The sequence below is a fragment of the Rattus norvegicus genome, chromosome 9 (genome assembly GCF_021556685.1).
Source record: "Rattus norvegicus strain SHRSP/BbbUtx chromosome 9, alternate assembly SHRSP_T2T, whole genome shotgun sequence".
In the NCBI taxonomy this organism is placed as follows: Eukaryota; Metazoa; Chordata; class Mammalia; order Rodentia; family Muridae; genus Rattus; species Rattus norvegicus.
Window position 1 is genome coordinate 125,852,906 of NC_141542.1, and position 72,089 is coordinate 125,924,994.

Genomic DNA, 72,089 nt, shown 5'->3' on the forward strand with positions numbered 1-72,089 from the left:
CTCAGCTGTTAACAGAACTAACTTGTTGCCCTTACACAGGACCAGAGTCAGATGACCCACAGCTACCTGCATTTCCAGCTGCAGGGGACTCGGACGCCCTCTTCTGGCCTCTGTAAGCACTATGAGCACACACACACACACACACACACACACACACACACACACACACACACAGCTTTTTAAATTGGGCTGGGGATGTAGTTCAGAGGTAGAGAATTTGCCTAGTTAGCACACACAATGCCCAGGACTGATCTTCAGTACTGGGGCGGGGTGGGGTGGGGATCATAACACAAATAGTTACAATGAGATATGAGCATCAATTAGGCTATATCTGGAAAGACATTGTTTCAATGTCACCATCTTGACATAAGGCCTCCAGTCTGGCACATGGCTAAGTGCTTACTGGAGACTTGGGATCCTTGCTCTAGCATGGCTGTTCTCTTGCCAGCCACTGTCCCACCCCCTCACCCTCCCACCCCCCTTTTTCTTTGCAGTATTAGAGCTGAAACCTAGGCCTCATACCCATTAGCCAAGTGTTCCACAGCTGAGCTCTTAGTCCTCACTACCTCAGCTTTTCCAAGGCATCCACCCCTGTGCCACACAGCAGCAAGTCTGTTCAAACCCAGGCCACATAGATGACAGTCTAAGAGTGTTTTACTAAGTGACTGCTTTTTGGGTTTTTTAAGACTGGGTTTCTCCTTGTTGTCCCTGATGTCCTGGAACTTGCTTTGTAGACTAGGCTGGCCTCGAACTCAAAGATCCTCCTGCCCACCTCCTCCTCCCCCACCCTGAGTGCCGGGCTTAAAGGCGTGTGCCACCATCACCTCCTGGGAGGCCTGTATGGAGAAGTATTTCTCTGACCTAGGTAGAAACAGAGCATTCTAATTTCTTGAAACAACAGAGTTAAAATCTAGTCGGCTGGTCAATCACTCTTCAGGGAGCTAGGAACAGAGGGGACACTCACTTAAGCAATGTTTGAGAGATAGGAGGAAGAAACCAGGGGTGGTGGTCATTAAGTGGTCAGAGGCAGGCAAAGTTCAAGGCCATCCTGGTCTACATAGCAAGTTCCAGGCTAGCCAGGGCTGCAAGGTAAGACCCTATCTCAGACAAAACAAATAACAAATGTCCTCCCCAGAAGGAAAGGGGATGGGGAAAGATGAACCACACCAACACTGCTTAAAAGAAAGCAGCAGCTACACTCATTTTAGACATTATGTCCCACAGTACTCAGAAGACAGCTCACACCCAGCTCCTGGCCCAGATCAGTGTTTATATGGATTACTGCTTCTTGCTGCTTTTGTCAGAGTCCTATGAGACCATACCTAGGCAGGAACCAGGGCAACGAGATGCAAATCTTCCGATGTAAAGCCTGGCTCAGTGTCCTTTTACCAAGGAAGCTAACTAGAGATGTCTCCCAACCTAAGGCTACTGCTATATGAGACCATTAGAGAGCACCAGTTAGAAGAGCGGTTCTCAACCCCCCTAATGCTGCGACCCTTTAATACAATTCCTGCTGTATTGTTGCTACTTCGTAATTATAAATTTGCTGCTGTTACAAATTGTAAATATTTTTGGAGATAGAGGTTTATCAAAGGAGTTACTACCCATTCATATGTTGAGAACCTCTGCTTTAGAACCAGGTAATGTGGGGCTTTCCCCAGCCAGTAAGAACCTAAGCCTTCAGGAACTTTATCAGACAAGACCCACTGCAGGGATCTCGTTTAATAAAAGGAATAGACTGAGCTAGACAAAGGTGTGGATAAGCACACACCTTTAATCCCAGTACTCGGGAGGCAGAGGCAGATAGACCTCTGAGTCTGAGGCTTGCCTGGTCTGCATAGTGAGTTCCTGGACAGCCAGGGCTCTGTAGACATACTCTGGCTCACAAAATCTGAAGAATAATAAAGCTATCTCCTTTTTTTTTTTTTTTTGGTTCTTTTTTTTTTTTCCGGAGCTGGGGACCGAACCCAGGGCCTTGCGCTTCCTAGGCAAGCGCTCTGCCACTGAGCCAAATCCCCAACCCCATAAAGCTATCTCCTAAAGCCACACCATGAAGCCTCAGGTTGAGCTGCAGGACAGCAGGATCCCAACACCATTTCGGATGTACCTGTTGCAAGCAACCTCTTTTAACACAAGTGCCGCAGAGGACAGTGGACCCAGAGAACGCTCGGCCGAGTCGGGGCCAACACACTTGGCAATGGCTAGGATGAAATGACTAAATCTAGCTCACAAGGTATCTCACAACCGTGGCAGAGCGGCGACTGCCTTTTCCTACCGTGCTCACTTTCCTCTGAAAGTACTCTTGTGAATATGCTCCTGGGCCATCACTCTTTTAGGTGGGGAGGAGTGGGAGGACACCATCCTTCAGACATCTCGTGAAGACCACGGATGAGGAAGAAGCCTCTCCTCCACTCATTGGAGTTTGACTCTAATGTTGCAGTAGCTGGTTGGAAGTTTGTGTTAGAGTTCTTTTTTTTTTTTTTTTTTTTCTTTTTTTTGGAACTGGGGACCGAACCCAGGGCCTTGTGCTTGCTAGGCAAGTGCTCTACCACTGAGCTAAATCCCCAATCCCTGTGTTAGAGTTCTTGACCCTCCACATGCTTTTTTTTCTCTTCCTCTCGCACATGGACACTGCCAAAAACCCCAAAACCAATATGTGTAGTGTATTTGTCTTTGTGTCTGTGAGGGTATAGTGTATGTGTACCTGCCTCTGTGTGTGTGTGTGTGTGTGTGTGTGTGTGTGTGTGTAGCGTGTGTGTGTGTAGGCCAGAGTCAACATCAGATGCCTTCCTTAATTACTCCTTACCCTTATTTTTTGATTTTTTAAAAAATATTTTGGGCTGGAGAGATGGCTCAATGATGAAGAACACTGACTGCTCTTCCAGAGGTCCTGAGTTCAATTCCCAGCAACCACATGGTGGCTCACAGCCATCTGTAATGGGATCTGATCCCCTCTTCTGCTGTGTCTGAAGACAGCTAAGTGTACTCACATACATAAAATAAACACTTTAAAAAGATATTTTGCCAGGTGGTGGTGGCTCAAACCTTTAATTCCAGTACTTGGGAGGCAGATGCAGGCAGATCTCTGGGTTTAAGGCCAGCCTGGTTTACAGAGCAAGTTGTAGGACAGCCAGGGCCACACAGGGCAACACTGTCTCAAAAGAACTCATTACGTGTTCATGTATGTATGTATGTATGTGTGCGTGAGATGTACATAGCATCTGTGAGAGTGTACAGTGTTTACACTGTATAACACAGATGGAGACCAGAAGAGGGCAAGAGATCCTCTGGGGCTGACAGTACACGCTGATGTGGGAGGCCTGCTCACTGCTCTCTCTAGTCTTCGTGAGAGCCACGGAGGCACCCGCGCCACCTCTGCAGCTGCTCCTCCTTGCTTCTCAGGATTTCTCCCCAAATCCAGAGCCCACCAAATGAACTAGGCTGACTGGCAAGAACGTTCCAGGGATCATCTTCCTGTGTCGGTCTTGACATTTTATGGGGGTTCTGGGGATCAAATACGACAACCGACTGAGCCATCTCCCCAGCCAGGGCCTCTTCCTTCTCCTTGCCTTGCAGACCGGTGCATTCGTGTGATTGTTGAAGCCAGTGGTGAGTGGAAATGAAGTGGGTGACTTCCAAGTGATGTAAGGACAGATTTGCTTAGCATGGACTCGAATGTGGAGGTCAACTAGCTTCTACCACTTGTCTAGGACCCCACCCTAGACAACAACACAAAAGGAGGAGAGTCTGGACTTCAGAATAACTTTGGATTCAGCTTCATTGAAACTTTGTGGAGAAGGAGGGTCCTACCTCTTTCGAGCCTTAAGTTTTGTGTTTCTTTACCAAGGTTAAAGCTGAGTGAAGGGCAGTTGCTTAGCATAGTCACAGCCTTGATCAGCATCTGGGTACCTGTTTATTTTATTTACAGTCAGACATATTTTGTGGAGGAAAACAGTCTTTTTCAAAGATCAAGTGAACAATAAAGGCCAGAATTAGTTCATTCAATCCACACAGACATCCCCAGCGAATCTTTGACAAACCACATCCTCTGCTGAACGCTAGGAACCACACATGGGAGGACGAGGCTGTCTCTCCTGTCTGGATTGGGGGCTGTGGGGTTAGGAGGGGAGGGAGGACTCTCTATCAGCAGGACTACCTGGTGCTCCCGCACACACAGGAGCAAGGACAAGAGCAGTCCTGCAGCACAGCAGGTGCCAGCTTTCTTGAGCCAGCAAGCATCTTAGTACCCAGCTCCAAGAGTATCCAGTGCTGTACCTCCAGGCTCCTTGCCACCTACCTTCTCTGTAGCTAACCTCTTCCTCCAGACCCTGGACTTGGCCGAACAGAGGCAAATCACTCTGGTCCTACACACACCTTTCTTATAAGAGATACAATGACTTTGAAATATACCTATTTTTTTTTTCCTGTTGATAAGCTGATTTCTGTTTCCTGGTCTTTTTATCCCAGGGTAAGGACAACAATCTCCTCCAGAAGAGGGAGGATACCATGAAGGAAAATAACCTTTCAGACAGGAAGAAGCCTGAGCCTTCTACCTAGGGTTGTTGAAGATAGAAGGAAGATTGGAAGGAAGAGAGGGGCTACCAATGAGCCAGTCCCAACCTTTCTTTCTGGGTTGAGATGAGGTTACAGAGCATGGTCAAGGCAGACAGTTTCATTTCCCAAAGTCACAGGGCCCGGTCTCATAGACTGGAGAAGACTCAGTGGTGACTGCCTTGAGAACAGAAGTCTTGTGGGTCCCAAGGAAACAAGAGTAAGAGACTGAGAGGAGACCTGGGTGGGCCTGCTGCACAAAGGCTGTGGCATGGGTTCAAAGGAACTGAAGGTGCCAGACCAAGGCACCGACCAAGCCTTGAATTACTTCACAGACCAGCTTCACCCACAGGACACGACGCAGTAGCCAAGCTGACATGGGGCAGCTCTGAGGTTGGAAAAGGCCAGAGGAGACCTGAGACACTGACTCTTCACAGGCCTGGCCAGGACTCAGTAAGTCCAGCCCTTTCTCCCGGAACAAGGAAGAGGTAGAGAGTCTAAGGGGCAGAGTATGACTTTTTATCTAAGGTAATTTACTCAACCAGATTGAGATAGCAATTGGCCCTAGTAACAGTGAACTGTGAATGGGTCAAACGTCTGCTTTGAAATAAGCTTGAATTAGTGGCAAGAAATGGAAACATTACTAAAAGCAAACAAACCTAGGGGCTGGGGCGATGGCTATATCGCTGTTCTTGTAGAGAACCTGGGTTCAGCTCCCAGGCCCCACAGGGCAGCTCACAGCCATTTGTAATTCTAATCATGAGGTCCAATGCCCTCTTTTGGCCTCTGAGGGCATTAGGCACACACACAGTGCATGTACCTACATTAGGCCAATGCTTTATACACATAAAAGAAAAATATTTTTGTTTATCGAGACAGTGTCTCTTTATGTACTCTGGCTGTCCTGGAACTTACAGAGATCCTCCTGCCTCTGCCTCCTGAGTGCAGGAATCAAAGTTGTATACTACCATGATGCCTGGCTTTCAAAAAGTTTTTTAAAATTACAAAACTGTAGTTTAAATTCCTCAGCTGACTCTTGTTTTCGATCCCTGAGTTGGGCAAAGCTTCCCCTGTGGCAGGATAAGAGGAGTGCTTTAATGAGCTGACCAGCAGAGGTTGGCTTCAGAGACAGGAAAGGAACGAGGAACACAGAAAGGAGCAAGCCCAAGGGCGGATGGGTTGTCTTGCTCACATCTTGTAAAGACGGAAGCTTTACAGTTAGTTTTGTGGAAAAGATGATGAAGATCCCAGTTTCTTCTGTGTTACTACCCGAGAAACCGAGTCAAGAAGTCACTTGATTTGCTCCTGTCAGTCAAACGAGGACCATTATCAAGCCCGGGTTAACCTCCTAAGTGTGCCAATTGTTTTCAAGGAATTACTAAATATTCCTCCCTCTCAGACATAACTATGTAGTGGAGCCTAACTGTCTAGCAGAGCGTGTGATGTGCCACTCCCCAGAGCTCCTCCAAAACATGTCCCTGCAGCACCCCAGGACTCCACTAGAAGCAACCTGTGAAAGCACCGTCCTAAGCCACGCTGCTTCCCAAACACTTCAACCCCACCCATCTCCCACCATGATTATTAGGCACTGAATGCAGCGATCCTGACATCTACTCTGGGGCACAAAGGACGTCTTAAAAACCGACAGTGGCGGTGTGATAAGAGGGAGCAAACGAGCTGAATAAAAAGAACTACAGTTTAACTGTCCCCGTGGCTGTCTGAACAAGAGCTGGGGCCAAGGGGGGGTTGGAATATGAGTTCAAGGATGGGAGTGTTCACCTGTAGGGTCAGAGCTGAGAGGTGGATTCTCTCTCCCTCCGTCTGACAGCATCCATTACCCCGAGGCTCTATGCTCTCTGCCCGAATGAGAAAGAGGCTGACGGAGGCCGCCTACAAAGGGTGGCAGTCACAAGGCTGCCAACAGGCTGCTCCCAGCTGGTTCCCATTGCTTGGTCACGTGCATTGCTGCACAGCTTTCCGGGGGGATTACGCCAATGAACGAGGGTCCTTTGTCAGAAGTCCCTCACCATTCACTCCCAAAGCTGTTTCCAGAGACTGGGCTGCCAGAGGCTCTGAAAACATTGCGGCGGCTTCTGCTGGACAAAGCAGGACATGGGAAGATTCACACACACGCACACGCACACACACACACACATCCCACGGTGCACAGCCTCTCTGATGGTTTAATTTGAAGCCATTTGACAGCAAATTTTCTGTCATATTTCACGTGCAGCCCCTTCAAAAACTTATAAAAACACTCGTTTATTTGTCTATGAGGGGGCGTCTGGGAGAGAAGTGCACTTGGGTGAACTTGGGCTACAAGCATCTATGTAGAAATCAGAGAGGATGACTGGATGGAGCTGGGTCCATTCTGGGAATGGAGCTCGGCTGTCAGGCTCGGCACAACTGACTTGACCCACTGAGCCCCCCAAAATTCCCTATTCTGGGGCAGGTCATCCCCCTAACTCTGACAGTCGGGAAGAACAGCTAATGCTGCAGCCCTGAGAACAGCTAAAAGGCAGCCATTTCCCACTGCTGTTTATCTCGTGATATGATTCGCCTGCAGTGGACAGACTCAGTCGGCGGCTCCTGCATGCAAGTTCTCCCCTCTTCTATCTCTGCTGGAAGCTGGAAGCCTCCAGTTTGATGAGTTACCTCTCTTGTCCCACTCCCAGTTAGGCTCTGATCTCCTCTGTGGAGATGTGAGCACCTGACCTGTCTGCTACGCATCTGCTGCCTCTGACTGCCCTTACTTTCCATTCGTTGTTTTACTTTTCCTTGTTAGGCTTAATCTGGAGCTGAAGTACAGTTACAATAGACTGTCGACTGTGGTCCAGGACGTGTGGACAGCAGCCAAAGGGATGCATGCCCTAGGTTAAACAAAAAGTCGGTCAGGAAACCAGCAATGAAAACGAGCAGTCTCCACTCTGTCTCTAGATGCTTCTAGGGCTACTATTCTAACTGCCTGTTTTTTAGTCCCCCCCCCACCCACCCCCAATGTGCTAACACGGGTGATACATACTGCCAAGCCTGCAGACCTGGGTTCAATCCCCAGGGTCCATGTAGTAGGAGAACACAGACCCAAGTTGCCCTCTGACCCTCACATGTCCATAGTGCCCAGACCCCAAGATACACACACAATAAATAGATAAGTATAATTAAAATTTAGTTCAAGTGTGCTCAGCCCTTCTGCTAACACTTGTTCTCATTTTGAGTTTCGGTTGCATTTGAAATTTTCAATCAAGGGCTTCATTTCTTATTATGTTGACCACAGAACCACCTCCATTCTCCAGCACTTCCTTTTACTTTAAAATTTTCATTTTTCCTCATCAGGGTTGGCAAACCCTAGCACTGGAGACAGATTTCTGTGAGTTTGAGACCAGCCTTGTCTATAGAGCAAGTTCCAGCATAGCCAGGGTTACACAGAGAACCCCTCTTTTGAAAAACAAAGCAACAATAGAAAACGCACTTAAAAGTTATTTTTATTTCTAGAGTGTGTTTATGCATATGAATGTGGGTGCCCATGGAGGCCAAAGATGTCGAACCCTGGATCTGGAGTTACAGGCTACCCAATGTGGGTGCTGGGAATTGAACTCAGTTCCTCTAGAAGAACTACTAGTTTTTAACCACTGAGTCACCTCTTCAGCCTCCAAAATTCACTTTCTATTGGTGAATTATGGTTACATATATTTGCAGGGGTACATTGTGATGTGTTGATAGATATAAATAATGTAGAATGGTTAAGCCAAACTAGGGTGTACGCGTGTGTGTGCATATGTATGCATGTGTGTATGTATGTCTGTGTGCATGAGCATGTGTGTGCATATGTGTGCATGTGTGTGCGCATGTGTGCATATGTGTGCATGTGTGTGCATGTGTGTGCATGTGCATGTGTGCATATGTGTGTGCATATGTGTGCATGTGTGTGTGCATATGTGTGCATGTGTGTGTGTGTATGTGTGTGCATACACACATATACATTGTAGATTTCTGTAATTTACTCTCTCAGCAATGCTTTATTACTGTTAGTTGCAGTTACCACACTGGGTCCTAAACTTAAACGCATTCCTCCTGTCTATTTGAAGGTTGTACTGCTGGAGTTCAGACGCAGATACTACACCAAATGTCTCTTTGATATCAAACAGAAGGAAAGGAGGTTCTGACATATGTCTGAAGGACGGCTTTTCCAAGAGGTCCCTTCTTACTCATGTCATTTCCCCAGGTAATCACACCAGCTGGGAGAGCTGGCTCATTGTGTCGGGAGAGAAGGCTTGCATTGGTGCCCTGACAGAGTGCAATGAACTTTTCCCTAAGCTGTGGTCCATCTCCCCAGTCACTTTCCCCTCCTCCTCTTCCTCTTCCTCCTCCTCCTCTTCTTCCTTCTCTTCCTCCTTCTCCTCCTCTTCTTCTTCCTCTTCATCCTCCTCCTCCCCCCTTCTTCCCCCTCCTCCTCTTCCTCCTCCTCCTCCTCTAAGAGTTTGTGTACCTCCTCATCTCCCTGTGAAGAATACACACAAGCTTGTGGCTGTTACTGAGTGCCCAAGTTACTTCTCTATTGACAAGACAAAACACCATGGCCACAGCAACTTATGAAAGGAAATATTTAACTTGTGTTAGTTTCAGAGACTCATCATGACAGGGAGCATGGCAGCAATCAGGCAAGCATGGCACTGGAGCAGTGGCTAGAGCTTACATCCTGAGACACAACCATAAAGGAAAGGGGGAGGAGGGGAAGGATAAGGGGGTAGAAAGGAGGGAGGGAGGGAAGGAGGGGGAAAGAGAGATAGTGCATGTGGCAAAGACTTCTGAAATCTCAAAGCCCAACCCCAGAGACATACTATAACAAGTCCTCACTTCCTAATCCTTACCAAACAGTTCTACCAACTGGAGAGCAAGTATTCAAGCACAAGAGCACAGGAGGGCCATTCCTATTCAAAACACTACGCTAGGCAACTGAATATTCAGGCTCTAATGCCCCTGGTCAGTGAGCCTGTTTGCCCCTCCTCCTGTTTACCCATCTACTGTCCATTTATTTTAGCGGGCTTATGTTTGCAGCTTTCAGAGAGAGAGAGAGAGAGAGAGAGAGAGAGACAGAGACAGAGACAGAGACAGAGACAGAGAGAGAGACAGAGAGAGAGACAGAGAGAGACAGAGACACAGAGGGAGACAGAGAGACAAAGGGAGAGAGACAGAAAGAGGAGAGACAGAGATAGACAGAAACAGAGAGAGGAGAGAGAGTGAGACAGAGAGAGGAGAGACAGAGAGATAGACAGAGGAAGAGGGACAGAGACAGAGAAAGGAGAGACAGAGACAAAGAGAGAGGCGAAACAGAGAGACAGAGAGGGAGGCAGAGAGAGACAGAGACAGAGGGCAAGACAGAGACAAAGAGAGGAGAGACAGAGACAGAAACAGAGAGAGGAGAGACAGAGAGATAGAGGGAGAGAGACAGACAGAGACAGAGACAGAGAGACAGACAGAGGAGAAACAGAGATTCCCCTGACTCCCATGGTTTCCTTTGACCAATGTCTTTCCATCCCATCCCCTTCTCTCCCTTTTATGGCTGTTACCAGGCTGCTGACCATAATTTTATTGATGGTCATCACCTCTAAGTTGTTTACTGAAACTACGAGTAAACATACACCTCTATGTTGGTTCTAGAAGGTTAATACATGGACTGCAGTGGCTGTAACTGGGGCAGCCCACCCAGTCTCCATCCGTTTTGTCCTAACATAACCCCATATTTTCCACATGGCTATAAATTTCAGAGGGAGCCCATTACATTCTTAGCAAGCAAGAAAGAACCTATCGTGGAATAATTGGTACCTTGTTTGTTCAGTTTATTTGAGATGGGGACTTTCCATGTAGCCCTGGCTGTCCTAGAATTTGATATGCAGACCAGGCTGGCCTTGAATTCACAGAGATCTCCTTGCTTCCCCCTCCTGAGTGCTGGGATTAAAGCTATGTGCTACCATGTTGGTTAATTGGTGTGCATGTATATTATATATGTTTAAATGTAGAATTTATACAACGTATTTAGATCATACTCACCCTGCACTCTGTCCCTTAACTCCTTTTAGACACACCCCAACCTCTCTTCTCCCCAACTTCTTTTTTTTTTTTTTTTTTTTTTTTTCAGAGCTGGGGACCGAACCCAGGGCCTTGCGCTTCCTAGGCAAGCACTCTACCACTGAGCTAAATCCCCAACTTCTTGACCTCATTCTTGTTTGTTTGTTTGAGACAGGGTTTTGTTATATAGCTTTTGCTGGCCTGGAACTCACCATATAGACCATGCTGGTCTCTAACGCATAGAGATCCACTTGCCTCTGCCTCCCAGAGTCCTGGGATTGAAGCATGTGCCAACATACCTAGTGTCCTTTTCTAAAGGAAAAAAACAACAACAACAACAACAAAAAACAAACCCATCAACTAAACAAAAACCCTGATTTGTGCTGCCTGAACACTCATGGGTATAGAGCCATCTACTGGAGCATGGTCAGCCTATCAGGACCCACACCTTTAAAGAAGACTCTTTTCCACACAAACCATTAACTCTGAACAGCTCCTCAGTTAGGGGAGGAGTCCACAAGCCCCTCCTCCCTCCATGGTAGAATGCTGGTAGTCTTGCTCCTGTGCTGGTCTTGTGCTCCCACAGCTACCATGAGTTCACAAGTGCCGTGACCTTGTCATGCTCAGAGAGGACACAGTTTCTCTCTGGTCCTCCATGGCCTCTGACTCTTACAGTCCCTCCGTCCCCTCTTCTGCACTGGTTCCCAAGGCTTCAGTGGTTTGTTGATATAGAAGTCACATTGTGACTGCTGACGCTTTGTCATACCTTGACTAGCTGTGAGTTTCTGTGTCAATGGCTGCCCACTGCATAAAAAACAAACACAAAACCAAAACCCTGATGCAGTCTGAGAGCCGCACGAACCTGTGGTATAGAGATAGTAATTCAGCAGACAGTTTCATAGTGTGTCTACTTAGCAGAACCTGTGGTATAGAGATAGATAGTAATTCAGCAGACAGTTTCATAGTGTGTCTACTTAGCAGAACCTGTGGTATAGAGATAGATAGTAATTCAGCAGACAGTTTCATAGTGTGTCCACTTAGCAGAGTAGTAGCAGCAAGCTCACCCCTGGGCCCTGCGAATAATCAGCTCTTTAAACTCAGGGTACAACAGAATGACTGGAAGGCTGTTGAAAATGTGGGTTTTGGGGCTACACTCTCAGTCCAACGTGGTAAATATGTTGTTAAGTTGGAGGATTTGTGTGTCCAACACGCACTTGGGTGATACAGACTGTGGATACTGCAGTGTAGGAACCTTGTTGAGAACCTTTAATTACATGAAGCTTGGCCATCTCAGTAATTAGTGCGTACTGCATTAATAATGACTGAAAAAGATTAGAATTTCTTTTTTTTTCTTTTCTTTTCTTTTGGAACTGGGGACCGAACCCAGGGCCTTGTGCATGCTAGGCAAGCGCTCTACCACTGAGCTAAATCCCCAACCCTAGAATTTCAAACTAGGAAATAATCAACTTCTTCTTCTTCTTCTTCTTCTTCTTCTTCTTCTTCTTCTTCTTCTTCTTCTTCTTCTTCTTATTCTTATTCTTATTCTTATTCTTATTCTTATTCTCCTCCTCCCCTCTCCTCTTCTTCTCCCCTCCTACTCTTCCTCCTTCCCCTCCTCCTCCTCCCCTTTTCTTTTCCTCTTCCCCCTCTTCCTCCTCTTCCTTTTTGTTTCTTCAGACAAGGATTTTCTATGTAGCCCTGGCTATCCTAAAACTTGCTTTGTAGACCAGGCTTCTGCCCCCCAAATGCTGGAACTAAAGGCATGTGCCAACACTACCTGGTAAATTAATTTCTTTTTTTTTCTTTTTTTAAATTTTATTTATTTATTGATTGATTGGTTGATTTAAGGCATGCATGCTCTGTGTGCATGTACCCCTGTATGCCAGGAGAGAGCATCAAAGTCCTTTATAGATGGTTGTGAGCCACCATGTGGTTTCTGGGAATTGAACTCAGGACCTCTGGAAGAGCAGTCAGTGCTCTTAACCACTGAGCCATCTCTCCAGCCCCAGTAAATTAATTTCTTGATGAGAAAGCTTTGGCTTCTGGGTTCCTTCTGCTTTGGACTCTGTCATCTGGGGGAGTGACTGACACTGGCCTATACCCGCAAGACCTTCATGCTGCCCACGAGCAAGCAAGGCAGCAGAGAGCACAGAAATGTTCAAGGATCAACTGCTTACAGCCTATTCAGGCATGTCCTACTAGTCAGAACGTAGTCATGTGACCATAACTAAGGGAGGCTGGCAAGGGCTGCTCTGTCCTGTTGGTCATGTGTAAGCCTGGACGTTTATCACAGTAAGAGAAAGAGAAGTGTGTAATGAACCACGTCTGTTGTATGATTCTGTTCCTGTTTCCAGCAATGCTTTTAGACATGCCAAGGCCTCAGTGTTAGTCAGGGGCAGGATGGGATGTCTGTGGGGGAATTCAGGGGTTTCCTATCTTTGAGAGAAACACGGTGTCTTCTTCGGGATTCTGTCATGTTATATATAAGCACCGAGGGAACAGTGGGAAATTTGCTATTATGAGGAGAGCTGGTCTTTGAATAAACGAGACAGAGATAGAAGAAAAGCCAAGCATTTGATGAAATGTCAGAGCCACTTAATTAACCAGTCAGCTTCCCTGCCTGCCTATAGAAACTTAGTATGTCATATAGTACATTTCTTTCTACTAAAAATTTTTAAAATCTTAGGAATATGTATGCTTTTCTTGCATATACATCTGTGTACCATGTATATGCCTGGGGCCTGTGGGGACCGGAAGAGGACATTGGATCCTCTAGAACTGAGGTTAGAAATGTCTGTAGGCTACCACCTGAGTGCTGGGAATTGAACCTGAGTCCTCTGGAAGAGAAGCCAGTGCTCTTAACCACAGAGCCATGGCTCCAGCACCCGTTTGTCTGTTTGTTTTTCATACAGGGTTTTTGTACCTCAGGTTGGCCTTGGATTCAATGTGTAGCCAAGGACAATCTCAGCTTCTAATCTTCCTGCTCCCGTCTAAAGATCGCTGGGATTCTAGGTATAAATTATCACATTTAGGGATTGGACCCAGGGCTTCACGCCAACTAGGCAGTCCCTCCCCAGCCACATCCCCAGCCCCCATTTCTTGTTCCTTAATCCCATTGTTGCATACAGATTAAATCATCTAAAGTGGACATACGGCTTTCTAATTATCTTCCTGCCTTTTTCCTTTCACAGTCTTGATGTCTTTCTTTAATTTTACATTTATTACTCCATGTGTGGGGTGCAAATGTGTGCAGTGCATGTGGCGGCGGTTAGTGGAGAACGTGTGGGAAGTTGGTGTTTTCTCCCACGAGGGTCCTGGGGATTGATCTCACATGCGGTGACAAGTTCCTTTACCCACTGAGTCACCTCCCAGGTGCTGGTCTCCTTCTGTTAGTCTAAATGCTGAAAGTTAGTATAAAAATTAAAAATTCTCTGCTTTCCTCCCAAAGCAACTTCCTCCTATGCCTCTGGCGCCTGCTGTCCATGTCTGCTACACAGCTGTCAGCCAGGGCTTCCCTTTAATGGCTTAGCTCATTTAAAAAAACCACCCTTTCATAGACCCAATGTCTTTCCCCCTGGTTTCCTTCTATCTTGCCGAGGCACAGTATATTCTAAGAAAAGATACCTGGGGAAGAGGGCGTTCTGAGCTCTTGGTATATTGGTCCCCATGGCTGTCTTCTCAAGGTGTGATCCCGGTAATGTATTCTGGGTGGAATTTCTTCTGTGAAGGAAACAAATTTTTTTTTCTTTTCTTTTTTTCGGAGCTGGGGATCGAACCCACGGTCTTGTGCTTGCTAGGCAAGTGCTCTACCGCTGAGTTAAATCCCCAGCCCCGGAAACAAACTTTTATCTTTAGCCTTTTAGAGCTTTTCAATTGAGCCCAAGAGTTAAACTGACATAAGAGAAATCAACAAAAAGAAAAACAAATACATTTCTTTAGTGCAACTTTTACATGGCACGGGAAACATTATAAAGAGACTCAACAAGTAGTAAATTGTGAAAATGTAACAAACTCAGGCGCTTGGTCTGAGGTAGCTAACGGGGTAGAGAAGTCTGGGAGGTGTGGGATTGATTTAGCAAGGTTTTTTAGTACATATTTCTCTCAGCCATCAGCCACTTTGTGTTTTACTTGGTTTTGAGGTAGGTCTCATTCTATAGCCAGGTTGTGCTGTAAATGAGTATATAGCCCAGGCTAGCCTTGAACCTAGGGCAATCCTACATCTGTCTCCCAATGCTGGGATTAAAGACACAAACTACCATACCCTGCCTAGCCTTAATGATGGTGAGAGTAATTTTGGCTGTTGTTACTGTTTGCTTTTTTTTTTTTTTTTTTTTTTTTTTGGTTCTTTTTTTTCGGAGCTGGGGACCGAACCCAGGGCCTTGCGCTTCCTAGATAAGCGCTCTACCACTGAGCTAAATCCCTAGCCCCACTGTTTGCTTTTTAAATTTTATTATTTTGTATGTGTTTTGCCTGCATGTATGTCTGTGCACTACAGGCATGCAGTGTCCCGGAAGTCAGAATAGGGCTTTGGATCCTCTGGCACTGGAACTGTGGATGGTTGCAAACCACTACATGAGTACTACCTAACCTGAGCCCTCTGCAAGAACGAGCGCTCCTAATCACTGCCATCTCTCTAGCCCCATCATTTTGGCTTTTTAAATTGTTGTTGCTGCTGTTGTTTTTCTTTTGCTTCATTTATGGTACGACTATCTACTCCTGCACGTATGCCTGTGCACCACACATACGCAGCACCCGTGGGAACACAGAGAAGGTGTTTGATACCACAGAACTGGAGTTACAGACGGTTGTGAGCCACCAATGTAGGCACTGGGAACTAAACCTGGACCCTCTGGAAGAGCAGCTGATGCTCTTCCCCACGGATCTAGCTTTGTAGCCCTTGCTGTAGCCCTGGCTGGACTTGAACTCACAGGGGTCTGCTACCTCTGCCTCTCTACTGCTCAGATTAAAGGTGTGTGCTACTGTACCTGGGAAGAGAAGACATCTTTACCATGCCAGTTGCATCCACTAATTTTTTGTTTTGTTTTGTTTTGTTTTTCTCATGAAACAGTCTTACTTTTCTGTGCTGGCTGACTTAGAACTTACCATGTAGTCCAGGCTGGCCCACCACAGAGCTGTCTCTGCTTCCCCAGTATTGAGATTAAAGGTGTGTACCATCATCCTTGGCCACATCTTCTGTTTTTAAGGAACAGAAACGTCATCTTAATGCTGTTACACCTTCTGTTTTTCAAGGCGCTTGAGAAACTCCGCTTGAGAAATCTTCTGGTGACCCCTCAGCTTCTTTGAGTTGACCTTTGACCTTTGCTCTTTGGTTGTGCTCTTTTTTTTCCCTCACTAGTGCTTTACTAGGAACACAGAGAATCATCACTAAGTACTACGTCTTTTTTTTGAGTCTTTTTTTTTTCTTTTTCTTTTTTTTCGGAGCTGGGGACCGAACCCAGGGCCTTGCGCTTGCTAGGCAAGCACTCTACCGCTGAGCTAAATCCCCAGCCCCTTATTTTTGAGTCTTGCTGCTTCAGTTTCTTCTCCTCCTTCTTTTCCTCCTCCTCCTCCTCCTCCATTTGGGTTTTTGAGACAGAGTTTTTCCTGTGTAGCCCTGGCTGTCCTGGAACTCACTAAGTGCACCAGGCAGGACGTGAACTTACAGAGATCCATCCACCCTGTCGCTTCCTGTGTGTTGGGATTCGAGGTGAGCACCACCATACCTAGTTCATGTTTGGCTTCTTTTAAGACAAGGTCTCACACCATAGTCTGGGCTGGCCTCTTACCACACAACCCAGACTGATCAGAGACTCTACAGGCGATCTTCCCGCCCCAGTTCTCCAGATGCTGAGATTACAGGTGTGTGCTACTGTGCATAGCTATCAAATAATACGTCCTTTCTTCATTTTAAGCTTTAAGCTTGATCTCTTTTAATACCAATTATAATCTAGGATTTTTTGTTGTTGTTACTAAAAAGAAAGTAAGTTAGCCAGGCATAATGGTGCATGCCTTTAAATCCAGCACCTTGGGAGGCAGAGACGGGCAGATCTGAGTTTGAGGTCTGCGTAGTCTACATGGTAATATACAGGACGGCCAGGGCTATATAGTGTCCTAAAAATCAAAAGGGAAGGAAGGAAGGAAGAAAGGGAGGGGGAGAGGGAGGGAGGGAGAGAGGAAGGAAGGAGGGAAGGAAAGAAGGAAGAAAGGGAAGGAAGGAAAGAGGAAGGGAAGGAAGGAAGAAAAAAGGAAACAAAAGTCTGTTTCTATGGACACAGCATCTTTGTTAATTTTCTCTTGCTGAGATGAGACACCATGACTTACAGAAGAGTTTATTGGAGTCACAGTTTTAAGAGAATGAGCCATGAGGAACATGGCAGCAGGTAGATAGGCATGACCTTTGTGTAGCAGCTAAGAGCTTACATATTGATCCACAGGCACAAGGAAGAGCAAGCTAACTGGGAACGGTGTGGGATTCTTGAAACCACAAAGGCTAACCCATAGTGACACTCCTCCTGAAACAAGGCCACACCTCCTGATCCTTGAGAGCAGTTCCACCAACTGGGGACCAAGTATTCAAATACATGGGCCTATCGGTGCTGTTGTCATGTGAACCACCATAACATGAAATCTCATCAAAATGGACCAATTAAGTGAGCAGATGTTTAAAGGATGCAAGCAGTGTGTGTGCACTGCTACGGATTAAATCCAGGGCCTCAGACTCTGCCACCGAGCTACACACCGACCCACAAAGGAACATTTTTTGGGGGACCTACTATATGCCTATTAACTTTCCTATATTTATGAATTCTCTTGGTTTTGGTTTACCACCCCCCCACCACAAGCACATCACTCATCATCATAAATAAAACCGTTTACAAAAAAAGTACAAGGTCATTCAAGGATAGCCTTGGCAATATCGAGGGGCTGAGGCTAGCCTGGGCTACATGAGATTCTGTCTCAGAAAATAAAAAGTATCCTGTAGAAACAAAACAGACTGTGAAAGTGAAAGTGACCTAGGGGACAGCAATGCATTTTGGGGTAAAGTAGATCGTTTGACAATGCAAAGTCACTGCAGGCTGAATCAAAACAGTGGCTCCTCTCTGGCCAGTCTTCACTAGTGTCACTGAATGTTTACAGGATTAGCAATTCGTGGCTGTTGCAGAAACCCTTAGTTACCCATTCTGATGTAGCTGTACCCAATATGCACCGTTGTCTTACTTCCTTCACTAGAAGGCAGACCCCACCCATGTATACAAGGACAGTTTCGCATGTGCTAATTACCATGGCTGTTTGGGGGTGGTTCAGACACTTATTCCCTTCCTTATAAAATTGAATGTCAACTGGGCGAAATCCTCCCAGCCTAAACCAGATCTGTGCGGCTTCAGCACAGGTTCCCTTTCAGCTGTCTGGAACCCCTGCCGCACACAGGCTGTGTCTGTAGCTGGTGCACATTTGCATGTGGCTTGCATAAATAATTTCCCCCTAGTTGAACTTTCGTTACCTCTGTGGTTTCACTTCCCCCTACATTCTGTCATTCATGTCCACGTCTTTCACAGACACACAAGGGTGGGGGCTAAAGACATCAGTATCTTCTGGATATCCATGTGTGTGAGTCTTCCGGTTGTCAGGACATTTGGAAGTTCATGCCCCACTGCCACCAAGTGTGTGTGTGGGTGTTCTGCTTTCATGTGTATCTATACACCACACGAGTGCAATGCCAAGGAAGGCCAGAGGGGGTGCCAGAGCTCCCAGAACTGGAGTTGGCAGATGGCTTCTAGGGGACAGGTGGGTGCTGGGTACTGAACTGTGGACATTTGTAGGAACAGCCAGTGCTTTTAACTTCTGAGCCATTTCTCCAGACCAGAGTTCCTGCCTTTAAGAAAAGTTAGATGAGCCCTCCCTGCCCCAGCTTTCAAGGGTGTTTATAAGCATATGTGTGTCTGCCCAGAAAACACTTATATTGATGTAATCTGCCTTCCAGGAGTTTCGAGTCCCCATAAGCCCTATATAAGCCCTGTTTGTCTGCAGGAACTCAATCCTCCCCCAACCTGAGCTTCCTGGGCGCAGTGAGCATCTCTCCTTCCCACGCTTTGTCTACTTCCTCCATACCCCACATCTACAGGCTCCTCTGATGCTGCCTTCTGGCTGTTTCGTTTCTGTCTCTCGGCCTGTGGTGCCTCTCTCACCCGGTGTGAGGCCCTCTACCTCTTTATTTCTCAGAGGAAGGCAACGATTCCACACTTAACAGATGTTACCATGGTTTGATGAGAACCTGAGGGTGCTGCTCTGAAGAAAATGGAAACTTGACAGTGGTCAACGTCAGTGGCCGTTTTTTGGGCACTACCCTGCAGCTAAGGTCCTGGCAGACATGCTTTCTGTCCACTTTTAGTCCACACCTTCTCAACGGCCTTACTTCCACTCTGTCATCAGGTAGAGGAAGCAGAAACCCAAGAGCAATAACAGAACGAATCTGTGCTAACACAAAGACATCTCCATGTTACTGGAAGGCACACCACAGCAGTGAGGCATTGTTAAGCAGCATCTACCATCTCCAGGTGAACAACGTGCTACGGGCCTGGAGAGATAGCTCAGTGGTTAAGAGTATTTGCTGCTCTTGCGTAAGACCAGGGTTCAGCAGTGCCGTGGCGGTGCATGACCATCTGTAGCTCCAGTCCCAGGGGATCTGATGCCCTCTTCTGGTCTCTGAGGGCCCCTAACTGTGTGTTGTACACATAGCCTCGTACAGGCAAGATACTCATATTTAGATAAATAAATCTTAAAAAGAACTCACTGATCTAAGTACAAACTTCTTGTAAGCGCCTACCTCATAGTCCAGGCACAGTGCCAGATTTAAATAAGCACTTATAGATTCTTCCTGATACTGAACCCTTTCAACTATACTCCCTTCTTTGTTATTTATGGCCAGACAGATTGTTTGAGAGATCCCAAGGAATACGGGCTCTCCCTGACCTCTTTCACCTGGGAACAATCCCCTAATTCTGGTCCTGTTTTCTGTGGTGGGTTGACCGGATGGCCTTGGACAAGTCACCTGACCTCCCAGAACTTTATTTCACACATAGAGGAAGGAAAATGTTACCAGCCTCTGTGATTTAATGAAGGGCAAATGAAAGAATTTGTAATGGAGACGTAGGAGCGTTGGTGTAGTTTAGAATAATGTGTGCCTGGCATGACCTTCGCATGCACGAGGCCTTGGGATTCAATCCCTAGTATAGAAAGAAAAGAAGCAGAGAAAGGAAGACAAAGGCCATATAAAAATGTCTGCAAGGGCTGGAGAGATGGCTTAGTGGCTAAGAGTACTTAGCTACTCTTGCAGAGGTCCTGGATTTAGTTCCTAACACCTCGTGAGGGAGCTTAAAACCACCTGTAACTCGAGCTCCAAGCACCATTCTCTGGCTTCCTCTGGTACCAACACACACACACACACACACACACACACACACACACACACACACACACACACAAGCATAAATCCTTAAAAGTTTTAAACTGTCTATAATTGCGCACTGCTCTCCTGCCAAACTTCTTGGCTCATTCTATAACTTTCTGACGTGCAATTCGTCAGGAGAGCTACTTTGTTTGGATCGCCGGATACTGCTGGACGCCAGCTGGGCCTGTCATGTTTTGAATGAAATGTTCTCCATGGTCCCAGGCATGTGAACACTTGGTCTCAAGATGAAGACTTATAAAGTGTGGCCTTATGGAGGAAGTACATCACTTGGGGCTGGTCTTTGAGGTATCAAGGACTCATGCCATTCCCAGGGGCCTCTCTGCTTCCTGACTGCTTTTTAAGATATGAGCTCTCAGCTTACCCCTCCAGGTCCTGTTCTTGCCTGCCGCCTCAGTTCCCCAATAGTTTCCCCACCATGATAGTTATGGACTCTGTTCCTCTGGAACAGAAGCCCAGATAAGTCCTTCCATAAGTTGCCTCGCTCATGGTGTTTGATCACAGGGATAGAAAAGTCGCTGATACAGAAGCAGAGATATTTTTTAAAAAATTATTTTATTTATTTTATGTATAACTATACTGTCCACTGTCTTCGGACACACCAGAAGAGGGCATCAGATCCCATTACAGATGGTTGGGAGCCACCATGTGGTTACTGGGAATTGAACTCAGAACCTCTGGAAGAATAGTCAGGGTTCTTAACTGCCGAGCCATCTCTCCAGCCCAGAAAGATTTTTTTTATTGCTTGGTTTCCGGCAGGGTGTTCTTGCAACACACAGTGTATAGACAATTCAGTGAGTTGGTTTTCCATTTTCACTGTGGGTCCTGAGGATCAAATCAAGGTTGTCAGGCTTGGTAGCCATGACCTTACCCTCCGAGCCATCTCACTGGTCCCTGAAATGATTCTTTTTGAACACAGAGTCATTCATATTATCTTTTTTGCTCCCAGGACCTCAGACCTTTGCCAGACTCCTGGAAAGGTTTGGATATTAGATTTTTTTTTTCTGGAGGAATAAAGCTAAGGGGATATAAAGTTACCCTTGGGGCTTTCAGCGCATTGATCCCAGGAGACACACACCCATACCCAAACCCGGTGATGCTCAGGCCCTCAAAATAAAACGGCTTAATATTTCTGCATTTCCTATGTGGTCCCCTATACTTTAGGTCACTTTCATATTATAAGTTATCTAACAAATAAATGCTGTATAAATAGTCCTAACTACATAGTGCATGGCAAGGAATGTAACACTACTATCGCTTTTTAAAAAGATTATTATTTTTATTTTATGTGTAGATTTTATAGATGTGTGAGCATTGTGTACATGCCCGGTGTCCACAGAGGCCAGTAAGGGCCATTCTTAGGTGGGTGGTCCTTGGAACTGGAGTTACAGGTGGTTGTGAGTCGCCATGTGGGAACTGGAAGTCAAACCGGATTAAAACCGGAGTCCTCTTTAAGAGCAGGCAGTGCTCTTAACCACTGAGCCATCACTCCAGGCAAACGGTTCTCACGCCATGGGTCTCAACCCTTGGGGAGGTGGGGTTGGCAAACAACGCTTTCACAGGGGTCACAGGTATCAGATATTTAATTTATGATTTGTAGCAGTAGCAAAATTACAGTTGTGAAGTAGCAACAAAGTAATTTTGTGGTTGAGAGTCGCCACAGCATAAGGAACTGTATTAAAGGCTCCCAGCCTTAGGGAGGTTGAGAACTGCTGTCTTTTAAATAAGTTTGTTGTTTGTTCCTGGAGGAAGTCTGGAACTTGAGCTTGATATGTAGCTCAGAGTAGCCTCAAACCCATGATCCTCTTACCCTAGTCACTGAGTGCAGGGGTTGAAGACATAGGCAACCACTGACTTCAAATACTTTCAAAAAGATATCACTGTCTTAAGTACAAGTATGTGTCTGTGAGTGCAGGTGTACCCAGAGACCAGAGGAGTCAGATCGCCCTGGGACTGGAGTTACAGTTGATTGTGAGTGCTAGGACTTGAACTCTGGTCCTCTGGAAAAGTAGTATATGCTTAAGCCCAGAGCCATCTATCTCTCCAGCCCTCCCAAATACCTTTAAACCCTCAGCTGATGAGTTGAATGTGTAGAGGGTATGATGGTTTAATTTTATCATTTGAGCTGTAAACTGCCCAGGGGATTGGTGAGGTACACATCTGGGCGTGCCTTTAAGGGTATTTCCAGAGAGACAAACGGGGATGGGAAAACCCCACCATGTGAGCAGAACCATTCTTAAGTGGGTGGCATAAAAAGGGGGAAAGAGAAAGTTATCAGACAGGGCCAGCAAGATGGCTCAGGGTAAGGCTGCTTGCCACTGAGCCTGACAATTCCAAGTTCTGATCCAGAACCCACATGGCAAAGAGAACTGACTCCCACAAGCTGTCCTCTTTGAAATTCTGAGTGGCAGAGAAGAGGAGGCAAGGGAAAATCCAGAGATGTTAGTCCCAGTCTGAGGGCCCAAGGAGCTTGGGCCTCCTGAATTTGCAGGCAAGCAGAAAGCCAAGGGGGCAATTTTCCCCTCACACTTTTGGTTGCCTTTGGGCCCTAAATGGCCCAGCAGATCCCCAGCTGTGCAGTGGGCTTCACCACAGGCAGGCTGAAATGCCAATCTCACTAGAAGCACCCCATCCACATCCTCTGGGCACCCCGCAGCACCATAAGAAGCTATCAGAATCACAAGGTCAAAGAAGAACACCACGGAAGGCTGAGCTCTGCAAAGGGGCTCATTTGTTCCAGTGAGAACTGAAGCTGCACATACATTTCCTAAGCTGACCATGCATGATGCCAGCAGTAATAATCTTGGCCTATTGTTCATTGTTCTGTGCCTCAGTTTCCTCACTTGTAAAATAAGCCCACAACACCATCTTTTTCAGTGGTTCTCCCGTGAGTGTTAAATAAGTTATTTTAGATAAGGGCCTTGGGGGTACAATACAACAAACGTTAACCATCATTATGCCTGAACAGGATACTGCCGGTGCGGGGGAGACTCACCCCAGACTTCAGGGACCGCTTTGAAGGTTTGATACAAACCTTGGTGCTTCACACTTGGACCTTGGGAACCCACATAGCTATTATCTTCCCACTCCACTTTGCTCTGAGTTCAGAAAAAATCCGCAGTCATAATTACACTTCTACAAAACATTTTCATAGGCCTGTGTGTGTTCTCCTGCTGTGAAGAGACACCAAGACCATGGCAACTCTTTCACAGTGGGGAGCGTGGTGGTGTCCAGGCAGACATGGTGCTGCAGAAGGAGCCGAGAGTTCTGCATCTTGATCTGCAGGCAGCAGGAAGCAAATGCCACACTAGGCCTAGCTTGAGATTTGAGACCCTAAAGCCCATCCCTACAGTGACACAGTTCCTTCAACAAGTCCCCACCTCCTAACAGTACACACCCTGTGGGCTTAGCACTCAAACACGAGTCTATGGGAGCCATTCCTATTTAAACCACCACACTGGGGAAGCAAGAAGAAAGTGTTCTGTTCCTTGGAGTCAAGGTTACTGTAGTTTCGGGCCACCTGGTATGGATGCTGGGATTTGAACTCAGGTCTTTGCAAGAGCAGTATGTACTCTTACCCACTGAGCCATCTCTACAGCTCAGCATCATTCTTTTAAAATTCACATTCTTCTGATTTATTTCTAGGTTTCATGCCACCACCGTAGCTCACTTTGGAGTCCCCCTTGCTTTCACTAGATAGGGACAGAAGAAGACAGGAAAGTATTTTATAAACAATATCATCAAACGGTCACAGAGTGTGTGTGCGCGTTCTACTGCTTTGTTGATAGACGAAGCTTGTGATCTACCTGCACTCCCCGGCCTCCCGTTCCCGCTACCCCCACCCAACCTCCACACACAGATACAATTTCCCCCCTGGTTTCACCTAACCAGTGATTTCCCACTTTGTGTTTATGGAATGTATTTCTTCCTTATCCACAAAAACCTTCCTCCAAATATTGAAACGTGTGTGGGCGTGAGTCCGAGACAAACAGTAGAGGTGCTGTGTCCGGGAGCTCATTTATAAACGGTCGAGATCCCAGGACACCAGCCTCTACTTCAGACTCCGATATGAAAAGCCGGTGCCTCCGGGCGAATGATCTCAGGGCTTTGGAGTGAAGGAAGGGAAAGTTTGCAGGCACATTCAGGTTGAACCTGTTTGGTGTCTTTTTGCTGTAGGGAGGCAACCACACACAGTCCAGCGTTTGCTTTCTCTGTGCCAAGTCCCAGAGCTTTCACAGGGAACGTGGAGGAACTGACTTACTATCTAGACAGGGGCTGCTTTGTAAGCCAAATGGCTAGCCCAGGATTCTGGCCAGCAGGGGAATGTTCTCAGAAAATAAAGCCACTTGCAAAAGCAGAGCTCTAAACCAGTTCTGTCATACCCAACAAAGGATGCTGACTAATTCTGCTACCAAATGTGTTTCCCGCCCCACCAGAACACAAAGGGTCTGTCTACACTGTACTCATCTGTCCTGGGATCCTGCGGCCTCCTGGTGCAACACTCCTCTGGTACCTGTGTGGAGAAACGTGTTTTCTCTTCCTTTCCTTTCCTTTTCCTTTTCCCTTTCCTTTCCTTTTCCCTTTCCTTTCCTTTCCTTTTCCCTTTCCTTTCTTTTCCTCCCAGCATCTTAACTGCCCTCTCCTTTTCTCCTTCTCCCACTTGACGTTGCCCTCTGACCCTTTAAACGCACAGCCGAGAGTTTGCTTCCTACGCTATGATGAAGAGCTTCCTTCATTCTTGCCTCTGTTCTCACTTGGTGTATTTTAGCCACGTTCTCTGTGTCATGAAAATCTTTTGAAAACATAACTCCCCTTTTCATGTTTTTTTGTTTGTTTTTGTTTTTTTTTTTGTTTTTTTGGGTTTTTTTGCATTTATTTCGAGCTGAATATATTTCCAGGCTGTACGTGTTTGTCTTCTGGGGTATCTTTTTCTTCCGTGTAGTCTCCTCTCCTGTTTCTCAAACAATGCGTTCCTTGTTTTTCAGCGAGGAAATTCTCAGTGTAGCAGGGGAGGCTATGGGAAGATTAACCTGACCCAGCTCTGTCATCTCGGTGAAGCATCTGGATATGCCGATCCACCGGAGCTCAGTGTCTACATCCTAAAGTTTAGCATTTTCAATGTGTGAAGGCAAAAGGTCAGCTTTCGGGCCAGCGAGACAGATGGCTCAGAGAGTAAAGATGCTGGCTGCCAAGGCCAGTGACCTACGTTCAGTTCCCACGACAAATACAGCGGAGAGACAACCAACTCTAGCATGCATTCAGACACTCACATGCACACTCACACACATGCACAAGCATGCACACGCATGCACGCTCACAGAGTTATAGACACAAAGTCATAAATAAATATAATTAAAAAAAATCATCACTCCCTTGGTCCACGGACCCTGTGTCCAGCCCCACTTTGCCTGGGTACTTGTGTTGGCTCTCCCTTTGTACCACCAGGATGGTTTGCACTGCTTCTGTAAGTGACATCTGTCAGGTCCTTGGTGACTTTCATGAAATATGCCCTGGATGGCCAGGAAACTTTCATGAACAGAGAATCAACAAAAGGAGTTGATCCTATAAACTTGCATGGTTTTGTTGGGTTTTTTTTGGTCCAGGAGAGCAGTGAACCATTTTCCGGGGTTGCTTCGGGCTGGTTACAGAACTGAAAACTCAACCCCTGTGCCCACTGTTTTACACGGTTTCCAACTGTGTGTCTTTGCGTACACTTATACTCTGAAAACATTTAAAATTTACTCTCTGGGCGTGATGTCGCATGCCTTAATCCTAGCACTCAAGGCAGAGACGGGGAGATCTCTAAGTTCTCAAGGCCAGCTTGGTTTACACCCTGAGTTCTAGAACAGTCAAAGATATGTAGAGAAACCCCTCCCCCCACCAAAAAAAAATAAGATTCACTCTAGCAGATGGCTCAACAGTTTTATATGGCTTGGAGCTTATAACTGCCTATAACTCCAGTCTCAGGGGACCCAACGTCCTCCTTGGACCTTGAGGGCACCTGCACTTGAACGGTCTTAACCGGAGACACCGCTCAGTGGCTGAGAGCACTTTGCCAAGTTGTGTTCTCAGAGTCCATTTTTTGGTGGCTAACAATCACCTCTAACTCTAGCTCTAGGGGATCAGATACCCTATTTTGGACACACGCACGCACACACACACTAATTATTTTAAAATAATTTTTATAAAAAAGACTTCCTAGTTGAGAACCCTTGAGGTGCACAGCACCTCTCCTCGTGTGTTAGTCCTGGGGCTGCGTGCTAAGACCTCCAGAATCTCTGTTCATTCTGTAACTGAGAGCTCGTACTTCTGGACCAACATCACTCCGCTTTGTCCAAACTTCAGCGCCTGGAATACCTTTCTATTCACAGCTATGAGTCCCACTCTGCTACTGTCCACACATAAATGAGATCGCACAGCACTCCTGACCCTGGCTTCAGCCACACGCAGGTTCACGCATGTCACCGGACTTCCCCGTGTTGAAGGGTCCTCCACTGTGTGTGGCTGGCACACTTTCATCCATTCACCTGTAGACATGCACACTGGTCACTTCCTGTGTCTGTGCTGTGGTAAGCAATGCTACGCTGAGTGAGTTCCGGTGCCTCTCCAAGAAAGGTCCATCTTCCCTGTACTCTCCCCTCATCTTTAACTCCTCGGAATCTCCTTGCTGGAGATTATAGACTGCTGACAGCTGCCATGTGGGTGCTGGGACTCAAACCTGGGTCCTCTGAAGAGTAGCCAGTGCTCTTAAAGATAATCCATACTTACCTCAGAATTGTAGAAAAGATTCAAGAGAGTAAGCATAGGTAACCTAATAGAACTTTGTTTTTATTACTTTTGTTTTTTTAGACCACTGGTCCTGGGTAGGCTTGCCTTAAACTTAGTATCTAACTGAGGACGACATTGAACTTCTTTAAAAAAATATCTAAAAGATTATTTTAATTATGGCTGTGTGTCTGTGTGCATATGAGTACTGGTGGCTGACAAAGCCAGACACTCTGGAACAAGGGTTATAGCAGTTTTGAGCCACCTGATGTGGGTGCTGGAAATCGAATGAAGCTGGGTCCTCTGCAAGAACAGTGCTTGCTCTCGACTTCTGAGGATCTGTCTGGCCTCCTCCTTGAACGTCTGAGCTGCCTCCTTTGACTTCTAGGATTCCCTCATGAAAGGCTCATGCAGTGCTGGGGAAGGAACCCAGGGCTCCATGTAGACTAGGCAGGCACTCCACCAGCTGAGCCATAGCCCCAGCCCGGTGAGCCTCTTCCACATGGAAAGACCACCACTTACAACAAAGAGCGGATGTACAGAGGAAATTAAAGATTGAAGCGACACGAGAGGAGATTTTAAGCTGACCCTCAGTCTGCTCCCGGTTGTGTTTGGTACACGGCACTGTGCCTGGCAGACCCCCAGCCCTCAGTCACTGTGTGTTGCTTTTTGTGAATAGCTTCAAAGCAAGACGTTCCTTTGACTCCAGTACCACGAGGTTACCCAGTTGACTGAGCACTTTTTACGCCTAAGACTGCCCTGTTGTTGCAGTTCGCTGAGCCCTTGAGCGTAAAATCACCATGCCAGCCATAATTTCATCCGGAGAGCTTGGGATTTATGAGGTCATTTTCCTTTCAGTCCTCCCCCTCCGTCCTCATCTACCCTCTCACCACAAGCAAAGCAAAAACAAAGGGAGGGCCTTTCACAAAGTAACTCACAGCTGTTGCTCCTTTCTCTGGAATTACTAAGGGGGGTGGGTGGGTGGGAGGACAGGAAAAGCCAGAGGACCCCCACATCTCTTAAAGGATGTGCATCTGATAGATACTCGAGTGTAACTTCAGCTAACCCTCAGCCAGAGGAGGGTCAGGATACTGCCAGCACACATTTCCATACCAAAGAGTGTGAGGTGTGGGACGGCTGTTGCCATTGTCTTCTCAACAAAACGTCCTTCTTTACCCTAGAGAGTTGGTCTTCCCAGATCCCAAACATCGCCATGGGATGGGTTACTGAGGCGGATACATAATCCGCCCCAACCAATCATGCCAACCCAGCCAGGCTTACACAGTGCACCGGGCACCGTCCCAAGCAAGTCCAATCACATCTCTTCCAAGAGATTTTCTGGGAAACCTGGGGAGGGTCTCCCTCTGGAAGCATGAGTCATAGGCTATTTATATGCCGGGGGCCGGTAGGAGCCTTCTTCCCTGTAACATAGGAGGTGCGTATTTGGATCAGAAGAGAATGAGGCCACAGGCAAAGAGAAACAGAGACAAATAAACCTGAGCAGAAGAGTGGGAAACACAATCTTGATGACATCATTTAAGCACCTGAGTGCACCTGTGACTAAAGCCTTTGTTTAAATAAGCACAGCATGAAGGCAGAAACTGAGTTCTGAGTTCCCCACTCCACTCCCAGCTCCAGAGGGGCAGATCTCCCTGGAGCTGGAGTTACTGGGTAATTGCACAGGCTGGGAACTGAACTCAGGTTCTCTACAAGAGCAGTGTGTGCCCTGCTCAGACTTCTCTCACTGAGAAATTCTCCCTGGTGTTATCACATAAAGGTTGAAAGAAAGGAAACTTACCTAGCAAATCCAGGAGAACTTGGACAGGAGCTACCATCCCTGATGAAGAGGATGAGGAACAGAGCAGGAGGTTTGACCTAGAGGGAGAGAGAGCTGTCTCATCAGCCCCAGAGTTTTAAGATTAAGTTAATTGAGGTGGGAACACTTCCAAGATTGGCAGCCGCAACCATGAACCTGAGCCCTAACTGAAAAGAGAGGAAAAACCTGGCTTTGATCCCAGCACTCGTGACACTGAGGCAGGTGGATTTCTGTGAGTTTGAGGCCAGCTTGGTCTACATCCTAGTTCCAGGTGAGCCAGGGCTACACAGTGAGACCCTGTCTTTAAAATAAATAAGTAAATAAATAAATAAATTAATTAATTAATTAATTGGAAGAGTTGTGATAGAAATTGGCAGATATTCCACTCAAACAGATAATTACTACTATTAATTACTTCTCAAAAACGTGCTTTTAATGACTTCTGCAAGAAAAATATGGGGGGGTAGAGATATGGGTTCAGTTCCTAGCACCCTCACGGCTGCTTATAACAGTTCAGCTCTCTAGTCACAGGGGCTGATGTCCTCCAGCCCCAGTAAAAACAGACGCCCTCTTCTGGCTTCAGTAGGTACCAGACATACACGTGATGCATATACGTACTGGCAGACAAACACTCAGACATATAAAATAAAAAGAAATTAATAGTACTAATAAAAGAGGCAGATGTGGTGGCATATATCTTTAATATGTGGATCTCTTTGCCTCCAGAGCCTGCCTGGTCTACATAGTGAGTTCCAGGACAGCCAGAGATAAAGGATACATAGTAAGATCCTGTCTTAGTTAGAGTTTCCTTTATTGAAAAGAGACACCACGACTAAGGCAACTCTTAGAAGGGACAGCATTTAATGGGGGCTGGCTTACAGTTTTAGAAGAAGGTTTAGTCCACTATTGTCCAGGAAGCATGGCAGAACTCAGGCAGATAGAGTGCTGGAGGAACCAAGAATTCTACACCTTAATCCGAAGGCAGCCAGGATAATCTTTCGACCGGCAGGGAGGAGGGACGGTCTCTCACATTGGGCGGAGCTTGGGCTCAGTACCTTAAACCCTACCCCCACAATGACTTACTTTCTCCAGTAAGGCCACACCTCCTCCAGTAAGGCCACACCTCCTCCAGTAAGGCCACACCTCCTAATAGTTCCACTTCCCATTGGCCTAGCATAGTCACACCACTACAGACTTGTAGCTAAGAGAACTGACTGCTCTTCTAGACGTCCTGAGTTCAATTCCTAGCAACCACATGGTGGCTCACAACCATCTGTAATGGGATCTGATGCCCTCTTCTGGTCTGACGGCTACAGTGTACTCACATATTTTGTATTATTTTCTGGTATGAAACCACCTACTAAAGATCCCAGAAAGGCTAAGGCTTTGTAGCCGACTGATGACATCTTGCCATGATTTTACGTGGGGAGCAAAACAGAAATTCTGGGGCAAGGCCTGGTAGTGAAGGGGATTGTGGGTCCTGACCCAGGCACTCTGCTCCTCCGGCTACCAAGAGCCATCCTCACCAAAGGCCCAAAGCGCAGGGGAGTCTCGAAAACTATGAAACAAGTGCACCTGTGTTTACTCCATACGTAGTTGTATTACCCATGGCTGCATGGATGGCTGGCCTCAAACTCACAAAGATCCACCTGCCTGTGTCCCGAGGTTAGAGATGGGCACACCACCACACCTGGCCTTTATTTATTCTCTGGACGCTGTAACAAAGTACCCGGCAGGAAGGGTTTGTTTTGGCTTCTGTTTTATAAATGGGTACAAGTATCGCGGCAGGGAGGGATCATGGCTGGAGTCAAGTTGTGACAGAAATCCGAGAGTAAATAGAACATGGGCAGAACCATCAAAGGTCCACCCTTAGTGATCCACTTCCTCCTAAAGACTCCATAGCTTTCCAGAAGAACACCTCTAACACTAGTCCCTTCCTTCCAGGTTCCATTAATAAAAGACACACACGAACAAACAAACAAACTAACTAAAAACAAAGCCAACGAAAGGGCAAGAGTACAACAAGGCTAGGAAAGCAAGCGGAGCCAAAGTGAAGGCGATGCTGAAAGATACCGGAGTGCTTCCAGGACCACAGAGATGAGCCTTCCTAGGAAGGCTCATGCTCTCCAGACTCAGCCTGTGAGAGGTCTGGCAGTCTCTGCTTATTCCTCTGGGAACTTTGGGAACCCAGCTGCCATGCTGTGAAAAGCACAAGCCACACACGGACAGGCCGAGCGCATGCCCAGCCAACAGTCCCGCTGAACTGCCAGCTGCCAGCCTGTGTCCCTGCCAGCCCCGGGAAAGAGCCACTGAAACAGCCCTGCCTAGCCTAGCCAAAAGCCGTATGATCGCAGCCGCAACCCACATCACAGGCGGCAAAGAACTGGCCCAACAGACCCAGTAAACACATACAATCATTGACGGTAATAAAATGGGTGTTGCTTTTGGCCGCCAAGCTCTAGGACTGTTAAATAACAATAAATAACCAACTCAAGGGCCCAGGGGCAATCAAAGCTAATGAAAGGAGGTTCTCTATTGAGCCTCCTCTTTTCTTCTCGAGAATCCCCTCCCGCAAGTGTTTTCTACAACTTTATTTTTTGAGAAAGGTGCGCATGTAGCCCAGGAGAGCCTCAAATTCACTATGCAGTAAATACTTTGGACTTTGGAGATCTTCCTGTCTCTTCCTCCGGAATGCTGGGTTTCTGTGCGCGCAGTACCACACCAGTTTACTCAGGGCTGGGGATTGAACGCAGACCTCGAAGCATGCTGGGAAAGCATGCTACCAGCCATATACCCAACCCTGCCTAGCACCAGGGTGAGGAAAGATGGGGGAAGGCACTTCCTGGTATGAACTATAGAAACTATCCAACTCGGTATGAGACTTTTCTTCCTATAAAAGGAAACGGGGCAATTAAAAAAAGTACAAACGGGCTGGGGATTTAGCTCAGTGGTAGAGCGCTTACCTAGGAAGCGCAAGGCCCTGGGTTCGGTCCCCAGCTCCGAAAAAAAGAACCAAAAAAAAAAAGTACAAACGAGGGCTGGGAACACCGTGGTAGGTGTTCAGCTATCATATGCAAGGACCAAGTGCAGCTGCCAGTACCACAAAACCAATGATATTAAACTAACACCTCATGGTTTTTGGTAAAAACAGCAGCTGATTTAGAGTAAGTCTAGAAAAACAACCAACCAACCAAAAGCATGGTACTAGTTACTGTTAAGTTGCTGGGACAAAAACTCCACGGCAGGGGACTTAGAGAAGAAAGGGTTTACTTGGGGCATATGGATCTGAGGGATGAGAGTCGGTCACCATCCTGTCGAGGAGGCGTGGCAGTGGTAGGCACAGTGATTGGACGACCATCATGAAATACAGTCGTGAGCAAGAACACCAATGGGGAGCGGCACATGGCTCCTGAACCTCGAAGCCTGTGCTTTGAGGGGACATCCTTCCTCCAGCGAGGCCATACCTAAACCTACCCAGACAGCACCATCACGTGAGGATGAAGTGTTCAGAGGCCAGAGATTATGAGAGGCATTCTTTTTTTTTTTTCTAATCTTTTTATCTTTTTTTTCGGAGCTGGGGACCAAACCCAGGGCCTTGTGCTTGCTAGGCAAGCGCTCTACCACTGAGCCAAATCCCCAACCCCTCTGAGAGGCATTCTATTCAGACCGCCTTGGGTATCTATGGGACTAAGGGTGTTGAGGCCGTTTCTTCTGAGAAGGGAGAGGGCCTTTGTGGCAGAGAATTCAGTTTTCCCTTCAAGCCTCTTTCTGAGTCTGCAGCAAACAATGTGGACACAGTGCTAAAAAGTGATTTTTTTTTTTTTTTTTTTTTTTTGTGGAGTTTAAAACATCCAGGACTAGGGGCTGGAGAGATGGCTCAGCAGTTAAGAGCACTGACTGCTCTTCCAGAGGTCCTGAGTTCAATTCCCAGCAACCACATGGTGGCTCACAACCATCTGAAATGGGATCTGACGTACATAAAATAAATAAATCATTAAAAACAAAACAAAAAAAAATCATCCAGGACTGATTCAATAGCAAAACGCAAATACTTAATTATAACTACGGACTAGTACATGAAGGTCTAAAATGTTGTTAACGTGGGGATGAAGATCATAACAAATACTGAAATTTAGAAGGGAAAGAATCCAGACTTAGAAATATGATTCAGAACTGCTCATGGTAATCACGAGGAAAAAAAAAACCAAAACTTATAAAAACCTCAAAGATTTAGATCTTCTTCATACTTGAGTTTTTTTTTTTTTTTTTGCTATGTAGAACTGTTCGTTATCTTATTAAAACTTTGTAGAACATTTATACAAAGGATAAAGGAAGAACACAGCAAAATATTAGCATTTCCCTCCAACTGGTAGAAATGGAGGATTTTCGCCAACTTGTTTTATTATTTATTTAATCAGTTTCACGTGTACACAAACACCTGTGTGAGCCAGCATCCAATGTGACAGAAAATAGCGAGTCTCTTCTCCTTCCTCTCTGTGCCCTTCCTACCCTCTCGTGATCTGCAGCCCTGAGCCTACAGTGTGAGCCTACAGTGTGAGCCTACAGTGTGAGCATCTTTTAGCTTCTCAAAGTGAGGGAGCAGACGTGGAGTTTGTTGTTCCCTAGTTGATTTAACTCAACATACTGTCTTCCAGATCCATCTATGTGGGGCCAAGGGAAAGATATCATCCCTGTTGACTGAAAAGTATCCCACCAGGTAAAAATATTAACACCCCCCCAACACACACACACACACGCTCATGCTCACGCTCATACTTGGAGATAAAAGGCCTCAGAAAGAATAAAAACAAAAGAATAATCAGATATACGGCCAGGCAATTGAATGAACAGAGTGTAACAGAAGCCAGGCATAGTGACACATTTACTCCCAGAACTCAGGAAGGAAAATTGAGCAGGGCAGGGAGAAGAGAAAGGGGAGTAGTAAGGTGTCCAACTTAATACAAAAGAAGAAAGCACAAGCTTACTTAAATATTAAAAGTACTTATATACAGCTAATATGCCAGTGTCACAAAACTTTCGAACTTGCTAGTCACTCCTGGAAGTGTTGGCGAGAGGCGGTTAGAAACTTGCCTTGGCTGTGCGGAGAAATTCTGATGAATAAAAATCTAATAAGATACAGTACACATGCAAACAGAAGACACAAAGGCAAGACTACATCCTAGGGGCTGGAGAAACAGCTAGAGGTCGAAGGTACTGGCTGTTCCTACAGAGCACTGGGGTTCGACTCCCAGCACCCACACAGTGGTTGTAGCCATCCATAACTCCAGTTCCGGGGTACCAAGCATGCACATAGACCACTGTAACACAGATAGGCAGGCAAAACACACACAAAATTATTAAATCTAATTTAAAAAAAATAAAGACTATACCAAAACAAAAATCCACAATTACCTCAACTCTTTAGGAAATGTAAGGTGTGGTGGCTCATACTTTTAGTTTCAGCATCCAGGAGGGTAAGGCTGGAGGTTTTGGCGTTTGAGGCCAGCGCAGATTACACAGGGAGACCCTGCCTTCCGAAAGCCCCCCAAATTTTAAAAAATATCTTAATAAAAAAGAAAATTTTGAATAGGATAAAAGTGTGTGTGTGTGTAATATAAAATTAGAGTGAATGAATAAGAAAATATTAATGCAGTAGAGGTCTTGTTAAATAATTAACCGCTTTTTAAAATACAATAAGCAGAGTAAGGGACAGGGGGTGGGGGGCACAGCTCCATAGAGTGCTCGCCTGTTCCGTTGAATCTCTGGGTGCCGTTTCCAGCACTGCCTAACTAGGTGTCATCCCAGTGTGGGTAGGCAGGAGATTAAGAGCTTCAGGGTCTCGCTGGGAGTGCGAGACTGGGCCGGGTTGGAAAGACTGCAGGCGTTGTTACTACACTTCTCTCAGAGACACTGCTCTCCTACGGTATACTTAATTGTACCTCCTAAATTAAGAACGAATAGAAAGCGATGTCCCACGGGTGGGACTAATGCTGGTCAGGGTGGTCCTGGGAATCATAAGGAAACTTCCAGGGAACTAGAGAGGAGGAAGCTGGAAGCGGAGTCTCCGCCCTGCACTCCGGTCTCCGTTCTTGAAAGACGTTGTCTCTCAGGTGTTTCTTTTGGGAAGTCACAGGCGGAGGCCCCTGGCATCAACCCTCGCAGAGGAAAATTTTGAGAGTGACTCACAACTAAAATAACAAACTTCTAATTAATTTCAGGTCCTCGGGGCAGGATGTCTCCTTGGTAGCAGTCAAGACTGAGAGCCACAGTCAGTTGTGAAAGCTGACAGGGAAGCCAGGCTTTGTCTGTCACCAGGATAGAACAAATCCCCAGTTGACTGGCTGCCAGGTACAGAACACCCTTAGGTGCAGCATTTGAAACGGAGGGTGAAGCCACAGTGGGTGTGGGCTGGCGGTAGCAGGAGGTGCCTGCTCCACACAGTCCCTGGCCCCTCTGGAAACTTCAAGATGTTTTTCCTTCTTCTTCTTTTTTTTTTTTTTTTTTTTTTGAGACATAGGCCTGGTTGTCCCGAAATTAAGCCGGCCTCGAATTCAAATCTTCCTGTCTCTGCCTCCTGAGTACTGGGGTTAAAGGCAAGCGCCACCACACCCAGCAAGTTTCCTTTTTCTTAATTTCAGTGGTTATGTGAATATAGTGATACAGCTGGGGGTGAGGGGAATGAGTCCTGCGAGAATATCCTATCCCACCATGAATAGCATGGTCACTCAAGTTCTCTATCAACTCATTAAGGCTAATAACAAAGTTTATATATTATTTCTCCATTGTTTTCCTACACAGTAGAACTCAGCTGGTAACTTGTGCATGAGGACATAGCCATCCAGGAAGAAAACAGTTGCAGGAAATTGCTGTTAGTATCTGGTTGTCTTGCCTGTGTGTGTGATCTATCTTAATGTCCCCAGGCTTCTGCAGCCTAAGTGCTGAACCCTGGTTATTTAAAATTTAAAACTCTGGAGGAATGATTCAGTGGTGAAGAGCACTGTGATTCTGACAGCCAATCCTGCCATGATAAAACTCATAATTCAAAAGTGTTTGGCTTCAGCAGTATTGCGTGTAAAGAAGTTAAAAGAAATGTTAAGAAATAAAAGCCAAGGGCTGGAGAGATGGCTCAGTGGTTAAGAGCACAGAGCACTGACTTTTCTTCCTGAAGTCCTGAGTTCAATTCCCAGCAACCACATGGTGGCTCTGCAATGGGATCTGATGTCCTCTTCTGGTCAAGACAGCTACAGCGCAGTCATAAAAATAAAATAAATAGGGGTTGGGGATTTAGCTCAGTGGTAGAGCGCTTGCCTAGGAAGCGCAAGGCCCTGGGTTCGGTCCCCAGCTCCGAAAAAAAGAACCAAAAAAAAAAAAAAAAAAAAAAAAAAAGAGTGATAAAAACCAGTATTAACTTGGATCTAGTAGAGTCCCAGGCATGAATTTGAAATTAGCAATCACATTGAGAAAACAGGGCTGGAGAGATGGCTCAGCCGTTAAAGGCTAGGCTCACAACCAAAATATAAGAGAAAACAATTTAAGTAAGGGAATTAAAGTCATAAAAATGTTTACATAATTTCTCTCAATAATCCTCAAGAAAAATAGAAAATTACAGCCACAAAGATGACAGCTTTCTAATATCACTCATTATGACAAAAGAAAACCCTAAAAGATTATCAAGAGGGAAATTTATTTAGAAACTTAATTTTAAAGTATTTTAAAGATTTGTGTGTGTGTGTGTGTGTGTGTGTGTGTGTGTGTGTGTGTGTGTGTGTGAGTTCATGAGAAACCTGTGTTGGGGCACCATATCTCCTGGAACTGGGGTTCCCAGTGGTTGTGAACTCCTTTGATGTAGGGGCTGGGAACTAAACCTGGGTCCTCTGCAAGAGAAGTGGGCACTCAACCATTCAGCCATCTCTTTGGATCCTTAATTTTTTTTTTTTTTCCGGAGCTGGGGACCGAACCCAGGGCCTTGCGCTTGCTAGGCAAGCGCTCTACCACTGAGCTAAATCCCCAACCCTCCTTAATTTTTTAAAAAATTCTAATTTAGATACTTAGTGCTTTGTAGCAATAAAGACATTGAGACTTATACCTGTGGTAAGCAGGACTGTGACCTCCAAACTATGTCAGACTCACCCAGTCCCATGCACAACACCTACTGCCTGCCTTACACTAGTCCTCCACATCAGATTCTATATAGAACAGACACAAGGAAAAACAATAGGCTCAGTAGAGCTGACCCTGGTGAGGGGCACAGGTGAGCCTGCCCAGAGGCAAGAGCGAGAAAGAGCTGGCGGCCCTGCCACTCCTCTGCCAGGAGTGAGGGGCATGGTGCTCTCCCCCACTTCACCCGTTGCCACCTGAGGCAGTCAGAAGCTGGCCCCTTGGGTCAGGAGAGCAGGTGAACAGGCCCTGCACCTCGCCCAGGTAGCACACTACAGCTGGCCCTGGAAGGGGGTCCAGTGGTGAGCCAGTCCCATGCATCTGCTGTGAGGTGAAGTGGGCCGGTGGTGATGCCCTCCCCTCTACCTGGGTAGTGAGGATTGCTGGCTCCAAGGTCATGAGAGTGGGATAGCTGCCTCTCACTCCTGGAAGAGCAGGCCCTGCACCTTTGCCTGGGCAACGTGGTGGAGCAGGCTCTGGAGGCATGTGTTATGAATATAGTGCAGATAGGGGGTACCTTTGGTGGACCTATGCCAAGGTGTACCCCTAAGTAATTATGCCATGCCACAGACCTGGTGTAAAGAGATTTACTGGGGGAAGGGAGAGGAGTGAGGGCCTGGGAAGGGATAGAGACGGACAGGACATGTAGACAGACAGATGGGAGCAGAGGCATGAGGGCAGAGAGAGGGGGTCCAAGAGAGAAAGAGAATGATAGAGAGGTTGCTTGGAACAGAGGGTGGGTGAGCGAGCTGGAGTGACAGAGAGAGAGAGAGAGAGAGAGAGAGCGCGCGAGCGAGAGAGCGCAAGAGCGAGCAAACTGGAGTGGTCCTTTTTTTTAAATTTTTTTTTAAGATTTATTCATTTATTATATATAAGTACTGTAGCTGTCCTCAGATACAGCAGAAGAGGGCATCGGATCTCTTTACAGATGGTTGTGAGCCACCATGTGGTTGCTGGGAATTGAACTCAGGACCTCTGGAAGAGTAGTTGGGTGCTCTTAACCGCTGAGCCATCTCTCCAGCCTGGAGTGGTCCTTTTTATCTGCAGCACACACCTGTTGCACCTGGAGGTGGCGGCAAGGCAGGTTATGACATAAGCAATTTCGAGGTCCCTGAGGGCAGGCCAGCGGAATCACCTGTAAGCTAATCTCCTGCATGGGGGTAAGTGGCCCAGAAGGCATGAGAGCTGACTCCACCTCCTGCTGATGGGTGCATTGAGTGGCCTAGCAGGAGCAGTGTTGGTAAGCTAGTCCTATGATGTGGTTACAAAGCTTGCCCTAGTAGTGTGGACTGACCAGCTCGGCTGCAGGCCTTTGACTCAGAGCCCACCCTATCTATGATCTGTTGGGTTTCGTGAAAGCGTGGGTCCTGAAGATCCAGAGCTGCAGGATTCCATGACACAGGGTAACAACAGGATAACTGGGAGGAGCGCCAATGAAGATCCAATACTGATGGTGTCACAGATGCCAGAGATCCCGAACCAGACCAATGACTCATTGCAATGAACAATCTGCTGGTGAAGATGTGTGGACGGAAGGGTATATTGTGGGACACACTGTGACACACTGCAGATTCCACGATGAGACGTTTTCTATGCTTTGTTTTATTTTGCTTGTTTACTTATTTGTGTGGCTTTTATCTTGGGGGAAGTTGCAAGGGCAGAAGGTGGATATGAGGGGGCAAGGAGATGACAGGGGCTGGGACGCATGGAGTGAAACTCATAATCAATAGAAAGTTTTAACAACAACGGCAACAAAAACGATAGGCTCGAAGTGGTTTGCAAAATAATGAAGAATATAAACATCCTCAACAGGAAAGTAACAAACTCAACCCAAGCTCCCCGGAAAGGATTGCACAGCATGATAGACGAGAGTTCACCCCAGGAGAGCCAGGTAATGTAACATCCAGAGCTTAACCAGTGCCACACACCACATTCACACAGGGTGTGAGAAAGAGTCAGTATTCACCCACAGACAGACAGGTGGAGCAGCTGTCCTCCCCACTGTGCGCGTGCGCGCGCACGTGTGTGTGTGTGTGTGTGTGTGTGTGTGCTCGAGTGCAAGCGCGTGGGTGCACATGCACTCGTGCACGTGAATGCATTGAGTGTGCGTGCATGCGTGTTTGTGTGTGCATGTGTGTGAGTGCATGAGTGTGTGCATGTCCATGTGCACATATGTGTGTGTGCGCTAATGCTTGTTCAGTATCCTGCCCACCAAACCAATGAAGTTCGGATACTTGTCACAGCTGTGTAATACGAACATTAGGCTAAGTGAAAGAAGCTGCGTGTTAGGATTCTCCAGATGGGAGATTTCCAGGATGGCAGACTGATGCAAGCATTGGGCAGTTGCCAAGGGCTCAGAGGTACTGGAGGACTGCCTGATGGTTTTGAAGTCCTTTGGAAGTAACAATGTTTTGAAGCATTTAAAATGGTGGACCGCAGATGAGTGAGATTGTTCAGCAGATAAAGGTGAAGTTATTGTGAAATACCTTCACAAAAGGGGAGGTCAAGCTGATGGATCTGTTGATTCTCAGTTGCCTTTGCTCAAAATAATCCTTTTACCAAAGTGGTATATTTTGGGGTCTTCATAATCAGACTCATTTCAAGATATGGTTTATACTGAGATATTAATATGATTTACAGAGAGTAAGTTTCAGTTCTAGCCACCAAGCTCTCTCTTCTATCTATCTATCTATCTATCTATCTATCTATCTATCTATCTATCTATCTATCTAATCTATCTATCTTAGGTAGCCCTGGCTGTCCTGGAACACACTATGTAGACCAGGCTGGCCTCAAACTCACAGAGATCTGCCCACCTCCTGAGGTCTGGGATCAAGGACGTGCATGCGTGCGTGCAGCACAGCACCCAACCTCACACCTCAATTTCCATTTAAAAGAAACAAATCTCCAGACCAGACAGAATCTCTGTTCTAACCCCCTAGGAATATCCCTGCAGACAGAGGCTGAAAGAAACCTCAAACCTATGAGGTGATGCAGCCTCCAGAATGGTCCTCACAGCAGGTGCCCCCACCCCCACCCCCAGGTCACTAGCAGAGCTGGTAGTTCCACTTAGAGCTTCTAGAGTCAGTTAAGAGAGAGACTCTTCAAAGGCAGGCACGCTGGGCGGAAGAAAATCACTACTTCCAAATTTAATGTAACGCACTTGAACAAGTTCCTTCATATCTCACTGGTGAAAGGACGGTTAAAAGTCTACACCCACAGAGTCCAGGTCGACTCTGAGAAACCTATGTGCTTATGTTCTGTTCTGCAAGCATCCTCACTGGTAGAAAGCACCAGGTGAGGGAGGTATAGAAATTTGTGTTTATCATTCAGGACCCCTAAACATGCTAAAGGAACGTGGCAAAGGTGAATTTTACGAGAGATGACTTATTGTTAACAGTTTTTTACACAGAGAGCTCATCATTTACAGCATCATCACGTATCCCCCAGCCGGCAAGCCCTAAGAGCTCAGTGAACACTCTGTGCCTTGAGTGGGTGGTGGGAGGCGACCTGCCATGAACATAGAGGGCTGCCCTGCTTTGGGGAGCGCTGTCCACTGGGCTGGGCCGAGATGGAACTGGAAAGCAGGCAGGAAGGGGAAGTCTGGCTCCGGCTGTTCCTTCCAGAGTAGCCCTGGGCCCAACATGAATTCCCCAGCTTGAAAAGGCCAGCGTGAGTCATAAGTCCCACCCTTAACCTGCCTTTTGAGATGCTGGGGCAAGCAGGGGCAGAGAGTGTCTGCACTCTGTACAGACTGAGGAGGCAGGCAGCAACAGGGAAGCGCCTACAAAGGATTTAATAGCAGCATTGGCTGGCACCTGTAATCCCAGCAATTGGGAAGCAGAGGCAGAAAATTGGGAGCTCCAGGCCAGCCTGAGCTACACAGAAAGACAACCTCAGAGCAAGCAAACAAACAAAAAACCCGCAAGAAACAAAATCAAGAGGAGTTTAATTCTGTGTCCTCAGAGAACATTTAGAGCTAAATGAAGACCTAGACACGGACAAGTAGAGGGACTTGTTGTTTTAGCTAAGCCCCAGACATGACCTGAGACCCCGTAATAGCTGAACCCTAGCAAGTATGCCAATGGCAGTGACTCGTTAGAGAAAAGCCCTAGTCCAAATCCAAAGTCATCCAGAAACTGAAACTTAAAAATGACTCCAATCTCGGGTAAGTTTGAATGTTGGGCATTGGGTGTGGAGACATACATCTGTAATGTTGGCCCTTGGGGGTCGGACACAGGAAGACAAGGAGTTTGAGGGCAGCTTAAGCTACGTGAGGCGATGCCCTTACCCCAAAGCATGATGCCTCCTGTCTTGGGCTTCTTTTTGTAAACAGTCTGAACCTAGGAGTGATGTGTGTATGTACTTACGTATGTGTTTGGACTTACTGGACTGGCTTTCAAGACCACAGATGCAGGAAGTTCCACTCTACAAGCTACTAGTGTGAATCCATCTAAGAAGTGGCAAGCTACCACCAAGGAGGCAAGGCTGCAGCCCACAGGCAGAGGCAACAACCTCAAGTACCAGTGGGCACCGGTAGGAATTTCAGAGACCAAGGAAACCTGAGTCTGAAAACTGAGATCAGCAGTGGCAGATGATGGCTAACTCGGAGAGAATCTTCCTGGGTCCACCCCGTCCACACCGGGTGCAGTTCTCTCCCACTCAGTTGGCTCTCGCTCTGGAAACACGCTCACTGACGTGCCCAGAAGTGAATTACGCCCTACCTTTACGCATCACTTGATCATGTCAACACCCACCACCACCACCACCAAATTAGCCACCACATGACTAAAACTGCATAAATCCCATTCACAATGGTTAAAGCGTCTTCATCCAAATGAGTTCAGCAGATTCGTCTTCCTTTCCACCCTCTGCACATGCATGGGAGGCTTACAGTCCCTCTGACATTCCGGTGTGGCTAAATGACTTACTTTGCCTCTCCTAAAGCAGAAGCGTGACGTGAGCGAGCAGAGTCCCCACTTAACCATTCTTGAGAGCACAGCAAGAAACAAACCTGCAAGGAATAGGCCACCGTCCACCTACACACTCCATTCTTCCTTGTATCCGTATAGAACCTGATGAGGTAGGTCTATAGCACAGTCACGAATAAGGAAACCAGGCTGTGTTTGTGGCTAACGCAACCCCAGAGCCGCTCCACATGTTAGTGGGCAATTGATCTGGGGTGATCCAGGCTAAGGGGGAAACCACACATCTGCTTGAAGAACAGAATGAGAGGAGAATGTAAGATATCCCATCAGTGATCCATGTCGGACTCGGGGGGTGTAACTCAGTGGTGGAGTGCACGTTTACAGGCAGAAGACACTGAGTTTAGTCCCGAGCACAATGAAGGCAGTGTAGTGTGTAGTGGGGAGCTGGAGAAATGGCCTGGTGGTTAAGAGTGCACGCTGCCTTTGCAAGAAACTGGAGTTTGATTCCCCTGCATCAAGTGGCTCACAAAACCCTGAAACTCAAGAGCCAAGAAATTCACTGCTCTCTTCTGGCCTCCTCTGGCACTGCATTCAGGTACCCAAACCTCAGATACATGCATATACATATAATTAACAGTAAGAACAGCCAGGGTGGGGGTGGGTGGGTCTTTGTGAGCTGGAGGCTAGCCAGAGCGATCTTGTGAGAACTCTCAAAAATTTTCAAATTTTAAGTCTTTATGTGTATATCCATTATGTGATGAAGTAACATTCTAAACACATTGGGTTAAGCTGAACACCATCTTAAAATTAACTTCACCTATTCTTGCTTTTAAAACTAGAGCTACTGAATATAGACAATTAGGTAGTCAGCTTGCATTTATAAGCTGTGTTGTGCTTTCATTGGCCGGAACTGGCTTACAGGTTACATGCTGGGAAGGCAGGGGCCAGTTCTTCTGAATCTAAATGCAGTATTTCTGTAGCATATCACTCCCCCAAGAGGGCCAACTGCCCTGCCGAAGGCACCGTGGCTGCCTGCACATCCACATTTCCATATTCATGGATCCACACGGCGGATATTTTTGTACTGTTACTGTGCATGAAGCTCTGTAGGAGGGACTATGATTTTTGCTTTGCTCTGAACTCAGAGTCCTGCTGAAGCAAAAGTTTTGTGCTTGGAAAGTTGATCAACAGCCAAGTTTGGGAGCGAATGAGATGCTCATGCCTTTCAAAAGGGGGAAATATGAGCTGAGCTCAGGGAGTAACGAAAAGCTATTGAAGAGCGCAAGGCCCAACTTTGAAATGCAGTTTGCACCCAAGATTTGCTGAACAGTAGCGGTCCACGGAAGCTCTACGTGTGTGAGTCAGCTCAATTCTAACTCACTTATTGAAAGGGGAAAAGAGAACAGACCCCGTAGACAGGCGAACTTAGCACTCAGGGAATGATGCTAACAGACCACGCATCCTTCTGAAATATGGTACACGTCATGCAACAGCATTTGGTCAAGGATGGGCCAACTCCTGACATGGTGTATTAGCTGGTGGCTTTGAAGGCCATTTATGTAAGCCTGCTCTGTGATGCTTAGACAGTGACAAAATCACCTAGGGATGTACACTGAGAGGCGTCCCTTTTGTCAAGCAGTGCGTGAGCATGCCATCAATGTTGTGTCTCATAGGTGAAGGTAACCAGGCAATTCTAAAGTTCCATTCTTCAGTGATTAACTGTTACGGGGAAACTGAAACGCCTTTCGTCTTTCCCGTCCAGTGATTCAATGTGTCAAAGCCTTTGATTTTACATCGTCGTGTGTGCGCGCATGCCCACAAGAATGTGTGGACATGTGTGAACATGTGACCACATGTATATTGCCTGCATGCGAAGGTCAAAGGTCAACCTCAGGTGTCATTCCTCTCGAGCCTTCTATCTTGTTCTTTGAGACCAGGTCTCTCAGTAGGACCTGGTGCTTTCCAATGAAGCTGGGCTGTTTGATCGGCAAACCCCAGGGATGTCTCCACTTCCCCAGTACTGGGATCACAAGTGTATGCCTCCAGACCTGGTTTTTTATTATGGGTGCTGGGGATTGAACTTGGGTCCTCATGCTTTTTCAACAAGCACTTTGCCAGCTGAGTCACTGCCACAGCCAAGTGTCAGATTTGTCAATGACATTTCCTGTATCTTTTACAGGTAAGCAAGTCCCCTCTTGGCTTTTCACTGCGTGGGCTGCAGACAACTCTCGTATGACCAGAGTCATTGTCATTGGCTAAAACTCGCTCTGACCAGACCTTCGGTGAGGGCGGCCGAAGAGCCTAACTTCTTACCAAGTGGTTTCTTTGTGCCCTGATGCTGGAGAGAGGTAAGGACTAGGAAATATTTGAAGAGGCTTCCATTAGTCAAGGGGAGTGGAGAGAGTTACTCACCGCCCTCTGGTGCCAAGAAATCTGCAATTCCTAAAGCTATGGGCTAATGCATCTTGTGTTAGTGACCTGGCACGCAGGAAATCCTCCACCCACCATGCCAGGAACATAAGATTTGGCATCTTCTAATCAAACAAAGTCAGGATTTCAAGTTACACAGGGATTCTTATTTCCTATGTTAGGCATCTCTCGGGATTCACAGGGGGATGATTTCAGCTTCCCTGTGGATTTCCACGTCTGTGGATGTGCAGACCTCTTATATAAAACAGTATTGTATTTTCATGAAGCTCATTCTGTCCTTCCAACTATTTAAATAACCCAGACTGCTTAGAATACTGAATGCAAGATCAATCTCATGCAAATGGTTATTATTCTGTATTGCTCAAGGATAATGGCCCCTCCAAAGTCCATGAATATTCGCTAAAAACACATTTTTATTTTCAAAATATTTTTCAGTTCACAGTTTACTAATGCAGAAAGTATATTTTCCTTTTTCAGGTTTGGAGAGTATGGCTGGTAATTTTCTTTCTTCCTTCTCTTTTTTCTTTCCTTCCACTGTCCGTCCCCCCCCCCCCCCCTTCTCTAGACAGGTCTTACATACCCCAGGCTGGCTTCAACCTTCCTGTTGTAGCTGAGGAAGACTCTGGACTATGGACCCTTTTGTTTCCTTGTCGAAGTGCTAGGATTAGAGGCAGGTACCAGCGCCTCTTCATGTGAGGCGAACACTACTGACTGAACCATAGCCCCAGCTCCTGTGATATCTCTCACGGCATAAAGGAAATCACAGTCTGGAGAGAAGTGGCTCGGGAAAACAGGACCAGTCGAGGTTCATCTCTCTCTGGTGAGAACAGAGCGGCCTGGGAGACGTCGGCTTTTTATTGGCTGTAGTACAAACTAGAGTTCATGTGGGGGTCAGATCGACGAACCGATAAACTTAAAAAGATAACATTAAAATTGAGCTCCATTCAGAAAGTCTTTGACCCGAGTGACAACATCCTAGAGACATACCTTGCTGCGCACTTTAGGCAGATTATACGGAGAGAAAGAGGGAAGTGGTAGAAAACAAAGGCAGATGATGGGATCCTTCGCCCCGCCCCTCTGGTCAGGTGGTCAGCCATGTTCCCTCGGAGTTGTGGCTTCTCTGTTCCTCTCATTAGCCTTTGGTTCTTATCTAGTTCTATGAGAGTTTTGGGTTAGTTTCTGCTGGTGCCAACCTTGTACTATTTCTTCCAGGGACACAGGACAGGGCCTTGGAACAAACAAACTTTTACGATGGCATCTGTGTTAAGCTACTAACAGCACGTATGTATTCCATTTGGGATATGGAGTATACATGTGTTGTTATAATGCAGAATGTGAAAGTGGATTTATCTTGGACACAACATTCTGTGGTAGTTTTAATTTTCTCTTTGCGTTTATTTGCTTTACCTTACCTGTTATGTATGTGTACTACATGTGTGCCTGGTACCGGAAGAGGTCAGAAAAATATGTTACAGATGGCTAGGAATCATATACATGCTAAGAATAAAACAACAAACAGACCCTCTGTAAGAATAACAAGTGATCTATCTATCCAGCCCCAACCTTGTGCTTGAAACTGATTTTAGATACACAGAAGTTGCAAACTAGTTGGTTGGTTTCTGTATAGAACCCAGCGCCTCACTGTGATAACCATTGCATATAATCAAAACCAGACTTGAGATCTGTACCATACTTTTTTTATACACCTAGACATCACTTCCTGCTGTCTCCCCCAGTTCACCTGCTGAAACCCATCTTCCCTCATTCACATTAAGTAGTGAGGACTTTAAGAGTTGGCTGATAAGGTTTGGGAAGAACTTGCAGGAATGCAACCAGAGGAAATAAGAGGCACTGGCTGTGAGGGACATACCCTCACCAGACACTAACTTACTGATTTCTGTTGATTGTGAATTTGTTACAGCAGCTCAGATGGGTGAAGATGGTTTATCTAGGGAAGAGGGCTCGTCAGTAACTCCAGAAAGCCTCAACATATACAACTCCAGCTTGGCCACAGGGGTTCTAGAGTTTCTTTTAAAGAGCAGCCACCCTGCCCTGTGGAAGCAAGGTAGTAGTTCCTTTTCCATGACCCTTGGCCACACCCTCTTCTGTGCCCTGCAGTGACTTTCCCTTCAAAATGTCTGAGCTGCAAGTAAGCACGAGAGGCAGCTGTTCCGATTGGCCCAGCTCTGCTATCTGAGTTTTGCCTTGTGTAGGAAATAGACTGCCTACGTTTCTGTTGGGTTCTCAGTTTATAAAAATATTGACTTAATTGATCCTTTTTGATCAACTCAGGAAATTAGGCTCCATCCTGTAGCTGCTATTCTATGAGAGAATACTCTACCTTGCAAAGTTGGAAGGTTCCTATTCTGGTGGTAACTGATTTTATAACCTCTTTTATGATTTCTACTCTCCAAATTTGCTTTTATGTTTATAATAAGATGGCAAACTTATAGGCATGCCAAAGATTGATTTCCAAATAAATTGATGATTATTATCAGTGACTGATTCACTTCCATTCATTTTTATTTTATGTGTCTTAGTGTTCTGTTGCTGTGAAGAGGCACCATGACCAAGCCGAGTATTTTAAAAGAAAGCATTTATTTCATTGGGAGTTTGCTTATAGTTTCAGAGGGTTAGTCCATGGTCAACATGGTAAAGAGCATAGCAAGGTGCTGGCAGGCGTGGTGCTAGAGCGGTAGCTGAGAGCTACATCTTAATCCGTAGGGAGGGAGGCCCTGGGCCCAGCGTGGGCTTTTAAAGTCTCAAAGCGACACACCTTCTCCAACAAGGCCACACCTTTTGATCTTTTCCAAACAGTCTACCAACTGATGACTGAGCCTATAGGAGCCATTCTCATTCAAACCTCCACAATGTGCATGTATGTCTGAGTGTACACTACGTGCGTGCAAGTGTCTTCAGAGGCTACAAGATGGTGTTGGATCCCTTGCTACTGGAGTTACGGATGATTTTTGTCTCCTCCCATGGGTCCCCTAGAAGAGGAAGAGCTTGCCAGCTCTTGTATACATATCAAATAAGCCTCATATGCCCAGAGTTATATAAAAACTTCACAGGCAAAGAAATGCCACGAGCCGAAAAAGTTTAAGAAGTCATGATACGAACTACTGATTTTTATATGTTTATTTTATACTCTGTAACCTTACTGAATTTATCAATTCTATGAGTGGTTGTTTTTATTTTATTATTTTGGAGTTTTGTTTTGTTTGTTTTGAGGAAGGCAGGCTGAGGAAGCCCTGAATGAAAAGAGAAGGTGAAGATTTGAGTGAATGTATATTGTAGCCACAGGCAAGACCTTGTCAAGGACCTCAGCTCCATGGGAATGGACAAACTTCCCTCTACCCCACTACCCGAGTGGAGCTCCAAGGGATGGTAAAACCTTCCTCTACTCTGAGTGCAAATGTTGGCAGTGTGTGAGAGTGTTACGTTTGCCAATGAGTGAACCAACCACAGCTTTCTCCTCTGAAGACTAGCTCACCCCTCCTCTGTGCTGTACCTGTAGCTGGTTCATTGATTTTTCTGTACATGTGTCGGTGTGTCTGTACTTTCTTCATTTCCAATGCTCCCAAACAGGTTTCCAGGACCCAAACCACACAAGTCACAAATGGGGATGGCTTTAGATTTTCCTCTTCAAAAAAAAAAAAAGAAATCGTGTTGTCTACAAACAGGATTATTTAGCCACTTCTTTCCTATGTGGATAGTCTTTCCATCATAATTCACTGACTATACCTTTAGATCCGTCTTAGGAAGCCCCTCCCCCGTCCTACCTGGCAGTGGTGCCTTGTGATTGAGGCCTTGCTTGCCTGCAGGAGCCTCGTGAAGAACTCAAGTGAGCAGGATGGGTTTCCAGTTGACTTGGTCCTGCGGAAGTCAGCGTGTAAGGTTCTACAGATTTTGCCTGGTGTCTAAGGGAGCTGATGAATGAGTCCCTGACTGGAGCCCAGGGAGTACGCAGATAATGTGCTCTCGACAGGAAGAATGTGGAGGGAAAGAGATATGTCCTTGCATTTCATGGAGATTACATGGTGGTGATTTAGTAGGTGATACTTGTGGAAACAGGGCAACACATGACAAAGATTCCAGATTAATTGGAAACTCAAAGGAAAAGGTTTAAAAACTCTGTGGAACGCCGAAGTGCTGCACCATGTCCATAGGTCCTTCAGCTACAAGGGGAATCACCATCGCTCTGGACAGTCTACCTTGACCTTGGCTGTACCTACTGATGAAGGATGTGTGTAGTAGGAAATACAATTTTTTCCTGACAGATCCAGGAAAGACAAAGAGAGTCAATGTAAATAAAAAGCATGTAACGTCTGTGATGAGGGAGCAGGGAGGGTGGAGGCTTTGTCTCGTCTCTGAGGCAGATGGGAAGGGAGTGTCCCGTGAAAGGCGAGAGCAAGGCTGGCTGCTGACTTAGATTAATGGCACCCCAACACCCCGAGAGAACTCGCAGATGTGGTCACAGCACATAGAACTCAGAGAGAAGACGGAGAAGAGTAAATGAGTCCCAGATTTTCCAGCCCAACGTGCAGGTCTGTGCACTGGCGAAGTCCAGTGACGGACTTGAACGGAAGATGAAAGGGAATTCCTGCGTGCTTGTTCAAGATCTTGGTGAAGGTCCGGCATTATCACAAATTCCCTAAATCTGAGCTCATTTTGTAACAGATCCCTGGTGGAACAGGCAAATGCCACGGTCATTTATCTGGTAACATCCTTTGTGTATGCAGCAACAGAATCCTTCCTATTCTAGTATTTACCCCATGAGCCCAGTTTTAAAGGCACAGGGGAAGTAAAACTATCATAACAGAGCAAACCGTAGACACACACACACATACTCACACACACACACTCACACACTCACACACTCACACACACACACACACACACACACACACACACACACAGCTATTATACTACAGAAAATAAATAGCAGTTGTTAGCTCCCAGCCAATGTCAATCACCCACTTAAGGATCTGGCTGATACTTAGGCTCAATTGTCGTGCACTGTGGACCAGCAGGGGAAAGAAACCAGAACCTGGGGATTTCTTACAGCCGAAGGTAGTGGGAAGAGAGGAAAATCCCCCCCCCCCAAAAAAAAATGGATCGCGGAAAAGTAACTGCAGAATCTCTGGACCATTTAGACAGGGGTGGAAAGCTTAGCATTAATACTTTCTTACTACTGGGCCACTGAACATATGAACATGCTGTGTCATGACTCAAAGAGAGTTAACCTTTTGAGTCATCTTAGCAATCTTTGAGCCCCGAGACAGGTCTCTCTATGTAGCCCTGGTAGTCCTGGAACTCTATGTTGACCCAGGGTAACCTTGAACTCACAGAGATCCACTGGCCGCTGCTCCCCAGTGCCCCAGGGCTTCAGGTGCCTACGTGCCCAGCTAAGCCCGGAGTCCTACCGAAGGTCCCTGTACTACGGCAACAATTGTTGGGTAGAAACACAATGGGAATCACTAAGCTCTGAAATAGCGACGTCTCTAAAAAGTAAAGAAAAACAAGTGATGCTAGTCTTGATAACATTCTACTGAACACAATATATCCAAAGTACTAGTATAATAGTCAATATGAAATGAAAATACTTTACGTTCCTTTTCCCCCCTGCTCAATACTATGTCTTTGAAACCCCTGACCTAGGATGGGGATCAGGGAGGAGTTAACACTCAACGTCTGTTTACAGAGGTGTTTGGGTAATTGCTGTATGCCATTGCTGATGCTCATTGAAAGGTGTGTGTGTGTGTTCTTTTTTTTTTTTTTTTTTTTTTGGTTCTTTTTTTCGGAGCTGGGGACCGAACCCAGGGCCTTGCGCTTCCTAGGCAAGTGCTCTACCACTGAGCTAAATCCCCAACCCCAAATGTGTAGCCCAGGCTGGCCTGGAACTCGTGATCCTCCTGCCTCTGCCTCCTTCAGCAAATCCTACCGGCGTGCGCCACCACAACCGGCGTGTGTTCTTTTAATAAAGTTCAGTCCTTGTTGTTTTACAGTTGTTACTCCATAGTAAAGCAGAAGCGACTTTGTCCGGCGGCTGAAACTCAAAGAACTGCTGACACACATTCCTGTTCCTGAGTTATAAAATACCTGTGGCCCACAAAAAGCCCTTGAGGGGTTGTCAAGTCTAAGGAACAGGAAGAACTCTGCCTGGTCACATACTAGGAATCTGACCCTCAGAAAAATGTCTGGGGCCAGGCGGAAACACAAGGATGAACTGGGTGGCCCCAAATTCCCCCAGCTCACTCTTCAGGGCAGAGGACAAACAGGTGTGTGACGGAGGGAACACATAAGACATCTCATTGTCTCCGCTAAATCAACATGGATGCTATGGTATAAAGCTCCAATCTTGTTTCATCTTGTTGCTCAGGCACACGCAACCCTCGACACCCTACCCAACCCCCGGCCTCTCATCTGCAGTTCTCCTTCAGTTTGACGCTGCCAAAACAGGAAAAATGTGAGCAAATCCTGCCAGGATCTGAGTTCAGAGGTAGACAAAGGAGAGTGACATAATTAGGGAGTCCGGCACCGCAAAGCTGCAACTCCTCTGCTCACTCCTGCCCAGCTGTCCCTTACACACTCCCAGGGTTGTTTTAATCAGGGAAGGAAGCAACAACAAAACCCACCCCTCTGCACAGACTGATCCTTGACTGGCTTCCCCCTCTCCTCTTTCTTTGCATACATGCCGTGCTGGAGATGACACACTCCACGCTGAGCCACATTCCTTTCTCCAACTTTGGTGTAACTATACTACTACCGCTCCTTTCTGTAAGGGCTGGGAGAAGGGCTGCCAGATACAACACGAGATGGCTTGTTAAATTTCAATGGAGTAACAACAGGGACATTCTTACAAAAAAAGTATTCATTGTTCATTCCAAATTCAAGTTCTGCTGCAGATCTATCGTTTCCTGGCAACCCGTGGTGGGGAGGGTCCAGCCCAGATTCCCCTGAAGAATAAGCCTGAGCCTCCTGTGGCCCTGTTATTAGTGAGATTCAGTTTGTGTGTATGTATATGTGGTATGTGTGTATGTGTACGTATGGTGTATGTTTAATATGTGTGTGTATGGTGTATGTGTAATATGTGTATATGGTATGTGTGTATGTGGCATGCGTTTTGTGGTATGTATGATATGTGTATGTACAAGTACATGTGTGTGTGGTATGTTCATGAATGTATATGTAGTATATGTGTGTTTATATGGCATGTGTTTTGTGGTATATGTAAATATGTATGTGTGGTATATGTGTGTATGGCATGTATTTTGGGGTGTGTGATATGTGTCTGTGGTATGTGTATATGTGTGTGGTCTCTGTGTGTATGCAACGTGTTTATGTGTGTGTATATGTAAAGCTATGTGTACCTGGTGACTTCCTCTCTTCTTTGTCTTTACCACACTCCACACTGCTCCCAGTCTTCTCCCCCTCTCAAGTCTTGGAAAGAGATTTGGTGTCTTATTTTCAAATTCAGTTTTGGGTGTTATTGGCTACATTTTTGTCCCTTGGAATAGTTTCTAGTCAAAAGCACTTTTCTTTGGCTGTACTGTTCAGTGACTGTTGACTGATTTCTACAAGGACAGATCCATGGGGACATATGCAACCTGGGACAATGCCTGATGCTTTGGAGATGTCCTCCCGCTTTGCTGCCTCGGGGGCCCACACTGATGTGTCATGAGTGGCCAACTGAGGCCATGTTTTGTCCATGCAGCCGCTGAAGGCCATGAGTGGGTTGGTCTCCTGATATGACCGGGGTTGATGTCTGTCACCCGTGTTACCACTGAAGCCCATGTGGATGGCTATCTGTGGTCTGGGCTTCTGCCTGAAGCTCAGTGGCACAAGTGTGGGAGAGCTGACTCTGCCCCTCTCCAGCCACCACATGGTCCTCCTCAGTTAATGGCTTCTGATGGATGCAAGCAAAGAAAGACTGTCTTCCTTTGGGGGACTGGCCCCTAGGAATTTGACCATGCTCCAGTGAGTGTAATGGACTTTGTTTTCTTTCTTTTTTTTCTTTTTGTACATGTGTGGGTGGAGTTGGTCACAGCAGAAGGAGACAGACATGGGAAGACTGAGAGGTGAGTGCAATCGCGACATGAGCTTCTTAAATTAAAAATGAAAAGTTAACCATACAGGCAGAATCAGCATATAGGCTCCACTCTGGCTGATCACTCTGCCACCTGTGTACTCCGGGTGTCCAAACGTAGTGAGTTAAACCCCTGGTGCCTCACTAAAAGAAAGATGCTTGTACCGTGAGGACCACAGAAGATAGCATTGGAACAGCGCTATCTGAGAACAAACAGGCATTTCACACCTTCCAAGTGCCTCTCCTCTCTGAGTGACATTATCTGTTAAGAGGTCGTAACTAACCAACCCATGTGTCAGTTACTTTTCTCATTCCTGAGGCAAGATACCAGACAGAATCAACTTAAGGGAAGAAATTTTACTTGGGCTCATGGTTTCAAGGGGTGGGGAAAGCATTGCAGAGGTGCTCAGTGGTCAGGGGAAAGTATACACAGTGGCTCCAAGACAGCCAGACAGGAAGCAGACCTAGAACTAACTTTGAAGTGGGTGTAAACTTCAAAGGGTTCCTAGTGGAAAAGTCACCACATACCAAAGGTTCCACAACCCCCAAAGGCAGCAGCTCCCTCTGGGAACCAGACATTTAAGTAAAGAAGACTCTGAGAGAACAGACACATTCTTGGGGAGAGAAATATACATTGTTTACAAGAATGGGCATTTGAAAAAAAACCCACAGATAGATCGATTGATCTATCTATCTATCTATCTATCTATCTATCTATCTATCTATCTATCTATCTATCTGTGAGGGGAGAGAAAGCATCCCTTTGGATGCAATCGCTTTTCTAGGTAACTCAGAAATGTGAGTCTCAGAAGTGTGAAGGCACCCAAGCTACTGAGCGACAGGTCTGTTCCAGCCATTTTCCCACTGTATTCTTTTCGTTCTACCCTCAATATTATTACACTACTGTGCAACCGGGGACAATTTTATCTGAAGCTCTAAAACACAGCACTTGTTTATAGTGTGTACAGCACTTTTATGTATCGAAGGCTTGTGTTCATGTCCATCCAGAATACCTGAGAGAAAGTCTGTACAGGAGGGGAGGTTTATTCTACCTCCTTACTCCAGTCACTGGGTTCCATTACCTTTGGGTCTTTGAGCGATGAGTCGGAGCAGCATGGCACAGAACGTGAGGTGGAACCGCGTGGCTCACCTCGTGATGGACGGGAAGCAAAGAGAGACATGCCCACACTGGCAGGCTTCCTTCCTCTGTTCCATTCAGACCTCCTGTCTGTGACAATGCTATTTCTATTCAGAGTAGGACTTCCCTCCTCAATTACATCCCAGTCAGCCTTGGTAACGCCCACACAGACACACCCAGAAATGTGCTTCCCTAAGCTCCCAGGCATCATTCAGCCCATCCAAGTTAATATATAAGATTTACCGTGACTGTTCCGCTTCAGTTGTCTGGCCCCAACACCAGAACTTTCCTGCCTGGTTTGTTTGTTCCAGTCTGTTTGGGCTTGTTTGTGTTTTTGAGACAGGGACACATGTAGCACAGATGAATCTAGAACTTAATATGTAGGTGAGGATGACCTTGAATTTCTGTCCTTAAGTCGCCCCTTCCACCCCCAAGTGCTAGGCTATCAAGATTAATGAATTAATGCTCAATATGGCTGAAAACTTTAAACCACGGGGTTAGGAGAGGAGTTTATGGCAGCACCTGGGACGAATCCTGCTTTAAACAACAGAGGTTCTCATGATTTCCCAGGGCTTTATCATGGTGGTAGGTCTTCTGTCTGGACAGTGGCATGTGTAGAGCATGAACAGTTTTTAAAAACCTCAGGAGGTAAGTGTAACCAGGCTGGTCTACCTCAAGTCCCACACTTCCACTACATTTTAGTAAAAACAGATCGGAAGCTTGTAGAAGTTAGGTCTGGTTCTTCCTCCCAATCCCATGCTCCTAGAAATAAGACTCAGATTCAAAATATATTTATTTACAAATACCTTGGCCATAAAGCTAGGTTCTTCTCTGACTAGATCATAACAGAGTGCACCATACTTGTATTAGTCCTGATCATCCGGAGTGGCTTTGTGATCACCACTGTCTTTCTCCTGATTAACCCCTTCTATTGCTTTATCAAGGTCTAACCTAAAGGTAACTTTCAGCACTGGATGGTTCTAGTCACTGACTGTTAAGACACTGGCTTCAAGGACAGGAGGTGTGAGCTAAGGAGTGATGGCTCAGTAGTTAAGAGCACTTCTTACCCTTCTAGAGGACCCGTGCTCGACCCCCAGCCTCACAAGCATCTGTAATTCCAGTTCTAATGCCCTATTCTTGTCAACCTGGGCAACAGCCATGCACATGGTGCACAGATGGCAACACACTCATAGACATAAAATAAACCCAACAGGAGATGGAAGTCTTTCTTACACAATGTTAAGAGAACCCAGTGTGACGCTTGTCATTTACACAATGTTAAGGGAACCCAGTGTGACGCTTGTCAACTTGACAGGATCTAGAATTGACTAGGAGGCAAGCCTGTGGGTATGCTTGTGCAGGATTAGTGTGAGTAGGTTAAACTCTGCAGACATTGTTGTGGGATCATGCAAATTAAGTACATTAAGGCAGGAAGGCTCCATTCTGGAATTTGGTCAGCACTAGTCATTGGTCAGAGGTCTTGGATTGAATAAAAAGTAAAAAGGAGAAACCGGGCTGGGGACACGGCTTCAATGGTAAGGGAAGTTGTCTTGCAAGCCTGCCAACCTGGTTGCCGGATGTAGCAGTTTGCCCCTGTAATTTCAACACAGCTATGGCAAGTTTGGAAACTGATATAGGAGAATTGGCCGGAAGCTCACAATAGCAGGAACAACAAAAATCCTTTGCCTCCTAAATGCCGAGACCACAGGCATTCAGCATGTATCTGAGTCAGCTCAGAAGAAAACAAGATTTTAATGAAATGGAAGAGCTGGGGAGATAACTCATTGGTAGAGGACTTGCCTCCCGAATTGGGGTTGCTAGAACCCGTGTGAAAAATCAAAGTCACAAAGGAAGACACTCAAGGTTCATTTCTGGCCTCTGTACTTTTGTACACACATTGTATGTATACAATACACATACACGCATGCATGTATACATGCACACGCATGCACACACACACATATTGGATGCATTGCATACGTTGGAAAAAAATAAAAGATGAAAACGTCAGAAACCATTAAAACAAAAAGAGCAAGTTTCATGAAGATTTGTCTTAAAGGTATACATAGATGATAAATTAATTGATAGGTGACCGTAAAGATAACGGATAGATAGACATATGGTAAGCAGGTAGGTAGATAGATGGATGGATGGATGGATAAATAGGTGGATGGATGAAGGATGGACAGGTGGACAGACAGACAGATGGTAGGTAGAGAATATTGGTTCTTACATAAGCAAACTGTGCTCCTTACAGTGGTAGGTTTCCCAAAAGTGTGCAAAGATTGTTTGCATTGAGAGTCTCACACTTTTTATTTTTAAATGTTCTTTGAGCAGCTGCTCTGTACTGGCAAGTGTTCTGGAGATTTCAATGGAAGGAAGGGTTAGCAGACAGATAAAAAGCCAGACGATAAAGGCAACTGAAATGGCCCAGCCAGTAAAGTCATCTGCCCCAGCCTGAAAACCCGAGTTTGATTCCCCGGACCCATGTGGTGGAAGGAGAGAGTGAACTCCTCTGTCTGACCTCCAGACGTACAACATGGCAAGCACATGATCCCTCCCGTCCCCGCCCCCCAAACTAAATAATAATGTAATTTAAAAAGCAACAAACAATACTCCTTAGGTCTCCCTCTTTTACCTGATGCACTCAGACAGTCCAGACAGATGCAGCTCCAGGAACTCCAGCAGTCCCCGCTATGTGGGGGGTCGAGGGGGGCTGTGGGGGGGCCGTGGGGGAGGTGGCAGACTGTTGTCTCTTGACTCAGCTCCTGCCTCCAGTTCGTTCAGCCCACCCCTTCCTGTTCAGTCCGTTCAGCCCACCCCTTCCTGTTCAGTCCGTTCAGCCCACCCCTTCCTGTTCAGTCCGTTCAGCCCACCCCTTCCTGTTCAGCCCGTTCAGCCCACCCCTTCCTGTTCCTGTTGTTACCATCACCCACCAACATTCTTGAAATAACTTTCTATTTTGGTTTTGGTTTTGAGTCCTCTGGTAAGGTATAGATCCTACAAAATACCATGAATTTCCGTTAAAGGGCACAAGTGTAAAAAAACACAGAATGCTAGAGCTGGAAGAAATCCTGGATAGCATCTTCACAATTCCCTTATTTTCAGATGAAGAAATTGAGGTTCATGAAGGCTAAAGGTTTTGCTCAAGTCCACTCCCAAACACCCCCCCCCACACACACACACACATACACCTTTTTTTTTTTTTTCATTAATACCCGAGTCTCCAAAAACTTTTTGCTGTCTTCCTATGAGGGCAGTTTAAAACAAATCTGCCCAAGCAGGATGTGGTGATGATTGACTGATGCACCTCGCCTGCACCTTCTAGCGCCCTGGGGATTGAGGAGGGAGGATCATGATTTGAGGATACCTAGCCACACAGCAAGACTGTCTCATTGGAATAAAGGGGGAATGGGTTGGGGTAGAAAATAGGGGAGCAGAGCCCATTCAAAGAGTCCTCTTTCACATCCATTTCTTGTGAACGCATAGGAAGAGTCAGAATTTATAAAAGAACCTCTAAAACAACTACAACAAACCAAAATAAACAAAACAGGCATTGTGGCACACGCCTTTAATCCCAGCACTCAGGAGGCAAAAGAAGGCAGATCTCTGAGGACAACCAGGGCTTCTCTCAAGAAACAAACAAACAAACAAACAAAACTGTTCATCTCTGGATGCCTTCACAAGGCTGTGATTCTACAAACATGGCTGCCCTTCTAGCCAGTGGTTGGTCAAACTATGATGCTATTATGAGAACAGCCAGGCTTTAGAATGACCACTCAGAGCAGTCCATAATAGCATCAAAGGTCTTCATCTGTTTCTATGGCTGTCCCTGAGTATCACAAACTAGAAGACTTATAAAGAAAATGTTCAAGGTCCTAGACGGTCATGAACACATGCCAGTGTCTTCCCACCTACACAGTGAGGACCTTCTAGCTGAGCCAGGACATACAGCAAGAGAGAGCTTGCTTTTCTAACAAAGCATCTCCTACAATAACTCATAAAACCACCGACTCAGGAATGGGTTAATCTACCTACCTATGCCTCTACCATGTCTCAGGTCCGACCACCGGTCCTACCTGGTACATATATTCAAACCATAGAAGATGCTGTCCCCGAATCAAGACTTTATTTGTAAAATTGCTCAAAGCCTGAGTAAGCTGCTCTCTGCTTGCCCAAGTATATAAGAGTCTTTTACAGAGACAAAAACCTTACTGTTTCACAGAATTCACCAAAGAAAGCAAGGTCTTGAGTAAACCAGCATGGGCTTTTCTTTCTGTCTGCTATCTCTTTGTTGTTTTTGTTGTTGTTGTTGTTGTTGTTCTTTCTCTTAACATTTATTTATTTACTTATTTACTTATTCATTTAGTTATTTAATGGGGGTAAGGCTCATGTACCAGAGCACTCCTGTGCAGTTCAGAGGACAAGTTGCAAGGGTCATTCTCTCCTTTGCTACCTGGGTTTCAGGTGTCGAGTTTGGTCATTCGTCTTGGTAGTAAGCACCTAGAAAGGCTTGAAAGGCAAGGAAATTAAGGGAACATGGAAGAGAAAGGAATGCCTCACCAGGATCAAGTTGAAGTAACACCGGGAAGTCAAGATTCACCACAGTTAAAATTGCTGTGAAGATTGCCCTTGTAAAGATAATACCCTTTGGGGCTGGGGATTTAGCTCAGTGGTAGGGCGCTTGCTTAGCAACCGCAAGGCCCTGGGTTCGGTCCTCAGCTCCGAAAAAAAAAAATGTTTGTTTATTCTGTGTACGTGGTGTTTACCTGCATGCATGTGCACACCACATGCATGAATGTTGCTGATGGAGGTCACAAGAGACTGGAGTTACAGTTTTTAGTAGCTCTTTGGGTTCTGGAAATTGAACTGGGGTCTTCTAGAATGTCTGCCAGTGCTCTTAACTTTTAAGTTCTGTCTTTAGCCCCATGAAAACTATTTTTAAATAAACTCCAGCTTTGCTTCTGTTGATTGTTGTGTAGTAGTTTCTGTGACCAAAACCTTCCACCTTGGAAGAAAGCTTATTAAGACACAGAATCTTAAAGGGGTTGGGGGTGGTGTGGGGGTGGTGTGTTAAACAACAGGAAGTAAACTCAGTAGCTTTAGGAAGTTCCTGAACCTGATCAGACATAAAGACCTGCCTCCCCACCCCCAACTCCAACCCCCACTAGCATATGTAGGTACTAAGAGCAGCTAAGGGATACTCCCACATAAGCCCAGATGCCTGGAAGAGGCTCAGACCAGTAGAGCTACCTGGAAGGACATTCCAACCTGTGACACTGCCCACAGGCTGTGTTGTGCACTCTACATTTCCAGCTTTCATGACCCGTCACTCACACTATTATGGACTATGACAGTCCAGCTATCTGAGAATTATTCCTGCTTATCAAGTAGCCCATCATCCATTTATTTATTTATTTATTTATTTATTTATTTATTTATTTATTTATTTATTTTTGTAACAGCAAGAAAACAAATTGGTTCATAAGTTAGACCTTTGTGGTATCTATAACTTGGTTTGTGATTGGTTCCCTGCCAGGGTTAGTAGATATTTATTCAGTATGTTTATGTGTGTGTACGTGTGCATGAACATGTGTGTGTACGTGTGCATGAACATGTGTGTGGTGTGTGTGTGTATACACGTGTGCTTGTGTGTGTGTGTATGTGTGTGTGTGTGTGTGTGTGTGTCCGCATGTGTGTATGAATTCACTCATGCAAGTGAAGGTCAAAGGACAGCTGTTAGAGTCAGTTTCCTCCTTTAACCATGTGGGTTTTGGGGATCAAAGTTGGGTCGTCAGGCTTTACAGCAAGTACCTTTACTCACCAAACTGTCTTGCAGGTCCCTTAAAATTCTTTACTCAAGAAAAATGTTTCTGTATTTTAAGAGCCAAAGAAATGCAGAAAGTTCCATGAATCGATGCAGGAGAAATAGTCTGGATGGGGGAGTCAGAGTCTTGGGTTACTTGCCACACCCCTCGCCCTCAATTAAGGAGGAATTGACTTAACCACCACAAGTGTATTCACTTAGTCACCAAGGACTTCAGTTAGCATCCTGGTTAAAATGTGTTGGCTGTACAACCTCAAGCCATAATTACATGGGAAACACGCAGGCTGAGTGGGGACCTTATAACCCCAGCACAATTTGAGGGAACTAAACCAAATTGTGTTTGTATTTGGGGGGCTAAGGAATTTGTAAATATTTGACATTATAAAATCATTGTGTTTGAATGTTATTGACAGAAGAGGCACTTTGTAAACAACACAAATGTCAGTCTGGATAACTGATTAAGGTTAAGTTCATATTCAGGAGTGGGTAAATGAAGAAGTCCATATCCAAATTGGGGCAAAGTGGGATTTAAAACATCAGATTTGGAATTACTCAGTGGTCAGGAAGGTTTTTTTTTTTAAGATTTATTTATTTATTCCATGTATATGAGTACATGTCAGACACACCAAAAGAGGGTATTGGATCCTACTACAGATGGTTGTGAGCCACTGTGTGGTTGCTGGGATTTGAACTCAGGACCTCTGGAAGAGCAGTCAGTGCTCTTAACCACTGAGCTATCTCTCCAGCCCCAGGAAGTTTTAATTTATGACAATTATGTAATAAAATCAGATATGCATTGATGATTAAAACATAAAAGCTCTTTGCTTACATATAGGACTGAGCTTTGCTCAAAGCTCTCTGAGACTGAGCATGGTAGGGTACACGTATAACCCCAGAGTGTCGGGGAGGCTAAGATGTGAAGGTTGAAAGTTCAAGGACAGCTGAACTTTTTCAAAACAAATAAAACAAACACCCTGTAAAATGACTGCTAGCTAAATCTATTGGGCTTAAGAAAAATTCATAAGTGAAACTTAAAAGCCCAGGGGAGCATTGAGGTGTAAGGTTTGTACTTTAATCTATTGAGTATTAATAGTAAAACTAAAACATTTTAGAGCTGAGGGCATAGTTCAGTGGTAGACTTCCTGTCATAGGCAAGGCCTTGGAGTCATTCTTTAGACTCCAGGGTTCTACCTGACTATGACCAGCTCTTATGTCAAATCTGGAGATTAATAGAAATCAGGTCCTCACATTTGCAGGGCAAGCACTTTAGCCCTGAGCCACCCCTAGCCCTGAACTTCCTGAATGGAAATCAATGCACGTCTTAATTGTCCCTATGGCTCAGGGTTGTGCTCTTCTGTCACTTGCAGACAACACATTCTCACTGACCCAGGACGTCATTTACATCGATTAGACAATGCTTCCTGAACATTTACAGGAGACCACAGCTGGGCTCCATGTGCTGCTTCTAGCCTTCTGTCCGTCCTTGAACTGAAAGTCTTCCCTTCTTACAAAATCACCGCAGGCCTGGAGTGGCACGGGTTTTAAGTACCAGTTTGCTCAAACGCAAGGCAGCATTTTTAACGTGCATCGAACACCACTGTGATGATGGGAGAACTGTCCACAGATGTATTTTGTAAAAGTGCTTGCACACACCTATTTTAGCGACTGTTATTCTCAGAATATCACCCTGGACTACAAAGATGTGATGGAAGTTCGGCACGGCAGTTGGGTCAAGTGCTAGACATGTCTCTCTGCATCAGGATCTGCTGTCTAAACTGCCAGGTGTGCCATAGAGGCTGGGCTCTGAGGCAGCTACTGACGGTGTGGTAGGCTAGGTCCACATGCAGGATTTCTCTTTAAAATGTTATCACACTTGGACATCTCCCCAGAAAAATTAAGTTAGAATCTCTAAGTGTGGCTCCAGTTACAGATCTAAAAAGCTTCTCACATGGGGGTCTAACCATCAGGTTGGAGAATCACTGAACTTCTGGACATGGGGGTGTATGCAGGAGAGTGAGTTGGAGGGTAACATAGTAACCCTGTGTCGAAAGAAAAACAAATAATTTAAAATGACCAGTCTAAGACTTGAAATCATTTGAAGGGCACATGGGTGGCTAGAGAGATGGCTCCAGAAGTGCTTGCTGCTTTTCCAGGGGACTGGAGCTCACCACACAGCACCAGTGTCTGACTGTTCTGAACCATCCGTAACTCCAGCTCTGTGGGCTCAGATACTCTCTTCTGGCCTCTGCAGGCACACACACACACACACACACACACACACACACACACACACACACACACACACACACACACAAACACATACAATACACACACATACACAAACACACACACACACATACACACACAAACACACACATACACACACACTTAAAAATAAATCTAGAGCACATATAGGGAGATCAGGAAGCACAAACGGGAGAGTAGTTTGGGACGGGAAGATGGGGAGGAGTTACAAGTTACATTGTGGACAGTAAGACAACTGCCCAGGAGGCCTTCCAGGTTCCTGACTTTAAAAAGTCTACACATGGCAACAGTTACATTAGCAACCACAACAGGCACTTAACCTTTGTGTGTTGAATGGCCATGTGATTCAGAAGCTGGGTGCTTTTATAAATTAGGTTATTTTTAAAGGTGTCTTTAGAATCCTCTGGTCAATGGTCTGGCTAGCTGTACAGTGTCAGGGACCACAGGACTAGTCACAATTTTGTTTGTTGTGGAGAGACATTAGGAAGACGTGTACTCCTAACCTTCTAACCTTCGGTCTCAATTTAATTTCAGCCGTTCAGATGTCAGCCAAGGTATGTAAGCGACTTTGTCACTTTGTGAACGTTCTTCAAGTATTTTGTCTGTTGGTAATTTGAGGAAACAGTTGGACTCTTGAAGCTCCTGGCAGACTTCTTGTTTCATGAATATTTTAGAGCCTTCAGTAGCCTTTCAAAACTGGCAGGGTTCCCTTCAAAGATCCGTTCAGGCACATGAGATAATTTGAAGTTACGTTACCGCCAGATTTTGCATTTGTAAAAGCAACTTTAATAGCGCAGTACCAACAAATGGATCTTGTCAGCCACGAACGGGTAAACACAGCTGTTTTCTTCACTCACCGGAAGGCTGGGAAACTAAATTATAGGGTAGCCTATGGACAGAGCATTCAAGTCCTTCCACTGACTCTTCTGAAGTTTAAATAAATTAATTATGCCTTATTGGATTAAATAAAGTACACTACTATAAAAATCAAAGGTTTTAGAGGATTTTTTCTTAACTTCCTAAGATAGTCAAAGAGGTTCCCAAAGCTATTTAACTAAATTATATGAGATTCCTTACTGAGAGGGTTAAAAATGAAAAAGATCCACTAAACTTTGAAGGTCTCAGATTTCAAGCCATTGTCTGTTCCTTTCTGTTTCTTTTATTAGCTACTCAAGCCATAAAACTCCCCTAGTCCAAACACCACGAAGATAAATTTATGTAATTAGAAATAGCCTGTAGACAGAAGTAAGTCCTGATGAAGAATGAGAAATATATTTATAGACAGCATTCCTTTCGGTTTTATGTTTCTCACGTACTGAACTGTTGTCCAGTTTTAGTCTAATAAAAAGAGACCCTTGCTCGAGGGGCGGGAGAGATGACTCGGCAGGAAGAGCAAGGGCTGCTCTTGCAGAAGACCTGAGTTCGGTTCCCAGCACCGACGTTACGTGGCTCAGATCAGTGTAACTGCAGTTCCAGAGGGCTCTGAAGCCTCTGGCTTCCTCAGGGGCACATGTACAGGGTTTTAATACCTCCATCCCAAACCCACGTGCATAGAATTTTAAAAAAATACTTAAAAAAAATCCTTCCAATAAGATCTTAGCATAAACATCATGGTTTTTGCATTTTAATGTTTTGTTTTTTTAATGTTTTGTTTTTCTGTCTAAGGCTCAGTCATTCATTTACGCATTTGTTTCTCTAATCGCCTGATGCATGTGTATACATTATTAGTGAGTTAGGGTTTTACTTGGTTGTTGTTGTGTTAAAATACTGTGACCAAAGCAACTTAAGGAAGATCTTCGTTTATTTCAGCTCACAGCTTCAGAGGAGAAGGCCAGATGTCAGATCTGTAACGGACAACATAGCAGCAGCAGCAGCAGCAGCAGCAGCAGCAGCAGCAGCAGCAGCAGCAGCTGGAAAACTACATATCAAACACACGCAGGAGACAGAGAGAGCAAGTAGCAATCAGGGAGAGACTATAAACCCTCAATCCCTGCCTCAGGGGTTACCTTAGCCAGGAAGGCTGCACATCTTATGGTTCCAGAGCCTTCCCAAACAGCACCGTGCTCTAGGGACTCTTTGTTGAGGTACATGTGCCTAGAGGGGACATTTCTCATCCAAACCACCACACTTAGGAAGGGTAAGATATAATCCCGACTCCTATGGCCTCACAGCTTACTGGGGGAAGACAGGCATGTAAATAAGTAACATTATTGTATGGAAAGGCTGTAGAAAACTATTTCCCCACAATTATAGAATTACTGGGGCAAGGCTGGTTGAAATGTCCTACTTCTTGGGAAGAGTTGTGAACAGTTTATACACCCTGATGTCTTCCAAACCTCTATGTAGCCTAGACTTCTCCAGGCTTTAGAGTGACATGTGAAAATGCTCACCCAAGAGCTACACCTCACCTCAAAAGTCCCAGGTAAACTTATTTCCACATCCGTGATGGTGAATTTTGATCATTGGTTTCCATGAATTAGTGAAGTCAGTAGAGCATGTGGTGGGCGTGTCTGTGAGCAAATTCCCAGAGTCAGATCATGAAGGCTGCAAGCTCTGACGGATGAATTCCCTAATTCATCTCACTATGGCATTGTTGGAAAAGCATAGGAGTGAGACCTGGCTGAGGGAGATAGGTCACTGGGGGCCCATCCTTAATCCATACATATCTTGCCCTGTCCAATTCCTGAGTCTTTTTTTTTTTTTTTTTTTTTTTGGCTTTCTGGCTGTCTCTGTGGTAGCTCCCATGTCTTTTGACCATAACGAGTAGAACCCTCCAAAAAAGTGTGAGGGGCAAAAATCTTTGCTCCTCTAAATTGTCCCTCTGAGGTCACAGTGATGACAACTGGCCAGCGTACCACCCAAAGCCTTTTTTCCTTAAACAAGTTGTATCTCAATTACTCTATCCCCATTCTCCAGTCGCCAAACTCAACACCGTTAGTTATTTACATGTGTGTATATATGTATGTGCACACAGAGAGACATAGACATACATAGTCATTCATAGACAAAGACATATATCCTTGAAGCCTCATGGCTTTGAAATTTGTTTTCTCTCCCACAATTCTGTGGAGCATTTAGGCCCAGATAACTGCTTGCTTTATTAATTAATTTATATTTACTTACTGGAGACTGTGTTAAGCAGCTCTGTTGTACCAGTGACAGACACTGAAACAGCACACAGTAGGAAATGCTTCTTTCAGCTCAAGGCTTCATGGGTGTCTGTCCATCCTGGTGAACAGGGCGTGGCAGAGCAGTACAGTTCACAGCACGGTGGTGAGGAAGAAGAACCAAGACGACACAGTGAGGGCCTAGAACACAAGGGAGCTCACGTCCTCCAGCTAGGCCCTAGCTCCTAATTTCACCATCTCCCGATAATGCTGTTGTATGATGATTCCGTGAAGGAGGGGTTCACCACCCGTGATGTGAGAGGCTAGAGGTGTGCTTTATTAATTGATACACATTTATTTTAGGATGTTAGGCTTATTGATTCAACTACCGTAGGTTTATTTATTTTATGGGTAGGAGTGTTTTGTCTGCATGTGGAAATAAACACAACATGCAAGTCTGGTGCCTTCCTAGATGTTTCTTAATTTAGCCAAATCGACAAGATGGCCATCGCAGGAACAATCTTTAGAGACGAATGACCACAACCGGACCCCTCACTCCTCCATTTCCTTTTTAGTCATCTCCCATCTCTCAGCTCTATCTACTTCACTCTCCTAGCCTCTCAGCTCTACCCCACTCTTCAGGTCCCAGCCGTGCTCTCGTCGGGATGCTCCTGCATCACTGCCACCGCCTCCCAGTGCTTCCTTGATGCCTGGATTTCTCTTCAATTTGTGTACACCTCCTCCCTAATGGTGAGAATTTTGTTTTTTTTTTTTAGAAAATAAACCTTATATTAAGAAATACAATTGAGGGCTGTTGAGATGGCTCCTGGGTTAAGGCACTTGCAGTCAAGCCCGTCAACCTGAGTTCAACCTCTGGGACCCACAGGCAGAAGAAAAGAACTGACTCCTACAAGTTGCTCTCTGACCTCCATACCAGCATCCTGGGATGCTGCACACCATGCATGTGCACACATGTGGAAACACACACACACTCACAAAATAAATAAAATGTAACAAAGTGCTTAAAAAGAGATGCATTTGTATACAGAAAATCACACCAAATATAAATATGATAACAGAAGCTGCTTCTGTCCATAATGAATAAAACTCTGTCAGCACCTAACACCTCCTTACCATATCCTACACTGATATGGCCCACACCAGAAACAGCTATTTTGTTGACTTTTATGGAAACTACCTCTACACTTTATTTCTGCCTTTTACCACCTGACTGTTCATCCTTAAAATATGTTTAGTCTTCGTTTGCTCCAATTTTTTATATTAATAAAATTATACAGGATCTAGGTTTTGTGCCCAAGTCTTCATATTCGGAATGTGAAACCACAATAAAGTGCCCATGGCCCAGGAATGTAAGTTTGTGTTGCCTCAAATTTCACAGCCCACCATGGATGAGGTTATCTGGGCTGTTCGTTGGTTTGCTTTTCGTATTTAGTGAGACAGGTCTCACTCTATAGCTCTGGTTGCCCTGGAACTCACTTTGTAGACCAGGCTGGCTTTGAACTCACAGTGATCTGCCTGCTTCTGTCTCCCAAGTGCTAGGTCTAGGCAATTACAGTAAAGTAGCACACAGGGAGACAGGGTAGCAACACCTGCCTACCTCAGTTGTTACTAACAGCATCCTTCAGTTGTTGCATCTCCAAGAGTTGGAGACCAGCTTGGTCTTCATCAATGCCAAGAAAGCTGAGGCTACACGATGGGACCTGCCTCAAAAAAAAATACCATAAAATACATTTTAAAGCTTTTTGATAGCTCTAAGGATGTGAGGTCAGACATGGGAGGGCAATGCAAGGGACTAAAAATAGCTCGGGATGGTTGGGCTCTGGTTTGTAACATTTTAACTCTCCATAATCTTGAGGTCCCTCATTTGACCTTGTGGAATGCCCACTACAGGTGTTGCTTTTGCTTTCCACAGACTTTCAGTTTCCAGTATTCCTTGTTATATTCAACTTTCTGATGTTTCCACTTCTCTGCTCATGAGCAATGCTGACCTCAAAGGCTTTTCATTTGGTTGGCAAGCATTTATCTTGCTTCTGCTTTTGACTTTGGCATTAAGGTAATACCAGCTGTATACATCAAAGCACTCTGCCTTTCTTATTTATTGATGTGTATTTGAATGCTCCATTTGCACATATGCCTGGTGACAGAAGAGGGCATTAGATGCCATGATAGATTGTATTATGAGCCACTGTGTAGTTGCAGGGAATTGAACTCAGGTCTGGGAATTGCTGGGAATTGAACTCAGGTCTGGGAATTGAACTCAGGTCTGGGAATTGAACTCAGGTTCTCTGGAGGAGCACCACTGTGCTCTTAACCTCTGAGCCATCTCTCCAGCTTGCACTCTGCCTTTCTACTTTCTGGAAGATCATGTAGTATTGATGTTGAATATTTTAATGTTTGGCAAAATTTCTTTAGTAAAACCACCTGGTCCTAATGAATTCCTTTTTCACTGCTCTCACTGCTGCCCATTTGGCACATGCGCAGTAAGCTTTCTGACTTTGATTCAACTTGTTTGCTGTTCTATAACATGCCGTATCCTTTCCTACGTCTGGTAATCTTTGTGCCCTCGTCTGCCTTCCCTGATGCCGATGTAAGCTTTGCTCTCTTTTGATTGCTTTTTATGACATGTATATGAAGCTTCCCTTTTACATCAAGCATGCCTTGGTTATTTGATATGCAGTGATTTACTGTAGATGGATCTTAGTTAGGTCCTACCCTTTTCACCCACCCCCGCCTACCCTACCAGACTTTTAATCTATTTGTTTAGGCCATTTACATTTACTGTAATAACCAGCTTCTAGGGCTTGCGTTTGCCATTTTATCTTCTGTACCCTTTTTTGTTGTTTTTGTTTCTCTGCTTCCATTTTTCTGATTTTTTTAACCTAATTACTCTCTCTTAAGATTCCATTTGATTTGTCTACAATGTTTTCGGTGTATCTGTTTATAAAGGTTTTTATTGGTTGTTTTAGGAATTGCGGTGCGATGTATCGCCTTTTCCCCTACTTACTGCGTTGGGTTTTGACTAGTTCAGATAATGTGCACATCTTTATAACTCCCCACGTACAATTGTGTTAAATATCCTCCCTATCCACATCTATGATCACATCAGGTATTATAATTTTGCATACATTTAGTTTGTGTACATTTAGTACTGTGGCCTTGCGCCCCCCTCCTCCCCCTTGTGACTGCAGGTTACAGGTAGAGCCTGCTTCCCATGGTCCCATGTAGGGCTTGCTTCCCATGTCTTTTGGCCAGGCTACATAGTGCGACGCTTCCCCCAGCCCCCATAGTCTGCTTTTTAGGGAACCTCTCATGCCTCACATGGTGTTAGTTCTCCTAATGAAGCTCTTCTTTGGGCTGAAGGCCTGCTCTTCCCCCAAAGGACCCTATCTCCTAAAACCGTCTTCTCTTCTGAAGGGTGATCTTGCAGGAGCTCCTTCCTGTGTATCGACCATTAAGTCCTATCAGTCTGGAGACTACGGCAGGACAACAGCAAGTTCAAGGCAACTTAGCAAGAATCTGTCTCTTTTTTCTATTTTTCGGGGCTGGGGATTGAACCCAGGACCTTGCGCTTCCTAGGCAAGCGCTCCACCACTGAGCCAAATCCCCAACGCAAGAATCTGTCTCAAAAAAAGCATTGTTAATGAAGAAAAAAAAAATTCTGGTGCCAGCTAACTGACGGCATTCTTGCCTAACATCCACAAGGCCCTGGGTTTTACCCACGGTACCCTGAACAAAAACCAAATTCAAAACAAAACGAAAACCTCTTTTCTTTCCATAGAGTCAACATGCCTATTTACCCACTCAAACATCTCAACCCTTTGCTGGGTCTTTATGACCACATTTGTAAACCCCCTTTTTTTTTAATTAAAAAATATAGAACATAGGCATATACATTTTAGCACGTGCTATACATAGTCACATAGTGACTCTATTGGGCCAAATACAAAGAGAAAGGAGGGGAAAACATAGCTTTCTATGCAGTACTATCCAGGAGCGGACTACAGTCCGCCCTCCAGCGCAGCAACATGAGCCCCGGATTCTGCCAGAAAAGGAGTGTGATGGTGAATTGGCTGTATATAATTTTTACTAAGACAGAAAAGGATGCAAATGATTTTTAGACTAGAGATCCGTTCCCCATTGTAGTCTGCTCAAGGTTTCCCCCTAAAATAAGTTGAGCGCTGTAGAGCTGAGAGGGCTGACCCTAGGAAGGGTGAGTGGGCAGAGGAAGGTGTGACTCAATCGATCGATCGTAAGGTGCGAGCGGGCAGCAAACATCCGTTATCTTCCTCCTCTTCTTCCCCGCATCTTCATCTTCCTCTCTTCTCAGCCTTTCTCCATCAGATTCTCCCGATTCTTTCTCTTCATCACGGCCACTGATGTCGGTCGTCTTCCACCCCAGCAGCATCCACGTCAGGAACCAGGTCATACCGCATAGATCTGGCCGTGCGAACAGCCTTCTCCTCGAACAGCCTTCTCCTCGATGACCTCTGTCTGCACCTGCTTAACAGCATCAGTGTGATGGTTCGTATTGTTACTTTGATGGGATCTAGACTCTCCAAAGACAGAAAGCTCTGGACATGTCTGCGCGGGCTTTCTAGATGAGGTTAATGAACACGGGAAGCTCCACCCTACCTATTCAATCAAGTGAGAAAACAAAAACAAAAACAAACAAAACCAAGCCAGCTGAGCACCAGCCCTCTCGCTCTTCCCTGACTGGATACAATGTGACCAGTTGCCTCTGTTCCTGCCTCCACGCTTCCCATAATGCATTTCTCTCCCTTCAAAGCGCCTCCTTCTTTCAGTTGCTTTGTTCTGGTATGAGCTGCAGCAGTAAGACAGGCAACTAATAAAGTCAGTAAACCAGGAAAAGAAGCGCCCTGATTATTCCTGCTTTATGCTCTTTCTGTGTCTCTGTCTTTCTCTGTCTCTCTGTCTCTGTCTCTCTCTCGTGTGTGTGTGTGTGTGTGTGTGTGTGTGTGTGCACGCTTACATATGAGTGGCACATATGTGTATGAGCTCATGGATATGGAGGAATCATATCCCATTTACATACAACATACACAGCACACATGCACACACAACACACACATACACACACACATATCACATGTACATATACCTTCCTCCTTATTTCATAAGGCAGAACTCTTATTTAGACCTGGAGCTCACCAATATTGCTACTTCTGCTAGCTAGCTTGCTCGGTCAATACCGGGTTTCTACTTTCTGAGGCCAGAATTACAAGCAGATCACCATGCCCGCCCAGTGTTTACATAGGTTCTGGGATCTGCACTCTAGCCTTCAGATAGTCTTACTCTGTGGTCCAAGCTCTCAGCAGTCCTGCTCAGGGTTCAGAATCCTGGGATTACAGGCATGAGTCACCATGATGGTTTCAAGGTTTTCTTGTTAAAAGGTAATTTCCTTTAATCTGAGATGGTTCAGTGGTTAAGAGCTCAAACTGCTTTTACAGAGGACCTGAGCTCAATCCCCAGCACCCACACTGGGAAACTCCCAACTACCTGTAACTTCAGCTCCAGATATCTTGACATTCTCTCTCCCCCACCTACCCTACCTATACACAAAATTTTAAAAATAAAATAAATCCCCTTTCAAAAAGTTAGTTTTCGGCTTAAGGACACCCATAGAAATGAGAGGTCTGAGGTTAAGTACATTAGTTTTCTTTTCTCTGAGAATGTTCTCATTCCCTGACCCCATCCCTGGAGGATATTTTCTTTGGTCACTGGATGTAGAATTCAAGGTTAACAGCTCCATTCTGTTTCTTTCAGTTTGATTGGTTTTGGAATTAACTTTTTGAGATATAGTCTCTCTGTGTAGATGACGTGGACTTGAATTCTTGATCTTCTCCCCCCACCCCTCCCCAGGACCCTCCCCAGGGTCCTGACATTACAAGTGTACACCACCATATCCAGCAGACACGGGTGTTTAAAAAATATTTGTTAGCTAATTCTAACATCTTTGTTCTTTTGATGATTGCCTTTTTTTTTTCCATTCAAATTTGAGTTTTTTAATGAGTTTTTTTAAAACAGTGAATTATGTTTCGATTTGATTGATGCCTATATATTTGTGTCTGTGCAGGACTCTCTCCTCTCTACAGCCTCTATTTTTGTTGGCTTCCTCTGGTACAATTTCAGGAGACGAAGAGGGTCACCCTCTCATTGCTGACAGACAGACGCAGGAGGGGCAGGTTTCCAACATGAAAAGACTTCTCATTTCTGCTGAACAGTGGACCACAAGGTATCTGGAGACTATTCTTGCCGTATATGAGTGTCCCATTCTTGGTCCAGTGTGACCTCTGCTGACAACAGAGGGTGACAAGGTTGCTCTAGGAGAGTCCTGATCTCCTAGTGGGTATCCTTTGATGTCAACCTGGAGAGGTATTTGGGGGTTCTCGTGGGAGCTGGGCCAGAGAAGAGAGCTAACTCTCCATCTGGCTTTTTTCAGATAGAGGGGTGTTTGGGTAGAGTAGTGTGGCTAGGCGGCCCCTTCCCTAGAGCACGTGTCTAGAGAGAGCAAGCCTGCTGTTTTATCTATGTCAGTTGGAATTTCTGGGTTTTAGCTTCTTTAGAGTATTGACTGGAGGAGGCAAAGGCAAGACCAGAGGTAAGCGGGGATGTGTGTTATCTTGTTGTTCTTTGAATCTCAAGGTCTCTCATCTGCCTGCTTTTTCTCTCTGTGGTTCAGAGTTTTCTCCTGTTTTATGCATCGAGCTCTGTAATTAGCACTGAAGTTCATAGGAGGGAGAAGGACAAGGGTATCATGCTTCCTCGACTAAGTAACGTGTAAAATGATTTCTGATAGTTTGACTTGTTGTTTTCTAATGTTTCACTAGAGCAAAAGAAAACTACCTAGTGACCAGAGAGGTGACACAGCACTGGCTGCCCTTCCAGAGGACCCAAGTTTGATTCCCACCATTCAATCTGTTACTCAAATTCCAGGGGACCCAACTCCCTCTTCTGGCCTCCTCAGCACCAGGCACACAAGTGATGCACAAAACACACATAGCAAAGCACCCGTGTACATAAAAGAAGAGAAAAAGAAATATACACAATAAGGGAAAGCGGTCCTTGGAATTCTGAAATTTCTTTTTGTTACTACTGTTTCTAGTGATACTAACAGTGGTGCAGTTCTGGTGATAGAAACAGTGTTACTATTTCTAATGATAAACTACAAAATGGTTGCAAGTGCCCACCTGGACCCTGCCACATGTGTTCTGACATGTTCCAGGTAGGCTAATCTAAGCTATGATGTTTAATAGCTAAGTGTATCAAATTCATGTGTACCCACTCCATGTTATGCAAGGAGCAGCAAAGCAAAGGGGAGTGGTGGGGGGAATGTCAAAAATGGTTTGGTTTTGCTTTAGATAGTCTTCTTACATAGGGAGAGAGAGAGAGAGAGAGAGAGAGAGAGAGAGAGAGAGAGAGAGAGAGAGAGAGAGAGAGAGAGA

General features: G+C 45.6%; 2 long non-coding RNA genes across 2 annotated transcripts; one reads left to right on the forward strand and one right to left on the reverse strand.

The window, feature by feature from the left end:
* Nucleotides 1–26,891: 26,891 nt before the first annotated feature.
* On the reverse strand, nt 26,892–56,206 carry LOC148003905 (uncharacterized). The gene is made up of 3 exons (XR_015629904.1): nt 56,045–56,206; nt 28,647–28,723; nt 26,892–28,269 (listed from the first exon to the last, which is right to left on the reverse strand). It is a non-coding gene; the product is annotated as an uncharacterized LOC148003905 (long non-coding RNA).
* A 5,535-nt stretch (nt 56,207–61,741) lies between these two features.
* On the forward strand, nt 61,742–65,969 carry LOC148003906 (uncharacterized). The gene is made up of 3 exons (XR_015629991.1): nt 61,742–62,052; nt 63,308–63,635; nt 65,382–65,969. It is a non-coding gene; the product is annotated as an uncharacterized LOC148003906 (long non-coding RNA).
* The last annotated feature ends 6,120 nt before the right edge of the window (nt 65,970–72,089 follow it).